We start from the raw sequence: 50,842 nt of genomic DNA, 5'->3' as shown, positions 1-50,842 counted from the left end.
GAATCACCATCCCTAAATTATCCCAAAAATTGAATCACCATCCCAGGAATTATCCCAAAAACAGAGTTTTCATCCCAAAATTATCCCAAAAACGGAGTTCTCATCCCAGAATTGTCCCAAAAATTGAATCACCATCCCTAAATTATCCCAAAAATTGAATCACCATCCCAGGAATTATCCCAAAAACAGAGTTTTCATCCCAAAATTATCCCAAAAACGGAGTTCTCATCCCAGAATTGTCCCAAAAATTGAATCACCATCCCTAAATTATCCCAAAAATTGAATCACCATCCCAGGAATTATCCCAAAAACAGAGTTTTCATCCCAAAATTATCCCAAAAACGGAGTTCTCATCCCAGAATTGTCCCAAAAATTGAATCAACATCCCAGGAATTGTCCCAAAAATGGAGTTCTCATCCTGAAATTGTCCCAAAAACGGAGTCACCATCCCAAAATTATCCCAAAAACTGAATCCCCATCCCAAAAATTCTCCCAAAAACCCATTTTCCCCCAATCCCAGGACTCCAGGCTCACCGAAGGAGTGGTTGATGACCTCGAAGAGGGCGAAGTAGTTGGCAGTGACACTGTCCATGCCCACCTTGGCAGCCACAGCCTGGAAAATGCCAGAAAATCGGGATCAGAAATTCCCAAAAAACCAGAAAACGGCGTCAGGCATTCCCAAAAAAACCCCCTGATTGTGGAAAACCTGATTTTTTATCTTTTCTGTTAAACCCACGGAGGATTTTTAGGGATTTTTTCCCCCCAAATTTCCTTTTCCTCCAGGTGGAATTTCCTTCCTTTTGGGGTGGATTCAGAATTCCAGTTTGGAATTATAATTTTGGGTGGAAATTCCATGGAATGTCCCGAAGTTGGCCAAATTCTGTTTATTTGTGGAATTTTGAGGTTTTGGATTTTTTTTCCAGCTGAATTTGGAGAATTTTTTTTAGAGTTTTTTCAGCTTTTATTCGCTGTGATTTGTGGTTTTGGTGGATTTTGGTGATGGGAAAGTGGGGAAATTCCTGCTGGGAAAGGAAAATTGAGATGGGAAAGGAGGGAATTCCAGGTGGGAAAGGAGGAAATTCCTGCTGGGAAAGGGAAATTGAGGTGGGAAAGGAAATTCCAGGTGGGAAAGGAGGGAATTCCAGGTGGGAAAGGAAGAAATTCCAGCTGGGAATTGCAATTCCAGGTGGGAAAGGAGGAAATTCCAGGTGGGAATGGAAACTTCAGGTGGAAAAGAGGAAAATCCAGGTGGAAAAGATGACATTCCAGGTGGGAAAGGAGGAAAATCCAGGTGGGAAAGAGGAAATTTCAGGTGGGAATCACAATTCCAGGTGGGAAAGGAGGGAATTCCAGTCAGAAATGGCCATTCCTAGTGGGAAAAGAGGAAAATCTAGGTGGGAAAGGAAGAAATTCCAGCTGGGAATTGCAATTCCAGGTGGGAAAGGAGGAAATTGCAGGTGGGAAAGAAGGGAATTCCAAGTGGGAAAGGAGGGAATTCCAGTTGGAAAAGAGGACATTCCAGGTGGGAAAGGAGGGAATTCCAGTCAGAAATGGCAATTCCAGGTGGAAAAGGAGGAAAATCCAGGTAGGAAAGGAGGAAATTCCAGGTAGGAATTGCAATTCCAGGCAGGAAAGGAGGGAATTCCTGGTGGGAAAAGTGGGAATTCCAGTTGGAAAAGGAGGGAATTCCAGGTGGGAATCACAATTCCAGGTGGGAAAGGAAGAAATTCCAGGTGCAAAATGCAATTCCAGGTGGAAAAGGAGGGAATTCCAGGTGGGAAAAGAAGTTCCAGGTGGGAAAGAGGAAATTCCTGGTGGAAAAGGGAAATTCAGGTGGGAAAAAGGAAAATCCAGGTGAGGGGATGGAAATTCCAGGTGGGAAAATTCACATGGGGAAGGAAAATGCAGATGGGAAAAGAAGGAAAATCCAGGTGGGAATGGAGGGAAATGGCCAATCCAGGTGGGAAAGGGGAAATTCCAGGTGGGAAAGGAGGGAATTCCCAGCAGGAATCCCAATTCCAGGTGGGAAAGGAGTGAATTCCAGGTGGGAAAGGCAATTCCAGGTGGGAAAGGAGGAAATTCCAGGTGGGAAAGGAGGAAATTCCAGGTGGGAAAGGAGGGAATTCCAGGTGGAAAAGATGAGATTCCAGGGGGGAAAGGAGGGAAATGGCCAATCCAGGTGGAAAAGGGGAAAGTCCAGATGAGGGATGGAAATTCCAGGTGGAAAAGGAGGGAATTCCAGGTGGAAAAGACAACATTCCAGGTGGGAAAGGAGGGAATTCCAGGTGGAAAAGACGACATTCCAGGTGGGAAAGGAGTGAATTCCAAGTGGAAATGGAGGGAAATGGCCAATCCAGGTGGGAAAGAGGAAAATCCAGGTAGGAAAAGAGGAAATTCCAGGTGGGAAAGGAGGAAATTCCAAGCGGAAAAGGAGGAAAATCCAGGTGGGAATGGAAAATCCAGGTGGGAAAGGAGGGAATTCCAGGTGGGAATTGCAATTCCAGGTGGGAAAGGAGGGAATTCCAAGTGGAAATGGAGGGAAATGGCCAATCCAGGTGGGAAAGAGGAAAATCCAGGTAGGAAAAGAGGAAATTCCAGGTGGGAATCCCAATTCCTAGTGGGAAAGGAGGGAATTCCCAGCAGGAATCCCAATTCCAGGTGGGAAAGGAGGAAATTCCAGCTGGGAATGGAAACTCCAGGTGGAAAAGAGGAAAATCCAGGTGGAAAAGAGGACATTCCAGGTGGGAAAAGAGGAAAATCCAGGTGGAAAAGAGGACATTCCAGGTGGGAAAGGAGGGAAATAGCCAATCCAGGTGGGAAAGCAGGGAATTCCCAGCAGGAAAGGAGGGAATTCCAGGTGGGAATTGTAATTCCAGGTGAGGAATGGAAACTCCCAGTGGGAAAGGAGGAAAGTCCAGGTGGGAATTGCAATTCTAGGTGGAAAAGAGGAAAATCTAGGTGGGAAAGGAGGGAAATGGCCATTCCTAGTGGGAAAGGAGGGAATTCCAGGTGGGAATCCCAATCCCAGGTGGGAAAGATGACATTCCAGGTGGGAAAGGAGGAAATTCCAGCTGGGAATGGAAACTCCAGGTGGGAAAAGAGGAAACTCCAGGTGGAAAAGAGGAAAATCCAGCTGGGAAAGAGGGGAATTCCTGGTGGGAATCACAATTCCAGGTGGGAAAGGAGGGAATTCCAGGTGGAAAACATGACATTCCAGCTGGGAAAGGAGGAAAATCCAGGTGGGAAAGAGGAAATTCCAGGTGGGAATCCCAATCCCAGGTGGGAAAGGAAAGAAATTCCAGGTGGGAATTCCAGGTGGGAAAGGAGGGAAATAGCCAATCCAGGTGGGAAAGCAGGGAATTCCCAGCAGGAAAGGAGGGAATTCCAGGTGGGAATTGTAATTCCAGGTGAGGAATGGAAACTCCCAGTGGGAAAGGAGGAAAGTCCAGGTGGGAATTGCAATTCTAGGTGGAAAAGAGGAAAATCTAGGTGGGAAAGGAGGGAAATGGCCATTCCTAGTGGGAAAGGAGGGAATTCCAGGTGGGAATCCCAATCCCAGGTGGGAAAGATGACATTCCAGGTGGGAAAGGAGGAAATTCCAGCTGGGAATGGAAACTCCAGGTGGGAAAAGAGGAAACTCCAGGTGGAAAAGAGGAAAATCCAGCTGGGAAAGAGGGGAATTCCTGGTGGGAATCACAATTCCAGGTGGGAAAGGAGGGAATTCCAGGTGGAAAAGATGACATTCCAGGTGGAAAAGATGACATTCCAGGTGGGAAAGGAGGAAAATCCAGGTAGGAAAGAGGAAATTCCAGGTGGGAATCCCAATCCCAGGTGGGAAAGGAGGGAAATTCCAGGTGGGAATTCCAGGTGGGAATTCCAGGTGGGAAAGGAGGGAAATGGCCAATCCAGGTGGGAAAGAAGGGAATTCCCAGCAGGAAAGGAGGGAATTCCAGGTGGGAATTGCAATTCCAGGTGGGAAAGGGGACATTCCAGGTGGGAATCACAATTCCAGGTGGGAGAGGAGGGAATTCCCAGCAGGAATAGCCATTCCAGGTGGAAAAGATGACATTCCAGGTGGGAAAGGAGGGAATTCCAAGTGGAAATGGAGGGAAATGGCCAATCCAGGTGGGAACGAGGAAAATCCAGGTAGGAAAAGAGGAAATTGCAGGTGGGAATCCCAATTCCTAGTGGGAAAGGAGGGAATTCCAGCTAGGAATGGAAACTCCAGATGGGAAAAGAGGAAAATCCAGGTGGAAAAGAGGACATTCCAGCTGGGAAAGGAGGGAATTCCCGGCAGGAATCCCAATCCCAGGTGGGAAAGGAGGGAATTCCAGTTGGGAATTGCAATTCCAGGTGGGAAAGGAGGGAATTCCACATGGAAAAGGAGGAAATTCCAGGTGAGAATGGCAATTCCAGGTGAGGGATGGGAATTCCCAGTGAGAATCACAATTCCAGGTGGAAAAGGTGGGAATGGAAAATCCAGGTGGAAAAGAGGAAATTCCAGGTGAGAAATGGAAATTCCTGGTGGAAAAGGATGAAATTCCAGGTGGAAAAGGAGGGAATTCCAGCTGGGAATGGAAGAAATTTGGAAGAAAGGAAGGAATTCCAGTTGGGAATGCCAATTCCAGGTGGGAAAGAAGGGAAATGGCCATTCCAGGTGGAAAAGATGACATTCCAGGTGGGAAAGGAGGGAATTCCATGGGCTGAGCTCACCTGGTACACCTGGTCGGTGGTGCTGTTCTTCTTCACCCTCACCGTCACTGTGGAGACGTCAGGCAGAGCGACGCGCAGCTCCACGTCTGACACACCGTTGTAGTTCTGGGGAAAACACGGAAAAATCCCCAAAAATCAGGAATTCCAGGTTTTATCAGGGATTTGGGGAAGGAGGAGGGACGGGGTTGGGATTTTAGCCCAAATTTGTGGAGTTTTTAGGGGAATTTCTAGGGAAGAATCCTCAAAAATCAGGAATTTGACATGCCAAAGAGGGAGGAGGGATGGGGTTGGGATTTTGTCCCAAATTTGTCAGATTTTGGGGAGAATTTCTATGGAAAAATCCTCAAAAATCAGGAATTCCATGGTTTATCAGGGAGTTGGGGAAGGGGGAGGGATGGGGTTGGGATTTTAGCCCAAATTTGTGGAGTTTTTAGGAGAATTTTTAGGGAAAAATCACCAAAAAATCAGGAATTGGATGATTTTCCCCCAAGGATTTGGGGAAGGAGGAGGAATGAGTTGGGATTTTATCCTGAATTTGTGGGATTTTGGGGAGAATTTCTAAGGAAAAATCAAAAAAAAATCAGGAATTTGATGTTTTATCAGGGAGTTGGGGAAGAAGGAGGAACAAGGGTGGAATTTTATCCCAAATTTGTGGGGTTTTTGGGAGAATTTCTATGGAAAAATCCCCAAAAATCAGGAATGTGACGATTTTCCCAAGGATTTGGGGAAGGAGGAGGAATTGGGTTAGAATTTTATCCCAAATTTGTGAGATTTTTTTGAGAATTTCTAGGGAAAATTCACCAAAAATCAGGAATTCCAGAGTTTATCAGGGAGTTGGGGAAGGAGGAGGGATGGGGTGGAATTTTATCCCAAATTTGTGGGATTTTTTGGGAGAATTTCTAGGGAAAAATCCCCCAAAAATCAGGAATTTGACGATTTTCCCAGAGATTTGGGATCTCAGAGAGAGAGAAGGGATTTGATTGGAATTTTATCCTAAATCCGGGGGATTTTGGGGAAGATTTCTATGGAAAAATCCCCAAAAATCAGGAATTCCACAATTTTCCCACGGATTTGGGGAAGGAGGAGGGATGGGGTTGGGATTTTATTCCAAATTTGTGGGATTTTTGGATTAATTTCTCAGTACAATTCCTCAATTTGTGGTTTTTGGTGGAATTTTATCCCTGGAATTGTCGCAGAATTTGGGATTTTTGGTGGATTCACCCTCTGGAATTCCCAGATTTCCCTCATTCCCACCTTATTCCCGAAGGATTGTGGGGTTTGGAGGAATTTTGGGAGTTTGGGGTGAATCAATTCTATAAAAAACAGGCAGAATTGTCCCAAAACCCCACAGATGTGACACTTGGGGACACAGATCGGGGTGGCCTTGGGGACATTTGGACATCAGTATCTTTCAGGTTGGCTTTTCCAACCTTGGAAATTCCAAGGAAATTCCACGAAAAAGGGATTTTTCCCATGGAATTCTGTGGGATCAAACCTCAATCCCATCAAAACCAGGTGGAATTGTCCCAAAACCCCACAGATGTGACACTTGGGGACACAGATCGGGGTGGCCTTGGGGACAGCTGGACAGGAAAGGTTTCCCAACCTTGGAAATTCCATGAAAAAGGGATTTTTCCAACAGAATTCTGTGGGATCAAACCCAAATCTCATCAAAACCTGGCAGAATTGTCCCAAAAAACTTGTGGATGTGACACTTGGGGACACAGATTGGGGTGGCTTTGGGGACATTTGGACACAAAGATTTCAGAAGACTTTTCCAGGATTCCATAAAAAGATTTTTCCCATGGAATTCTGTGGGATCAAGACTCAATTCCATAAAAACCTGGCAGAATTGTCCCAAAACCCCACAAATGTGACACTTGGGGACACAGATCATGGTGGCCTTGGGGACATTTGGATATCAGGATCTTTGAGGTTGGTTTTCCCAACCTTGGAAATTCCATGAAAAAGGGATTTTTTATTATGGAATTCTGTGGGATCAAGACTTAATCCCATCAAAACCAGGTGGAATTGTCCCAAGAAACTTGTGGATGTGACACTTGGGGACACAGATCGGGGTGGCCTTGGGGACAGCTGGACAGGGAAGGTATTCCAACCTGGGAAATTCCATGAAAAAGGGATTTTTTATTATGGAATTCTGTGGGATCAAGACTTAATCCCATAAAAACCAGGTGGAATTGTCCCAAAACCCCACAGATGTGACACTTGGGGACACAGATCAGGGTGGCTTTGGGGACAGCTGGACACAAAGACTTTGGAGGACTTTTCCAGGATTCCATAGGAAGATTTTTTTCCATGGAATTCTGTGGGATCAAACCCAAATCTCATCAAAAACAGGCAGAATTGTCCCAAAAAACTTGTGGATGTGGCACTTGGGGACACGGATCAGGGTGGCCTTGGGGACAGCTGGGCAGGGAAGGTTTCCCAACCTCGACATTCCATGGAAAAGGGATTTTTTCCATGGAATTCCGCGGGATGACGTCACCCACCTCGTCCGACTCCGACAGGAACTCCTGCATGATGTCGCTCTCGCCGATGACCCGGATGGAGCACACTGCGGGATGTCACCAGGATGTCACCAGGTTGTCACCTCTGGAGCATCCCAGTGTCCCTTTCCTGGGATCCCAACCCATCCCGAGGGGATTCTGTCACCTCTGTCACCTCCTGTCACTGTCAATTCCATGTTCTCCATGGGATCTTCCATGGGTCCAGAACTTCTCCATGATGGGTCAACCCAAGGAATGTCACCTCTGTCACCTCCTGTCACTGTTAGCTCCACATTCTCCCTGTCCTGCTGTTCTTCCATGGATCTAGAACCTCTCCTGTGTCACCTCCTGTCCTCCCAGTGTCACCTCCTGTCACTGCTAGCTCCACGTTTTCCATGGGATTTTCCATGGATCCAGAACTTCTCCAAGGTGGATCAGCCCTGGGAATGTCACCTCTGTCACCTCCTGTCACTGTTAGCTCCATGTTTCCCATGGGATCTCCTATGGATCCAGAACTCCTCCAAGATGGATCCAAGGAATGTCACCTCTGTCACCTCCTGTCCCTGCTAACTCCATCTTTTCCATGGGATCTCCTATGGATCCAGACTCTCTCCCGTGTCACCTACTGTCACTGCTAACTCCATGTTCTCCATGTTTTCCATGGATCCAGAACTTCTCCAAGGTGGAACAACCCAAGGAAAGTCACCTCTGTCACCTCCTGTCACTGCTAACTCTATGTTCTCCTGTCCTGCTGTCCCCCATGGATCCAGACCTTCTCCAAGACAGATGAACCCCAGGAATGTCACCTCAGTCACCTCCTGTCACTGCTAACTCCATGTTCTCCATATCCTGCTGTCCTCCATGGATAGAGAACCTCTCCTAGGTGGATCCAGGGAATGTCACTTGGGTCACCTGCTGTCACTGTCAACCCCACGTTCTCCATGTCCTGCTGTCCCTCCATGAAGACCTCCAATATCACCTCAGTCACCTCCTGTCCCCTGTTAACTCCATGTTCTCCATATCCTGCTGTCCCCCATGGATCCACACCCTCTCCAAGGTGGATCAGCCTGGGGAATGTCACCTGGGTCACCTCCTGTCACTGCTAACTCCATGTTCTCCATGTCTTGATGTCCCCCATGGACCCAGAACCTCTCCAAAGGTGGATCCAGGGAATGTCACCTGGGTCACCTCCTGTCACTGTCAACCCCACGTTCTCCATGTCCTGCTGTCCCTCCATGGACACCTCCAATGTCACCTCAGTCACCTCCTGTCCCCTGGGTCCCTGCTGACTCCACATTCTCCCTGTCCTGCTGTCCCCCATGGATCCAGAACTTCTCCAAGGTGGATCCAAGAAATGTCACCTGGGTCACCTCCTCTCACTGTTAACTCCATGTTCTCCATCTCCTGGTGTCCTTCCATGGACACCTCCAATGTCACCTGGGTCACCTGCTGTCCCCTGGGTCACTGCTAACTCCATATTCTCCATCTCCTGATGTCCCCCATGGATCCAGACCCTCTCCAAGGTAGACCCAAGGAACGTCCCATGTCCCCTCCCACCCTCCACCCCAAATCCCACTCCAAACCCCCCAAATCCCACCCCAAATCCCAAACCCTAAATCCCAAATCCCAAATCCCAAATCCCAAATCCCAAACCCTACCCCAGATCCCAAATCCCAAATCCCAAATCCCAAATCCCACCCCAAATCCCAAATCCCAAATCCCAAATCCCAAATCCCAAACCCCAAATCCCAAATCCCACCCCAAATCCCAAATCCCAAATCCCAAATCCCAAACCCCACCCCACACCCCCTTTTCCCACCCCATCAAAGCAACCCAAACCCCATCGGGGTGGGAATTCCACAACCCCCACAGGAATTCCGCCATTCCCAACGGGAATTCCTGGAATCCTGCAGGAATTCCCTGATTCCCAATGGGAATTCCAGGAATACTGTGGGAATTCTGCCATTCCCAATGGCAATTCTGAGCAATCCCATGGGAATTCAGGGAATCCTGCGGGGATTCTGCCATTCCCAATGGGAATTCTGGGGAATACTGCGGGGATTCCATCATTCCCAATGGGAATTCCATGAATCCCGTGGGAATTCGTAAATTCCCAATGGGAATTCTAGGAATCCTGTGGGAATTCTGTGACTCCTGATGGGAATTCCGGGAATCCCGTGGGAATACCACAGTAATTCTGCGACTCCCAGTGGGAATTCTCTGATTCCCAGTGGGAATTCTGGGGAACACCTTGGGAATTTTGCCATTCCCAACGGGAATTCTGGGAATACCACAGGAATTCCACCATTCCCAATGGGAATTCCAGGAATACTGCGGGAATTCTGTGATTCCCAATGGAAATTCTGAGGAATCCCGTGGGAATTCTGCCCTTCCCAATGGGAATTCCGGGAATACTGTGGGGATTACGTGATTCCCAATGGGAATTCTGCGACTCCCAATGGGAATTCTGGGAATACTGTGGGGATTCCATGATTCCCAACGGGAATTCTGGGAAATCCTGTGGGAATTCTGCCCTTCCCAATGGGAATTCCAGGGATCTCGTGATAACTCTGTCATTCCCAATGGGAATTCTGGGGAATCCCATGGGAATTCTGCCCTTCCCAATGGGAATTCCACGAATCCTGTGGGAATTTTGCAATTCCCAACAGGAATTCCGGGAACACTGTACGAATTCCAGAACTCCCTAAGGGAATCCAGCCATTCCCAATGGAAATTCTGGGGAATCCTGTGGGAATTCTGGGAATCCTGTGGGGATTCTGTGACTCCCAATGGGAATTCTGGTGAATTCCACGGGAATTCTGCCATTCCCAACGGGAATTCCGAGAACACCGCGCGAATTCCAGAACTGCCAAGGGAAATCCCGCCATTCTCAATGGGAATCCTGTGGGAATTTTGGGAATTCTGTGGGAATTTTGGCAATCCCAATGGGAATTCTGCCGCTCCCAATGGGAATTTCAGCAATCCCAATGAGAATTCTGGAATTCCCATGGGAATTTTTGGGAATTCCGTGAGAATTTTGGGGATTCCGTGAGAATTTCGGCAATCCCAACAGGAATTTCGGCAATCCCAATGGGAATCCCGCCATTCCTACAGGAATTTTTGGGAATTCCACGGGAATTTTGGGAATTCTGTGAGAATTTCAGCAATCCCAATGGGAATTCTGCTGTTCCCATGGGAATTTTTGGGAATTCTGTGAGAATTTCGGCAATCCCAATGGGAATCCCACATGAATTTTGGGAATTCCGTGAGAATTTCGGCGTTCCCAATGGGAATCCTGCCATTCCCATGGGAATTTTTGGGAATTCCGTGAGAATTTCGGCAACCCCAACAGGAATTCTGCCGTTCCCAAGGGGAATCCCGCTGTTCCCTTGGGAATTTTTGGGAATTCCTTGGGAATTTTGGCAATCCCAACGGGAACTTTGACAATCCCAATGGGAATCCCACTGTTCCCTCGGGAATTTTTGGGAATTCCATGGGAATTTTGGGAATTCCCTGAGAATTTCGGCAATCCCCATGGGAATTTCGGCAATTCCAACGGGAATTCAGCCGTTTCCAATGGGAATTTCGGCAATCCCAATGGTAATCCCACCATTCCCACAGGAATTTTTGGGAATCCCGTGGGAATTTTGGGAATTCCCAGCTCCCTACCCTTCTCCAGGTACTCCTCCAGGCCCCTCCTGCGGGCGTCCAGCTGCTGCTCGGACAGTGAGAATGGCCACTTGCCGGGGAGGCGCGGGAAGGTGAAGTTGGCGAATTCCCTCTTCAGGTTCTGGTGGAGGATGGCGAATTCCCGATAGCGCTTGGAGCAGAGCTGGCGGCCGGCCATGTACACGTTGTACACCTGGGAATAAACGGGAAAATTGGGAAAAATCAGGAAAAATGGGAATGTTCTGTGAGATTTCTGAATATCCCAAATATTCCTGAACGGAGAATTCCCGATAGCGCTTGGAGCAGAGCTGGCGGCCAGCCATGTACACGTTGTACACCTGGGAAAAACATGGGGAAAATCGGGAAAAATGGGAAAATCAGGAATGTTCTGTGAGATTACTGAATATCCCAAATATTCCTGAACGGAAAATTCCCGATAGCGCTTGGAGCAGAGCTGGCGGCCGGCCATGTACACGTTGTACACCTGGGAATAGACGGGAAAATTGGGAAAAATGGGAAAAACGGGAAAATCAAGAATGTTCTGTGAGATTCCTGAATATTCCTGAATGGAGAATTCCTGGTAACACTTAGAAAAATGGGAAAAATGGGAAAATCGGGAATGTTTATTGCCAAAATATTCCCCAAAGATTCCCAAAGAAATAATATTGAGAATTCCCAACAGTGCTTGGAGCAGAGCTGGCGGCGGGCCATGTACACATTTTACACCTGGGAAAAACATCAGAAAAATCGGGAAAAAATGGAAAAACAGTAATGTTCTGTGAGATTCCTGAATATCCTAAATATTCCTGAACGGAAAATTCCTGATAGCGCTTGGAGCAGAGCTGGCAGCTGGCCATGTACACGTTGTACACCTGGGAATAAACGGGAAAATTGGGAAAATTGGGAAAAATGGGAAAAATGGGAAAAACGGGAAAATCAAGAATGTTCTGTGAGATTCCTGAATATTCCTGAATGGAGAATTCCCGGTAATCCTTAGAAAAATGGGAAAAATGGGAAAATCGGGAATGTTTATTCCCAAAATATTCCCCAAAGATTCCCAAATAAATAATATTGAGAATTCCCGATAGCGCTTAGAGCAGAGCTGGCGGCCGGCCATGTACACGTTGTACACCTGGGAATAAACGGGAAAATTGGGAAATATCAGGAAAAATGGGAATGTTCTGTGAGATTTCTGAATATCCCAAATATTCCTGAACGGAGAATTCCCGATAGCGCTTGGAGCAGAGCTGGCGGCCGGCCATGTACACGTTGTATACCTGGGAAAAACATCGGGAAAATTTGGAATGTTTGTTCCCCAAATATTCCCCAAATATTCCCAAAAATTCCCAAATAAATACTCCCAAATATCCCCAAATGGAGAATTCCCAGTAGTGTTTGGAGCAGAGCTGGCGGCCGGCCATGTACACGTTGTACACCTGGGAAAAACATTGGGAAAATTGGGAAAAATGGGAAAATTGGGAATGTTCTGTGAGATTACTAATTATCCTAAATGTTCCTGAATGATCCTGAATGGAAAATTCCCAATAGTGCTTGGAGCAGAGCTGGCGCTATGTAAATGTTGTATACCTGGGAAAAATAACGGGAAAATGGGAAAAATGGGAAAATCAGGAATGTTCTGTGAGATTCCTGTGAGATTCCCAAAAATCCTAAAGGTTCCCAAATGTTCCCGAATGGAGAATTCCTGATAGCGCTTGGAGCAGAGCTGGCGGCCAGCCATGTACACGTTGTACACCTGGGGAAAATCGGGAAAATCAGGAAAAATGGGAAAATTGGGAAAATTGAGAATGTTCTATGAGACTCCTGTGAGATTCCTGAATATTCTAAATGTTCCTGAATGATCCTGAATGGAGAATTCCTGATAGCATTTAGAGCAGAGCTGGCGGCCGGCCATGTACACGTTGTACAGCTGGGAATAAATGGGAAAATTGGGAAAAATGGGAATGTTCTGTGAGATTCCTGAATATCCTAAATATTCCTGAATGTTCCCAGATGTTCCTGAATGGAAAATTCCCGACAGCGCTTGGAGCAGAGCTGGTGTCATGGGAATGTTGTACACCTGGGAAAAATGGGGAAATTGGGAAAAATGGGAAAATTGGGAAAAATGGGAAAATCTGGAATGTTCTGTGAGATTCCCAAAAATCCTAAATGCTCCCGAATGTTCCCAAATGGCAAATTCCCGATAGCGCTTGGAGCAGAGCTGGCGCCATGGAAACGTTGTACACCTGGGAAAAATGGGAAAATCAGGAATGTTCCCCAAAATTCCTGAATATTCCCAAATGTTCCCAAAAATCCTGCTGTTTTGGGGGAAAATCCTGGTGTTTTAGGGAAAAACCCCTGATATTTGAGGACGAATCCTGCTGTTTTGGGAAAAATCCTGGTGTTTTGAGGAAGAATCCTGGTGTTTTGGTGAAAAAAAAAACAGTATTTTGAGGAAAAATCCTGATAAAAATTTCCAGGAAATTTCCGATTAAACCGCTTAGAAAATGAGGAATTGTGTGGGGAAAACAAGGAATTGTGCAGGAAAAATGAGGAATTGGATGAGGAAAATGAGAAATTGTGCAGGGAAAAGGAAGAATTCTGTGGGGAAAATGAGGAAGTCTGTGGGGAAAATGAGGAATTGTGCAGGGAAAAGGAAGAATTCTGCAGGGAAAACGAATTGTGCAGGGAAAACGAGGAATTGCACAGGAAAAATGAGGAATTCTGTGGGAAAACGTGGAATTCTGGTGGGAAAACATGGAAATCTGCAGGGAAAACATGGAATTCTGAGGGGGAAAACACAGAATTCCGCAGGGAAAACATGGAATTCTGGGGGGCAAACATGGAATTCTGGGAGGAGCACATGGAAATCTGTGGGGAAAACATGGAATTCTGCACCAAAAACGAGGAATTCCGGGGAGAAAACACAGAATTCCACAGGGAAAATGAGATTTGCATGAAAACAAGGAATTCTGCAAGGAAAACAAGGAATTCTGCAGGGAAAACGAGGAATTGCATGACGACAAGGAATTCCGTGAGGAATTTCATGGGGAAAACACGGAATTCTGCGGAGAAAACACAGAATTTCATGGGGAAAACACAGAATTTCATGGAGAAAACATGGAATTCCGTGGGGAAAACCACAGAATTGCTCAAGGAAAACACAGAATTCCGCAGGGAAAACATGGAATTCTGCAGGGAAAACACAGAATTCCCTTTGGAAATCACAGAATTTTGCAGGGAAAACACAGAATTTGCTTTGGAAAACACAGAATTCCAAAGGGGAAACAGAGAATTCCACGGAGAAATCATGGAATTCCATGGGGAAACCACAGAATTGCACAGGGAAAACAATTCTGTGGGGAAAATGAGGAATTGCATGGGGAAAACATGGACTTGTGCAGGGAAAACAAAGAATTACGTAGGAAAAACAAGGAATTGCATGAAAACAAGGAATTCTGCAGGGAAAACAAGGAATTGCGCAAGAAAAATGAGGAATTGGGTGGGGAAAATGAAGAATTGTGCAGGGAAAACACAGAATTCTGTGGGGAAAACATGGAATTTCACAGGGAAAACATGGAATTGCATGTGGGGAAAATGAGGAATTGCATGAAAACAGAGAATTCCGCAGGGAAAAGGAGGAATTCCCTGAGAAAAATGAGGAATTGCATGAAAAGAAGGAATTGTGCAAAGAAAACACAGAATTTTGCAGGGAAAACACAGAATTTCCCAGGAAAAACAGAGAATTCTGTGGGGAAAACACAGAATTGCACAAGGAAAATAGGAATTCCGCAGGGAAAACACAGAATTTTGCAGGGAAAACACAGAATTCCGCAGGGAAACCACAGAATTCAGCAGGAAAAACACAGAATTTTGCAGGGAAAACACAGAATTGCACAGGGAAAATGAGGATTGGCGTGGGGAAAACACAGAATTGCAGAGGAAAAATACAGAATTCTGCAGGGAAAACACAGAATTGCAGAGGAAAACACAGAATTCCGCAGAAAAACCAGAGAATTCCGCAGGGAAACCACAGAATTCCCACTGGAAAACACAGAATTCTGCAGGGAAAACACAGAATTCTGCGGGGAAAATGAGGAATTGCATGGGGAAAACAAAGAATTTCACGGAGAAAATGAGGATTTGCATGGGAAAAACACGGAATTGCGCAGGAAAAACACTGAATTCTGTGGGGAAAATGAGGAATTGCGCAGGAAAACCACAAAATTCCGTGGGGAAACCACAGAATTCCACATGGAAAACCCCAAATTTCCCTTTGGCATCGCTCACCACGAACTTCTCCCCTTTCTGCTCGACGTGTTTGCAGGTGGGGATGGAAATGGGCACGGCTCGCCCTTGTGGAAAAGATGTTCCCAAATATTCCCAAATATTCCTGAATGGAATCCATTCCTTTTGCTTTCCACCCCAAAAACTTTTTCCCAAAAACTCGGCAATGCCCACGGGGATGAAGTAGCACAACTCCTGACCCCAGTGTTCCGAATCGACCAATAAAACCGCTTTGGAAAATGAGGAATTTCGCGGGGAAAACACGGAATTTCGCAGGGAAAACACGGAATTTTGCGGGGAAAACACGGAATTTTGAGGGGAAAACATGGAATTTTGCAGGGAAAACATGGAATTTTGCGGGGAAAACACGGGATTACGTGGGGAAAATGAGAAATTCTGGGGGGAAAACACGGAATTCTGGGGGAAAAGGCAGAATTGCACTTTGGAAAACTTGGAATTCTGCAGGGAAAACAAGGAATTCCACAGGGAAAACACAGAATTCCACTTGGAAAATCACAGAATTTGGCAGGGAAAACACAGAACTCCGCGGGGAAAACAAGGAATTGCGTGGGGAAAATGTAGAACTGTGCAGGGAAACAAAGAATTGCATGGGGAAAACAAGGAATTTTGCGGAGAAAATGAGAAATTGCATGGGGAAAACACAGAATTCCACAGGGAAAACACAGAATTCCCTTTGGAAACCACAGAATTCTGCAGGGAAAACATGGAATTCTGCGGGGAAAACACAGAATTCTACGAGAAAAATACAGAATTTCGCAGGGAAAACACAGAATTCATTTTGGAAAACACAGAATTTCACAGGGAAAACACAGAATTGCAGAGGAAAAACACGGAATTCGCTTTGGGAAACACAGAATTCCGTGGGAAAAATGAGGAATTGCATGGGGAAAACACAGAATTGCATGGGGAAAACACAGAATTCTGCAGGGAAAACACAGAATTCTGCAGGGAAAACACAGAATTTCATGGGGAAAACAGAGAATTCTGCAGGGAAAACACAGAATTCTGCAGGGAAAACACAGAATTCTGCAGGGAAAACACAGAATTCTGCAGGGAAAACACAGAATTTCATGGGGAAAACACAGAATTCTGCAGGGAAAACAGAGAATTCTGCAGGAAAAACACAGAATTCTGAAGGGAAAACAGAGAATTCTGCAGGGAAAACACAGAATTCTGAAGGGAAAACAGAGAATTCTGCAGGGAAAACACAGAATTCTGCAAGGAAAACACAGAATTCTGCAGGGAAAATACAGAATTTCATGGGGAAAACACAGAATTCTGCAGGGAAAACCACAGAATTCTGCGGGGAAACCACAGAATTTTGCAGGGAAAACACAGAATTCACTTTGGAAATCACAGAATTCTGCAGGGAAAACACAGAATTTCATGGGGAAAACACAGAATTCCACAGGGAGAACACCAAATTCTGCGGGGAAAATGAGAATTTACATGGGAAAACCACAGAATTGCATGGGAAAACCCCAGAATTCCACAGGAAAACCCCAAATTTCCCTTTGGCATCGCTCACCACGAACTTCTCCCCGTTCTGCTCGACGTGTTTGTAGGTGGGGATGGAGATGGGCACGGCCTGCTTCTCCGTGTAGTCGTAGAAGGCCTGGCCCAGCGAGTCGTCGCCGGGGTCGAGGTTCTCTGCCTCGTGCGGCGGGACCGACAGCACCGTCAGGATCAGCTCCTTCTCGCCGGCGCGGATCAGATCCACCACCTGCTTGTGCGTCGCGCCTTCCACGTTCACCCCGTTCCTGCAGGGAGATGGGGGAAATGGGAGAGACTGGGATTAATGGGAGAGACTGGGGTTGGGGTGGGGTTTGTGTCCTAAAAACATTCCCTGTTCATGTGGGAAATGGGGTTGGGAGAGTGGGGTCAATAGAAGGGACTGGGATTGGGGTGGGACTGGGGGATTCACGCCGTACCTAAAGGGAGATGGGGTTGGGAGAGTGGGGTCAGTGGGAGAGACTGGGATTGGGGTGGGATTTGGGTGTTCCTGGGGGATTTGTGTCCTAAAAACATTCCCTGGTCATGTGGGAAATGGGGTTGGGAGAGCAGGGTCAGAGGGAGGGTATGGGATTGGGGTGGGGTTGGAGGATTCACTCTGTTCCTAAGAGAAATGGGGTCAGGAGAGAGACTGGGATCAATGGGAGAGACTGGGATTGGGGTGGGGTTGGGGTGGGATTTGTGTCCTAAAAACATTCCCTGTTCATGTGGGAAATGGGATTGGGAGAGTGGAGTCAGTGGGAGAGACTGGGATTGGAGAATTCACTCTGTTCCTAAGGGAAATGGTGTTAGGAGAGAGACCAGGATCAATGGGAGAGACTGGGATTGTGTTGGGGTCAGTGGGATTGGGGTGTTCCTGGGGGATTTGTGTCCTAAAAATGTTCCCTGTTCATGTGGGAAATGGGGTTGGGAGAGTGGGGTCAGTGGGAGAGACTGGGATTGGGGTGGGATTGGGGTGTTCCTGGGGGATTTGTGTCCTAAAAACATTCCCTGTTCATGTGGGAAATGGGATTGGGAGACTGGGGTCAGGGGAGAGACTGGGATTGGGGTGGGATTTGGGTGTTCCTGAGGGATTTGTGTCCTAAAAACATTCCCTGTTCATGTGGGAAATGGGGTTGGGAGAGTGGGGTCAATGGGAGGGTATGGGATTGGGGTGGGACTGGGGGATTCATGCTGTTCCTAAAGGGAAATGGGGTCGGGAGAGACACCAGGATCGATGGGAAAGACTGGGATTGGGGTGGCATTGGGGTGTTCCTGGGGGATTCACGTCATTCCTAAGGGAAATGGGGTCAGGAGAGAGACTGGGATTGGGGTGGGATTGGAGGATTCACGCCATTCCTAAAGGGAAATGGGACAGGCAGAGTGGGGTCAGGTGGGATTGGGGTGTTCCTGGGGGATTCACTCTGTTCCTAAAGGGAGATGGGACAGGGAGAGTGGGGTCATGGGGAGAGACTGGGGTTGGGGTGGGGTTTGTGTCCTAGAAATGTTCCCTGTTCGTGTGGGAAATGGGGTTGGGAGAGTGGGGTCAGTGGGAGAGACTGGGGTTGGGGTGTTCATGGGGAATTCACTCTGTTCCTAAGGGAAATGAGGTCGGGAGAGAGACTGGGATTAATGGGAGAGACTGGGGTTGGGGTGGGGTTTGTGTCCTAGAAATGTTCCCTGTTCATGTGGGAAATGGGGTTGGGAGAGTGGGGTCAATAGAAGGGACTGGGATTGGGGTGGGACTGGGGGATTCACGCTGTACCTAAAGGGAGATGGCGTTGGGAGAGTGGGGTCAGTGGGAGAGACTGGGATTGGGGTGGGATTTGGGTGTTCCTGGGGGATTTGTGTCCTAAAAACGTTCCCTGGTCATGTGGGAAATGGGGTTGGGAGAGCAGGGTCAGAGGGAGGGTATGGGATTGGGATTGGGGTTGGAGGATTCACTCTCTTCCTAAGAGAAATGGGGTCAGGAGAGAGACTGGGATCAACGGGAGAGACTGGGGTTGGGCTGGGGTTGGGGTGGGATTTGTGTCCTAAAAACGTTCCCTGTTCATGTGGGAAATGGGGTTGGGAGAGTGGGGTCAGTGGGAGGGACTGGGATTGGAGAATTCACTCTGTTCCTAAGGGAAATGGGGTCAGGAGAGAGACTGGGATCTATGGGAGAGACTGGGATTGGGGTGGGGTTGGGGTGGGATTTGTGTCCTAAAAATGTTCCCTGTTCATGTGGGAAATGGAGTTGGGAGAGTGGGGTCAGGGGGAGAGACTGGGATTGGGGTCGGGTTGGGGGGATTTATGTCCTAAAAATATTCCCCATTTTTTCTCAAGGGAAATGGGGTCGGGAGAGTGGGGTCAGGTGGGATTGGGGTGAGACTGGAGAATTCACTCTGTTCCTAAGGGAAATGGGGTCGGGACAGTGTGGGGACAGAGTGGGGTTGAGGTGTTCACAGGGGATTCCTGTCCCATTTCCCACCCCAAACCCATTCATTCCCTCTTCCTATAGGATTTCCCACCCCAAACCCATTCCCTGTTCCTATAGGATTTCCCACCCCAAACCCATTCATCCCCTGTCCCTATAGGAACAGAACAACCTCATCCCAAATATTCCCTAAAATTCCCTAAATTCCCGAAAATTCCCAGCAGTAATTCTCCCTCAGGAAAGTGACCTCATCCCAAATATTCCCTAAAATTCCCTCAAAAAATTCCCTGAAATTCCCTAAATTCCCAGCAGGAATTCTCCCTCAGGAACAGAACAACCACATCCCAAATATTCCCTAAAATTCCCTCCAAAAATTCCCTAAAATTCCCAGCAGGAATTCCTCCTCAGCAAAGTGACCTCATCCCAAATATTCCCTAAAGAAATTCCCTAAAAAAATTCCCTAAAATCCCAGCAGGAATTCCTCCTTGGGAAAGCAACCACATCCCAAATATTCCCTAAAATTCCCTAAAATTCCCAGCAGGAATTCCTCAGGAACAGAACAACCTCATTCCAAATATTCCCTAAAATTCCCAGCAGGAATTCTCCCTCAAGAACAGAACAACCACATCCCAAATATTCCTAAAAATTCCCAGCAGGAATTCCTCCTCAGGAAAGCAACCTCATCCCAAATATTCCCTAAAATTCCCAGCAGGAATTCCTCAGGAACAGAACAACCTCATCCCTAAAATTCCTTAAAATTCCCAAAATTCCCAGCAGGAATTCCTCCTCAGCAAAGCAAACTCATCCCAAATATTCCCCAAAATTCCCAGTAGGAATTCCTCCTCGGGAAAGCAACCTCATCCCAAATATTACCTAAAATTCCCAAAATTCCCAGCAGGAATTCCTCTGTGGGAAAGCGACCTCATCCCAAATATTCCCTAAAATTCCCTAAAAATCCCAAATATTCCCCAAAATTCCCAGCAGGAATTCCTCCTCAGGAAAGCGACCACATCCCAAATATTCCCTAAAATTCCCTAAATTCCCAGCAGGAATTCTTTAAAAAATTCCCTAAATTCCCAGCAGGAATTCTTTTAAAAATTCCCTAGAATTCCCTAAATTTCCAGCAGGAATTCCTCCTCAGCAAAGCAACCACACCCCAAATATTCCCTAAAATTCCCTAAATTCTCAGCAGGAATTCTTTTAAAAATTCCCTAGAATTCCCTAAATTTCCAGCAGGAATTCTTTAAAAAATTCCCTAGAATTCCCTAAACTTCCAGCAGGAATTCCTCCTCAGCAAAGCAACCTCATCCCAAATATTCCCTAAAATTCCCTAAATTCCCAGCAGGAATTCCTCCTCAGCAAAGCAACCTCATCCCAAATATTCCCTAAAATTCCCTAAATTCCCAGCAGGAATTCCTCCTCAGCAAAGCAACCTCATCCCAAATATTCCCTAAAATTCCCTAAATTCCCAGCAGGAATTCCTCCTCAGCAAAGCAACCTCATCCCAAATATTCCCTAAAATTCCCTAAATTCCCAGCAGGAATTCCTCCTCAGCAAAGCAACCTCATCCCAAATATTCCCTAAAATTCCCTAAATTCCCAGCAGGAATTCCTCCTCAGCAAAGCAACCTCATCCCAAATATTCCCTAAAATTCCCTAAATTCCCAGCAGGAGTTCTTTAAAAAATTCCCTAAAATTCCCTAAATTCCCAGCAGGGAATCCCCCCCGGCACTAAACCCCCCAGAACACCTGGATCATCCCAAATCCATGCGGGAGCTCCAGGATTTTTTGGGAATTCCGGGATGAGGCCTCAGCATTCCCGGAAAAAGGAAGGGAAACAGGAGCTATTTTGGGAATTCCTGGTTATTGTTTTCTGTTCCGGGGTTGGAATTCCGGGAGTTTTGGGGGATTTGAGGGATGGGATTTATTGGGATAATGAGGGATTGTTGGAATAATAATTGGGATAATTAATAAACAATTGGAATGATGATAGTGGAATGTGGGAATATGGGGATGGAGGAAAATTGGGATATTGGAATGCAAAGATATTGGAATATTGGGATATTGAAATGTGGGAGTAATGAAACATAGGAATATGGAAATATTGGAATAATGAAATATTGGAATATTGAAATGTTGGGATAATGAAATATTAGAATAACGAAATATTGGGATAATGAAATATTGAAATAATGAAATATTGGAATATTGAAATATTGGGATAATGAAATATTGGGATAATGAAATATTGGAATATTGAAATATTGGAACAATGAAATATTGAAATAATGAAATATGGGAACATTGAAATGTTGGAATATTGAAATATTGGGATAATGAAATGTTGGAATATTGAAATGTTGGGATAATGAAATATTGAAATAATGAAATATTGGGATATGGAAATATTGAAATAATGAAATATTGGAATATTAAAATATTGGAACAATGAAATATTGAAATAATGAAATATTGGCATATTGAAATATTGGAATAATGAAATATTGGAATATTGAAATGTTGGGATAATGAAATAGAATAATGAAATATTGGGATAATGAAATATTGGGATAATGAAATATTGGAATAATGAAATATTGGAATATTGAAATGTTGGGATATTGAAATATTGGGAAAATGAAATATTGGAATAATGAAATATTGGGATAATGAAATATTGGAATATTGAAATATTGGGATGATGAAATAGTGGGATAATGAAATATTGGGATACAGAGACATTGGAATATAAGAATGATGAAATACAGGAATGCTGAAATATAGGAATGCTGAAATGATGGAATAACGAAATATTGGAATAACGAAATATTGAAATAATGAAATATTGGAATAATGAAATATTGGAATGCTGGAACACTGGAATATTGAAATATTGGGACACAAAGCCATTGGAATATAGGAAAATAGGGATATAGAGGTATTGGAATAGAGAGATATTGGAATATTGGAATTCAGGGATATGGAAATGTGGGAATAATGAAATATAGGAATGTGGAAATATTGGAATGCTGAAATACTGGAATATTGAAATATTTGAATAATGAAATATTGGAACAATGAAATATTGGAATATTGGAATATTGGAATATTGGAATACAAGAATGCTGAAATATTGGAATAATGAAATATTGGAATGCTGGAATACTGGAATATTGGGATACAAAGCCATTGGAATATAGGAAAATAGGAATACAGGGATATTGGAATATTGGAATATAGAAATACTGAAATATGGGAATAATGAAATACAAGAAGGCTGAAATACTGAAATATGGGAATGCTGAAATATTGGAATGCTGAAATATTGGAATGCTGAAATACTGGAACAACAAAATATTGGAATAATGAAATATTGGAATGCTGGAATATTGGAATACAGGACCACTGAAATACTGAAATATAGAAAAGCTGAAATACTGGAATGCTGAAATATAGAAATGCTGGAATATTGAAATATTGGAATACAAGACAACTGGAATACAGGAACATGGGAATATTGGAATATAAGAATAATGAAATATAGGAATATTGGAATATAGGAATACTAAACTATTGAAATGCTGGAATACTGAAATACAGGAATATTGAACTATTGGGATGCAAGGCTGCTGGAATATGGAAATATTGGAATTTTGGAATGCTGGAATACTGCAAGAGCCAACCTGGCAGCCCTACAAGAAATGGGGACAAAATAAATAATATTTCCACTTTGCCCAGGAAATAGTTGGATAATCCAAGGGGAAATTCCTAATTTTTCCAGCTGCCAAGGATCCTGCAAAATTCCTGAGTTTTCCATGGATCAGAGACCCCAAGCAAAGCTCCCTCATTAACCACCATTAATTAATTAATTCCTCACCAGGCCCTGCCAGCAGAATACCCAAAATTCCAATCCCAAATCCAGAAATATTCCCAAAAAACGCCCCAAAACAGGGGAAAATTCCATCCCAAAACTCCTCCCTGCCTCAGCCTGGAAATGCTTTTTTTTTTCCATCAGCTCATCCAGGTGCAGAATTCCCTCAAGGAAAAAAAATCAAAGGATGGGGAATTTGGGTCAGTTTGGGAATTTTGGGACAGAGCCAAAATCCCAGCCGGGATTTCTGTGGGATCCCTTGGACTTCCAAACATTCCCGAAGCTCAGAAATCCCTGGAATTAATCAGTAATTTGGGATTAACCGAGCTGGAGCGAAGGGCAACCTGGAGGGATTCAGGAAAAAACAAACCCCAGGATGGGATTGGAGGGATTTGGGCAGGAAAAGTTTTAAGGATTTTGGGGTTTTCCTGCAGTGGGAGTATTTTCTGGGATAAAGTTATGATTTTGGGAGTTAAAGAGGAGCTGGAGGATATGAGATGATTCAGGATTGGGAGATTTATCCTGAAAAATCCGAAGGTTTTATGGCTAAAAGTGTCCTTCTGGGCTTCCTAGGAGGGTTCCCATTTTAAAATCCAAGAGTTTATCCCTAAAAATGCCTCCCTGACCATCCCAGGAGGATCCCCACATTGAAATCCAAGGATTTATCCCTAAAAATCCAAGGATTTATCCCTAAAAATTTACCCCTAAAAAATTGATCCCTCTCTGACCATCCCAGGAGGATCCCCATGCTGAAATCCAAGGATTTATCCTAAAAATGCCTCTCTGACCACTCCAGGAGGATCCCCACATTGAATTCCAAGGATTTATCCCTAAAAGTCCAAGGATTTATCCCAAAAAAATTATCCCTAAAAATGTATCCCTCTCTGACCACCCCAGGAGGATCCTCACATTGAAATCCAAGGATTTATCCCTAAAAATCCAAGGATTTATCCCTAAAAATGCCTCTCTGACCACTCCAGGAGGATCCCCATGTCCAAGTGACCCTCAAAACCCCCTCAGGACCCCCAAAATCTCACCCAGGGACCTTCAGCCCCATCAGGACCCCCAAAAAACATCAAGGGCTGGGGGTCTCAACCCTCCTCACCCTCAGTCCCCTCCTAAAACTCATGACACCTTCACCACGAGAGACTAAGAATCCCCAAGGGACCCTCAGAGCCTCCTCAGGACCCCCAAACCTCACCAAGGGACTCTCAGGGTCCTCTCAGCCGCCTCAGGACCCCCCAAATCCTCAGCAAGGTCCAGGAGTTTCAATCCCCCCTCATGACACTCTCAGCAAGAAACCCTCAGATCCCTCTCAAGATCTCCCAGACCTCACCAAGGGACCCTCAGGGCCTCCTCAGGACTCCCCAAAACATATCAAGGGCTGGGGGGTCTCAACCTCCCCTCATGACAACCTCACTGAGTGATCCTGAGCCCCCTCAGGACCCCCCAAATTCTCAGCAAGACCCAGGGGTCTCAACTTCCCCTCATGCCATCCTCACCAGAGGACCCTCAGCCCCCTCAAGACCCCCCAAACCTCACCAGAGGACCCTTAGAGCCTCCTCAGGACTCCTCAGGACCCCCAAAACCTATCAAGGGCTGAGGGTCTCAACCTCCCCCTCATGACATCCTCACTGAGTGACCCTCAGCCCCCTCAGGACCCCCCCAAACCTCACCAAAGGACCCTTAGAGCCTCCTTGGGACCCCCAAAACCCATCAAGGCCCGGGGGGTCTCAATCTACCCTCATGACAGCCTCACCGACGGACCCTCAGCCTCTTCAGGACCCTCAAAACCCATCAGGGGCCAGGGGTCTCAACCCTCCTCACCCTCAGAGCCCCCTCAGGACCCCCAAAACCCATCAAGGCCTGGGGGTCTTAACCCCCCCTCATGACAACCCCACCAAGGGATCCTCAGAGCCTCTCAGGATCCCTCAAGCTCCCCCCAAACCTCACCAAGGGACCCTCAGAGCCCCTTCAGGACCCCCCAAACACTCAGCAAGGCCTGGGGGTCTCAACTTGCCACTCAAGCTCACCGAGGGACCCTCAGAGCCTCTCAGGACCCTCTAGTTCAACTACAAACCTCACAACAACCTCACTAAGGGATCCTCATCTCCCTCAGGGCCTCCTCAGGACCCTCCAAAACCCACCAAGGCCCAGGGGTCTCAACCTCCCCTCATGACACTCTCAATAAGGGACCCTCAGCCCCCTCAGGACCCCCAAATTCCCACCAAGGGCCGAGTGCTCATGACCCCCTCATGACAACCTCACTGAGGGACCCTCAGAGCCTCCTCAGGACCCCCCAGACTCCCAGCAAGGCCCAGGGGTTTCAATTCCCTCTCACGACATTCTCACCAAGGGACCCTCAGATCCCTCTCAAGATCCCCCAAACCTCACCAAGGGACCCTCAGGATCCCCCAAAATCCATCAAGGCCCGGGGGTCTCAACCTCCCCTTATGACATCCTCACCGAGTGACCCTCAGCCCCCTCAGGACCCCCAAATCCCCACCAAGGGCTGGGGGCTCAGTGACCCCTCATGACATCCTCAGCAAGGGACCCTCAGCCCCCTCATGACCCCCCAAATCCCCATCAAGGTCCAGGGGTCTCACCTTCCCCTCATGACATCCTCACCAAACGACCCTCAGCCCCCTCAGGATGCCCCAAATCCCCAGCAAGGCTGAGGGGTTTCAACTTCCCCTCACGACACTCTCACCAAGGGACCCTCAGAGCCTCCTCAGGATTCCCCAAACCTCACCAAGGGACCCTCAGGGCCTCCTCAGGGTTCCCCAAAAATCACCAAGGGACCCTCAGGGCCTCCTCAGGACCCCCAAATCCCCAGCAAGAGCCAAGAGTCTCAACCTCCCCTCACGACATCCTCAGCAAACGACCCTCAGCCCCCTCAGGACCCTCCCAAACCTCACCAGGGGATTCTCAGCCCCCTCATGACCCCTCAAATTCCCAGTGAGGCCTGAGGGTCTCAACTTCCCCTCATGACATCCTCACCAAGGGATCCTCAGACTTCTCAGGATCCCCCAAAACCCCCACCAAGAGCCGGGGGTGTCTCAATTTCCCCTCATGACATCCTCACCAAGTGACCCTCAGCCCCCTCAGGACCCCCTAAATTCACAGCAAAGCCCGGGGGTCTCAATCCCCCTCACAACACCCTCAGCTCCCTCACAACCCCAGCAAGAACCGCGAGTCTCAACCTCCCCTCATGACACTTCTCACCAAGCAACCCTCAGGGCCTCCTCAGGATCCTCCAAACTCTCAGCAAGGCCTGAGGGTCTCAACTTGCCCTCATGACAACCTCACCAAGAGACCCTCAGAGCCTCCTCAGGACCCCCCAAAACCCACCAAGGGCTGGGGGTCTCCACTTGCCCTCATGACATCCTCACCAAAGGACCCTGAGCGCCCTCAGGATGCCCCAAATCCCCAGCAAGGTTCAAGGATCTCAACTTCCTCTCATGACATCCTCAGCAAGAGACTCTCAGATCCCTCTCAAGACCCCCCAGACCTCACCAAGGGACCCTCAGGACCCCCAAAAACCCATCAAGGGCTGGGGGTCTCAACCTCCCCCTCATGACAACCTCACCGAAGGACCTTCAGACCCCTCAGGAGCCCCAAATTCACAGCAAGAGCCAAGGGTCACAACTTCCCCTCATGACATCCTGACCAGGGGACCCTCAGCCCCCCCAGGATCCCCCAAACCTCACAACAGCCTCACCAAACGACCCTCAGTCGCCTCAGGACCCCCAAATCCACAGCAAATCCGGGGCTCTCAATCCCCCTTCACAACACCCTCAGCCCCCTCAGGATCCCCCAAATCCCCAGCAAGAACCACAAGCCTCAACCTCCTCATGACACCCTCACCGAACACCCCACCCCTCTCAGGACCCCCAAACCTCACCAAAACCCCCTCAGCACCCCCTAATTCCCCCCAACCCCTCCGAACCCATTCAGCACCCCCCTTCCCCGGGGCTGTGGGGGGCGATCCCGGGCCCGGCTGCCGGGGGGCTGTGGGTGGGCGGCCCCCCCGTACTCACACCTCCAGGATGCGGTCCCCCTTGCGCACCCCGGCGCGGTCGGCGGCTCCTCCGCCCAGCACGGCGCTGACGTGCTGCAGCGGCGCGTACAGCTCGCCGTTGATGCTGCGCAGCTGCCCGCCCTCGCTCACTTGCCCGCGGACGTTAAAGCCGTAGCCGGACTCGGATTTCACGATGCGGACGACGCGGGGCCCGCCCGGCGGTCCTTCCCCGGCTCCGTTCCGCGCCCCCGGCCGCGCTTCGCCCTCCTCGTCCGCCATCTTGGCCTCCGCGCACGGCGCGCGTCACGAGACCGGGCCCGCGCCGGCCGCCGTAGCGACGCGCCCCCCTCCCTCCGCGCCGCGGGGTATGATGGGAAATGTAGTCCGCAAACCGGCGGAGCGCTGTTAGAGCGTGCGGGGCCGCGGGGCGTGATGGGAAATGTAGTCCGGAAAGGGGGAGAGGAGGGGAGGGCGCGGCGCATGCGCTGTGAGCGTGGGAATGGGGGTGTTGCCATGGGAACGGGGGCTGTTGTCGTGGGGAGGAGGGGCTGTTGCCATGGGAACGGAGGGGTTGTTGCGGTGGGAATGGGGGTTAGGGGTGCTTTGGGATCCGGGGGGGTTGTTGCCATGGGAACGGGGGGTTGATACCGTGGGATTCGGGGAGGTGTGGGCGTGGGAAGGGGTGGTTGCTATGGGAACGAGGGGGTGTTGCCATGGGAACGAGGGGGTGTTGCCATGGGAACGAGGAGGCTGCGGGCGTGGGAAGGGGAGGGTGTCGTTGCCCCGGCAAGGGGGACGGAGGGCGTGGGGACAGCGACTGGTCGGCACGGGAAGGGGGACTGTTGCCATGGGAACGGGATGCTGTTGCTATGGGAACGGGGCGGGGCTGTCGCCATGGGGATGCTGGGGGTGTTGCCATAGAAACAGGGGCTGCGGTTCCCGTGGGAACCGCAAGGGGGCGCTGTGCACTGTGCGGTGGTGACAGTGTTGTGACGTCACGTGTGTGACGTCATGTGTGACGTCACGGGCGGGATGGGGGGGTCCATGGGTGTCACCGCCAGGGGTTTTGGGCTTCAGGAGGGTCACTGTCAACGCAGAGCCCAGGGGACAGGTGGCACTGGGTGACAATAGGTGGCACTAGGTGGCACTGGAGGTGACACTGGAGGACACTGGAGGACGCTGGGGGACACTGGGGTGGCATTGGGGGACATTGGGGGGACACTGGGGGACACTGGGTGGCACTGGTGGTAGCATTGGGGGGCATTGGGGGACACTTGGTGGCACTGGTGACACTGGGTGGCACTAGGGGACACTGGTGGCACTGGGGGACACTGGTGGCACTGGGGATGGCATTGGGTGACACTGGGTGACACTGGGTGTGGCACTGGGTGTGGCACTGGATGGCACCGGGGGACATTGGAGGACGCTGGGGGACACTGGGTGTGGCACTGGTGACACTGGGGGACACTGGATGGCACTGGGTGGCACTGGGTGGCACTGGGTGGCACTGGGTGGCACTGGGTGGCACTGCGGGTAGCATTGGGGGACACTGGGTGACACTGGGTGACACTGGTGGACACTAGCTGTGGCACTCTTGGCACTGGAGGACACTGGGTGACACTGGGGGTGACACTGGGGGTGGCACTGCCTGGCACTGGGGGACAGTGGAGGTGACACTGGGGGACTCTGGATGGCACTGGGAAACAGTGGGTGGCACTGGGGGTGGCACTGGTGACACTGGGGACATGTGAGGTGACACCGGGGACACTGGAGGTGGCACTGGGTGGCACTGGGGGACACTGGGTGGCACTGGAGGTGCCACTGGCTGACCCTGGTGACACTGGGGGTGGCATTGCATGGCACTGGGGACTCTGGAGGTGACACTGGGTGACACTGGGTGGCACTGTGGATGGCATTGGGGACACTGGGGGACCCTGGATGGCGCTGGGGGTAGCAGTGGGTGACACTGGGTGGCACTGGGGGACACTGGGAAACACTGGGTAGCACTGGGGGTGACACTGGGTGGCACTGGGGGTGGCATTGGGTGGCACTGGGAAACACTGGTGACATTGGGGGACACTGGGTGTGACACTGGGTGACACTGGTGAACACTGGAGGTGACAATGGGGGTGGGATTGGTTGGCATTCAGTGGCACTGGGTGGCACTGGGGGACACTGGGGACACTGAGGATGACATTGGGGGACTCCGGATGGCACTGGGGGCAACACTAGGTGACACTGGGTGACACTGGTGGCACTGGGGGTGGCATTGGGTGACACTGGAGGTGACACCAGGCACACTGGGTGTCACTGGGAGTAGCACTGGGTGACAATAGGTGGCACTGGGTGGCACTGGTGACACTGGGTTACACTGCGGGTAACACTGGGTGGCACTAGGGGACACTGGGGGACACTGGGGGACACTGGGTGGCACTGGGGGTGGCATTGGATAGCACTGGGGACACTGGAGGTGACACTGGGTGGCACTGGGGGACACTGAGGATGGCATTGGGTGGCACTGGGTGACACTGGGGACACTGGAAGTGACACTGGTGACACTGGGGGACACTGAGGGTGGCATTGGGTGACACTGGAGGACACTGGGGGGCACTGGGAGGCACTGAGGGACACTGGGGGTGGCATTGGGTGGCACTGGGTGGCACTGGGGACACTGGAGGTGACACTGGGAAACACTGGGTGGCACTGGTGGTGGCACTGGGGGACACTGAGTGACACTAGGTGACACTGGGTGGCACTGGTGACACTGGAGGTGACACTGGGCGACACTGGGGACACTGGGTGGCACTGGGTGACACTGGGGGTGTCATTGGGTGGCACTGGGTGACACTGGGGACACTGAAAGTGACACTGGTGACACTGGGTGGCACTGGGAGTGGCATTGGGGACACTGGGGGACACTGGAGGTGACGCTGGTGACACTGGGTGGCACTGGGGTGACTGAGGGGGACACTGGGGGTGGCATTGGGTGGCATTGGGTGGCATTTGGTGGCACTGGGTGGCACTGGGAGTGGCATTGGGGACACTGGAGGTGACACTGGGGGACACTGGGGGTGGCATTAGGTGACACTGGTGACACTGAATTTGGGTCCCAACTGGAATTTTTTGGTCAAACTGGGAGAACTGGGAACGAGATTTTCCCAATTTTTTGTCCCATTTTCTGGGAAGCTCCAGAAATCCCAAAATTCCCAAAATCCCAAAATTCCCAAAATCCCAAATCCCAAAATCCCAAAAATCCCAAAATAAATCCCCAAAATTCCCAAAATCCCAAAATTCCCCAAATCCCAAAATTCCCAAATGCCCAAAAATCCCCAAAATCCCCAAAATCCCAAAATCCCAAAAATCCCAAAATAAATCCCCAAATCCCAAAATTCCCAAAAATCCCAAAATTCCCCAAATCCCAAATTCCCAAAATCCCAAAAATCCCCAAATCCCCAAAATCCCAAAAATCCCAAAATAAATCCCCAAATTCCCAAAATTCTCCAAATTCCCAAAATTCCCAAATGCCCAAAAATCCCAAAATCCAAAAATTCCCAAATTTCTGGGAAGAGAATTCCCCTGAATTAGCAAAAGGAGAAAAAAAAAATTGATAAAACCAATAAAAATTAGTAATTAAAATGTAAAAAATTAAATTTTTCCTGGAAAGTCAATTCCTCCCAACCCCACTGGAAGCCCCAAAGATTTCAAAAATCCCAAAAGTCCCAAATTTTTGGGAGGAGAATTCCCTGGAATTGACAAATTTTTTTTTTTTAATGGACAAAACCAATAAAAATTAATAATTAAAGTGTAAAAATTTAAATTTTTCCTGGAAAATCAATTCCTCCCAACCCCACTGGAAACCCCAAAAATCCCAAAATTCCCAAAATTTTTGGGAGGAGAATTCCCTGGAATCGACAAAATTATTTAAAAAGTGGACAAAACCAATAAAAATTAATAATTAAAGTGTAAAAAATTAAATTTTCCTGGAAAATCAATTCCTCCCAATGCCATTAGAAGCACCAAAAATTCCCAAAAACCCCAAAATTCCCAAAATTTTTGGGAGGAGAATTCCCTGGAATTGACAAAATGATTAAAAAATGGACAAAACCAATAAAATGGATAATAAAAATGTAAAAATTTAATTTTTTTTCCCAGGGAAATGCCCTAAAAGGAAAAATTCCTTAAAAGGAAAAATTCCGGATGTTTCCCTGATTTCCTGGATTTTTTTAGGGAAAATTTGGGTTTGGATCTCTGAAATGAAAATTTAAATTATAATTAATTTATATAATTACAATTAATTTTAAAAGGGATAAAATTAGTTAAAAATAAGAATAAAAACGGGTTAAAATAGGGATAAAAACAGGGATTAAAAAGGGTAAAAATAGAGATAAAAATAGGGATAAAATGGGGTAAAAATAGGGATAAAAATGGGTTTAAAAATGTTTATTTTTATGAAATAAAAATGGGTTAAAAATAGGGATAAAATGGGAATAAAATAAGGATAAAAATGGATAAAAATAGGGATAAAATTGGTTAAAAATAGGGATAAGATGGGTTAAAAATAGGGATAAAATGGGTTAAAAATTGGGATAAAATGGGTTAAAAATAGGGATAAAAATGGGAAAAAAATGGGATAAAAAGGGGGTGAAAATAGGGATAAAATGGGTTAAAATAGGGATTAAATGGGAAAAAATAGGGATAAAAAGGGTAAAAATAGGGATAAAAATGGGATTAAAATGGTTAAAAATAGGGATAAAAATAGGGATAAAAATGGGTAAAAATAGGGGGAAAAGGGGGATAAAATTAGGATTAAAATGGTTAAAAATAGGGATAAAAATAGGGATAAAATGGGGTTAAAATTGGGATAAAATGGGTAAAAACAGGGAAAAAATGGGTAAAAATAGGGATAAGAACAGGTTAAAAACAAGGACAAAATGGGTTAAAAACATGGATTAAAATGGTTAAAAATAGGGATAAAATGGGGTAAAAATTGGGAAAAAAAAGGGATAAAACAGGGATAAAATGCGGATAAAATGGGGTAAAAATAGGGATAAAAATGGGTAAAAATATTTATTTTTATGAAATAAAAATGGGATAAAATGGGGTAAAATTGGGATAAAATGGGTTAAAATAGGGATAAAAATAGGGATAAAAATAGGGAGAAAATGGGTAAAATAGGGATAAAAATGGGTTTAAAAGAGATAAAAATAGGGATAAAATGGGTTAAAAATTGGGATAAAATTGGGTAAAATTGGGATTAAATGGGTTAAAAATTGGGATAAAAATGGGTTAAAAATTGGGATAAAATGGGTTAAAAATAGGGATAAAAATGGGATAAAAATGGGATAAAAAGGGGGTGAAAATAGGGATAAAATGGGTTAAAATAGGGATTAAATGGGAAAAAATAGGGATAAAAATGGGTAAAAATAGGGATAAAAATGGGATTAAAATGGTTAAAAATAGGGATAAAAATAGGGATAAAATGGGGTTAAAATAGGGATAAAAATGGGTAAAAATAGGGGGAAAAGGGGATAAAATTAGGATAAAAATGGTTAAAAATAGGGATAAAAATAGGGATAAAATGGGGTTAAAATTGGGATAAAATGGGGTTAAAATTGGGATAAAATGGGTAAAAACAGGGAAAAAATGGGTAAAAATAGGGATAAGAACAGGTTAAAAACAAGGACAAAATGGGTTAAAAACATGGATTAAAATGGTTAAAAATAGGGATAAAATGGGGTAAAAATTGGGAAAAAATAGGGATAAAATAGGGATAAAATGGGTTAATTTAGGGATAAAAATGGGTAAAAATATTTATTTTTATGAAATAAAAATGGGATAAAATGGGGCAAAATTGGGATAAAATGGGTTAAAATTGGGATAAAAATAGGGATACAAACAGGGATAAAATGGGTAAAATAGGGATAAAAATGGGTTAAAATAGGGATAAAATTGGGTAAAAATAGCAATAAAATGGGAAAAAATAGGGATAAAAATGGGTTTAAAAGAGATAAAAATAGGGATAAAATGGGTTAAAAATTGGGATAAAATTGGGTAAAATTGGGATTAAATGGGTTAAAAATAGGGATAAAATGGGTTAAAAAATAGGATAAAATGGGTTAAAAATAGGGATAAAAATGGGAAAAAATGGGATAAAAAGGGGGTGAAAATAGGGATTAAATGGGAAAAAATAGGGATAAAAATGGGTAAAAATAGGGATAAAAATGGGGTAAAATTGGGAAAAAATAGGGATAAAATGGGTTAAAAATAGGGATAAAGTAGGGATAAAATGGGGTAAAAATAGGGATAAAAATGGGTAAAATATTTATTTTTATGAAATAAAAATGGGATGAAATGGGATAAAATTGGGATAAAATGGGTAAAAATTGGGATAAAAATGGGTTAAAATAGGGATAAAATTGGGATAAAAATTGGGATAAAATTGGGTAAAATTTGGATTAAATGGGTTAAAAATAGGGCTAAAAATAGGTAAAAATAGGGATAAAATGGGTTAAAATTTGGGACAAAATGGGTTAAAAATTGGGATAAAATGGATTAAAAACAGGGATAAAAATGGGTAAAAATAAGGATAAAATGGGTTAAAAATAGCGATAAGAATGGGTTAAAATAGGGATAAAAATGGGGTAAAATATGGATAAAATGGGAAAAAATAGGGATAAGAACAGGTTAAAAACAAGGACAAAATGGGTTAAAAACATGGATTTAAAGGGTTAAAAATAGGGATAAAATGGATTAAAAATAGGGATAAAAATGGGTTAAAAACAGGGATTAAAAGTGGTTAAAATAGGGAAAAATGGGAACAAAGTAGGTACAAAAATAGGGATAAAATAGGTAAAAATAGGGCTAAGTGACACTGTGCCATCAGGGGGTGACACAGGTGACACCAGAAGGACATGGCAGCCTCAGCAGGTGACACAGGTGACATCATGGTGCCATCAGGAGGTGGCCCAGGTGACCCAAGTGACCCAGGTGCCATCAGGTGGTGACACAGGTGACACAGGGGCCCCAACTGACACAGGTGCCATCAGGTGACACAGGAGGTGACACCAGCTGACACAGGTGACACAGGAGGTGGCACAGGTGACAGCAGGTGCCATCAGGAGGTGGCCCAGGTGACACCAGGTGACGCAGGAGGTGACCCAGGTGACCCAGGTGCCATCAGGAGGTGGCACAGGTGACCCAGGTGCCATCAGGAGGTGGCAGCGCTGGTGACACGCCAAACCTTCCTCTCCACCCTGTTACAGAGACTGTCAGGCATCCCGGAGTCCCTGTGGGGACAGGGTGACAATGACAGTGTGACAGGGTGACAGGGTGACAGGGTGACAATGTGACAAGGACAGTGACAGTGTGACAGTGACAGTGTGACAGTATGACAGTGTGACAGTGTGACAGTGTGACAGTATGACAGGGACAGGGACAGTGACAGTGTGACTGTGTGACAGTGTGACAAGGACAGTGACAGTGACACAGTGACAGGGTGACAGGGTGACAGTGTGACAGGGTGACAGTGTGACAGGGTGACAGTGACTGTGTGACAGTGTGACAGTGACTGTGTGACAGTGTGACAGTGACTGTGTGACAGTGTGACAAGGACAGTGACAGAGACAGTGACACAGTGACAGGGTGACAGTGTGACAGTGTGACAGGGACAGTGTGACAGTGTGACAGAGTGACAGTGACAATGACAGTGTGACAGTGACAAAGTGACAGTGTGAGAGTGTGATAGGGACAGGGATAGTGTCACAGTGACAGTGACAATGTGACAGTGACAGTGTGACACAGTGACTGTGACAGTGTGACACTGACAATGTGACAGTGTGACTGTGAGAGAGTGACAGTGACAATGACAATGTGAAAGGGACAGTGTGACAGAGTGACACAGACAATGTGACAAAGTGACAATGTGACAGTGTGACAGTGTGACAGTGTGACAAAGTGAGAATGTGACAGTGTGACAGTGACAGGGACAGTGTGACAGTGTGACAGTGTGACAGAGTGACAGGGACAGTGTGACAGTGAGAGTGTGACAATGTGCCAATGTGACAGTGACAGTGTGACAGTATGACAGGGACAGCAGGGGACAGTGACACTGAGCGGCCTGGTGGCACCATGGGGACAGTAGGGGACAGGAGGTGACACAGGAGGTGACAGAGGAGGTGACACAGAAGACAGAAGTGACAGAGGAGGTGACAGACAACACGGCAGGTGCCAGGAGGTGACCCAGGTGACAGAAGCGACAGAGGTGACACAGAAGGTGACCCAGGAGATGACACAGGAGGTGACCCAGGTGACACAGGGGGTGGCACAGCACACAGAGGTGACAGAGGTGACACAGGAGGTGACAGAGGTGGTGACAGAGCACACAGGAGGTGACACAGCAGGTGACACAGGAGCTGACAGGAGGTGACACAGGTGACATGAAAGGTGACACAGCGCACAGAGGTGACACAGGAGGTGACACACAGGTGACACAGTGACTGTCCCCTCACCGCAGGCGCTGCACTTTCTCCCTGCCCAGCCGCGCCAGCCTCTCCGCCCTGTCCCTCGCCGCCTGTCGCTGTCGCTGTCCCTCCAGCACTGTCGCCTCTCTGTCGCGCTGTCGCTGCTGCCACTTGTCATCGATCTGTCGCCGCAGCTCCGCCGCGTGGTGGCGCTGTGTCACCTCCCGCTGCTGCTGCGACAGCCGCTCCCGGGCCAGCGCCGCCTGGTGCTCACTGAGGGGACATGGGGACACCATGGGGACAGTGTGACAGTGTGACAGTGACACAGGGATGGCGCTGTGTCACCTCCCGCTGCTGCTGCGACATCCGCTCCCGGGCCAGCGCCGCCTGGTGCTCACTGCGGGGACATGGGGACAGTGTGACAGTGACACGGGGATGGCACTGTGTCACCTCCCGCTGCTGCTGCGACAGCCGCTCCCGGGCCAGAGCAGCCTGGTGCTCACTGCGGGGACATGGGGACAGCGTGGGGACAGTGTGACACCATGGGGACAGTGTGACAGTGACACGGGGATGGCGCTGTGTCACCTCCCGCTGCTGCTGTGACAACCGCTCCCGGGCCAGCGCAGCCTGGTGGTCACTGCGGGGACAGTGTGACACCATGGGGACAGTGTGGGGACAGTGTGACAGTGGGACACTGCAGGGACACCATGGGGACAGTGTGACAGTGACACGGGGATGGCACTGTGTCACCTCCCGCTGCTGCTGCGACATCCGCTCACGGGCCAGTGCAGCCTGGTGCTCACTGCGGGGACACCATGGGGACAGTGTGACACCATGGGGACAGTGTGACAGTGTGACAGTGTGACAGTGACACGGGGATGGCGCTGTGTCACCTCCCGCTGCTGCTGCGACAGCCGCTCCCGGGCCAGTGCAGCCTGGTGCTCACTGCGGGGACAGTGTGACAGTGTGACACCATGGGGACAGTGTGACAGTGACATGGGGATGGCGCTGTGTCACCTCCCGCTGCTGCTGCGACATCCGCTCACGGGCCAGTGCTGCCTGGTGCTCACTGCGGGGACATGGGGACAGTGTGACAGTGTGACAGTGTGACAGACAGTGTGACAGTGACACAGGGATGGCGCTGTGTCACCTCCCGCTGCTGCTGCGACATCCGCTCCCGGGCTAGTGCCACCTGGTGCTCACTGCGGGGACAGTGGGACACCATGGGGACATGGGGACAGTGTGACAGTGACACGGGGATGGCGCTGTGTCATCTCCCTCTGCTGCTGTGACAGCTGCTCACGCGCCAGCGCCGCCTGGTGGTCTCTGTGAGGACATGAGGACAGTGTGACACCATGGGGACAGTGTGACACTGCGGGACAGTGTGACAGTGTGACAGTGACACGGGGATGACGCTGTGTCACCTCCCTCTGCTGCTGCAACAGTGTGACACTGGGCCAGCGCCGCCTGGTGCTCACTGCGGGGACAGTGTGACACCATGGGGACATGGGGACAGTGTGACAGTGTGACACCATGGGGACAGTGTGACACCATGGGGACAGTGTGGGGACAGTGCAACAGTGGGACACTGCAGGGACACCATGGGGACAGTGTGACAGTGACACGGGGATGTCGCTGTGTCACCTCCCGCTGCTGCTGGGACAGCTGCTCACGGGCCAGAGCTGCCTGGTGGTCACTGCGGGGACAGTGTGACACCATGGGGACAGTGTGACAGTGTGACAGTGTGACAGTGCCACAGGGATGGCGCTGTGTGACAGCATGGTGTTCCCAGGCCAGCTGCTCCTGCGCCAGTGCCACCTGGTGGTCTCTAAGGGGACATGGGGACAGTGTGACACTGTGGGGACACCATGGGGACACCATAGGGACACGACGGGGACATTTTGGGTGGCATGGGGACACCGCAACACTGTCACAACACCTGGGGTGGCACTGGTGAGGAACTCCTGTCTCTCCTGCTCCAGCTGTGCTTGCCAGCTGTTGTCACCTGATTGTCACCGGATTGTCACCTCAGTGTCACCTGATTGTCACCCCATTGTCACCCCATTGTCACCCTCACCTGAGCGCGGTCAGGAACACCTGTCTCCCTCCCTCTCCAGCTGTTTGGCCAGCTGTTGTCACCGCAGTGTCACCTCAGTGCCACTCTCACCTGAGCGTGGTCAGGAACTCCTGCCTGTCCCTCTCCAGCTGTTGTCACCCCATTGTCACCCCATTGTCACCCTCACCTGAGCACCGTCAGGAACTCCTGTCTCTCCTGCTCCAGCTGTGCTGCCAGCTGTTGTCGCCGCAGTGTCACCTGATTGTCACCTCAGTGTCACCTCAGTGTCACCTCAGTGTCACCCCATTGTCACCCTCTCCTGAGTGCAGTCAGGAACTCCTGCCTGTCCCTCTCCAGCTGTTGGGCCAGCTGTTGTCACCTGATTGTCACCCCATTGTCACCCCATTGTCACCCCATTGTCACCCGATTGTCACCTCACCTGAGCGCGGTCAGGAACTCCTGCCTGTCCCTCTCCAGCTGTTGTCACTGCAGTGTCACCCCATTGTCACCTCAGTGTCACCCCATTGTCACCCTCACCTGAGCGCAGTCAGGAACTCCTGTCTCTCCTGTTCCAGCTGTGCTGCCCGCTGTTGTCCCCTGATTGTCACCTCAGTGTCACCCCATTGTCACCTGATTGTCACCTCAGTGTCACCCCACTGTCACCCTCACCTGAGCGCGGTCAGGAACTCCTGCCTGTCCCTCTCCAGCTGTTCAGCCAGCTGTTGTCGCCGCAGTGTCACCTGCAGGCTCCGCCCCTCCCGCAGCTCCCGCTGCAGCTCCGCCCTGCGCTGCGCCTGCTGCACCTCGCGGTGGCGCCACTGCCGCTGGGCCTGCTCCACACTGCGCTGGGTGCGCAGGGACTCCTGAGGGGACAGTGACAGTGACAGGGACAGTGCCACTGCCGCTCAGCTGCCTCCAGGCTGCGCTGGGTCCTGATGGCTTCCTGAGGGGACATTGGGGACATTGGGGACACTGACAGGGACAGAGACAGTGCCACTGCCGCTGGGCCTGCTCCACACTGCGCTGCGTCTGGATGGCTTCCTGAGGGGACATTGGGTACAGTGACATTGGGGACATTGGGGACATTGGGGACATTGGGGACATTGGGGACATTGGGGACATTGGGGACATTGGGGACATTGGGGACAGGGACAGTGCCACTGCCGCTGGGCCTGCTCCACACTGCGCTGCGTCCTGAGGGACTCCTGAGGGGACATTGGGGACAGTGACATTGGGGACAGTGACAGGGACAGTGCCACTGCCGCTGGGCTGCTTCCACACTGCGCTGGGTCCTGATGGCTTCCTGAGGGGACAGTGACATTGTTTGGGGACATTGGGGACAGTGCCACTGCCGCTGGGCTGCTTCCACACTGCGCTGGGTCCTGAGGGACTCCTGAGGGGACAGTGACATTGTTTGGGGACATTGGGGACATTGGGGACAGTGCCACTGCCGCTGGGCTGCCTCCACGCTGCGCTGCGTCCTGAGGGACTCCTGAGGGGACAATGGGGACATTGGGGACACTGACAGGGACAGGGACAGTGCCACTGCCGCTGGGCCTGCTCCACACTGCGCTGCATCCTGAGGGACTCCCGAGGGGACAGTGACATTGGGGACATTGGGGACACTGACAGGGACAGTGCCACTGCCGCTGGGCTGCCTCCAGGCTGCGCTGCGTCCTGAGGGACTCCTGAGGGGACAATGACAGTGACAGGGACAGTGACAGGGACAGTGCCACTGCCGCTGGGCTGCCTCCACACTGCGCTGGGTCCGGATGGCTTCCTGAGGGGACATTGGGGACACTGGGGACAGGGACATGGACATTGGGGACATTGTTTGGGGACAGTGCCACTGCCGCTGGGCCTCCTCCAGGCTGCGCTGAGTGCGCAGGGACTCCTGAGGGGACAGTGACAGGGACATTGGGGACAGTGACAGGGACAGGAACAGTGCCACTGCCGCTGGGCCTCCTCCACACTGCGCTGGGTCCTGAGGGACTCCTGAGGGGACAGTGACAGGGACACTGGGGACACTGGGGACAGTGACAGGGACAGGGACATCCCCTGGGCATGACAGTCACATTGTCACATCGTCACATTGTCACATTGTCACATTGTCCCAGTGTCACATTGTCACTGTCACTGTCACTGTCACTGTCACCCACCCTTTTCTCCAGCTGTCCCCTGTGCAGCTCCAGCTCGGCTCTCACTCTGATCAGCTCCTTCTGTCACTGTGTCACTGTGTCACTGTCACTGTATCACTGTCACTGTCACTGTCACTGTATCGCTGTCACTGTCCCACTGTCACATTGTCACATTGTCACACTGTCACTGTCCCAGTGTCACTGTCACCCACCCTTTTCTCCTGCTGTCCCCTGTGCAGCTCCAGCTCGGCTCTCACTCTGATCAGCTCCTACTGTCACTGTGTGACTGTGTGACTGTCACTGTGTCACTGTCATTGTCACTGTGTCACTGTATCACTGTCCCGGTGTCACATTGTCACATTGTCACACTGTCACTGTCACTGTCACTGTCACCCACCCTCTGCTCCAGCTGTCCCCTGTGCAGCTCCAGCTCAGCTCTCACTCTGATCAGCTCCTTCTGTCACTGTCACTGTCCCTGTCACACTGTCACACTGTCACCCACCCTTTTCTCCAGCTGTCCCCTGTGCAGCTCCAGCTCAGCTCTCACTCTGATCAGCTCCTTCTCTCTCTGCCGACGGAGCTCCTCTTGTTCTGCTTCCCGCGCCATGTCACGGGCCTGAGGGGACAGTGGGGACATCATTGGGGACATCATTGGGGACAGAGCTCCTCCTGCTCTGCTTCCCGCGTGACGTCACGGGCCTGAGGGGACAGAGGGGACACTGGGGACATCACTGGGGACATCACTGGGGACATCACTGGGGACATTGGGGACATCAGGGGGCGACAGGGACAGAGATCTTCCTTCTCTTCTTCCCGGGCAATGTCATGGGCCGGAGGGGACAGTGGGGACAGTGCCACCATCAGGGAGTGACAGGGACACAGTGGGAAACAGAGTGCTGGGGAGGTGACAAAGCCCCTCGGGGAGGTGACAGAGGTGACAAAGTCCCTGTCCCTGTCCCACCTCCCTGCTCAGCTGCTCCCGCAGAGCTCTGGGGAGGTGACAAACAGGTGACAAAGGTGACACAGAGGTGACAGAGGTGACAAAGGCGACAAAAGTGACACAGAGGTGACAAGTCACCTCCTTGCTGAGCTGCTCCCGCAGTGCTCTGGGGAGGTGACAAAGGTGACAAAGGTGACACAGAGGTGGCACAAAGGTGACAAACCTCCCTGCTCAGCTGCTCCCCCAGCGCTCTCAGGAGGTGACAAAGCCCCCAGGGGAGGTGACAAAAGTGACAAACAGGTGACAAAGGTGACAAACAGGTGACACACAGGTGACACAAAGGTGACACACCTCCCTGCTGAGCTGCTCCCACAGCGCTCTGGGGACGTGACAAAGGTGACACACAGGTGACAAAGGTGACAAAGGTGACACACCTCCCTGCTCAGCTGCTCCCGCAGCGCTCTCAGGAGGTCACACAGGTGACAAAGGTGACAAAGGTGACACACAGGTGACACAGGTGACACACCTCCCTGCTCAGCTGCTCCCCCAGCACTCTCAGCTCCTCCCTCCTCTCTCTCTCTCTCTCTCTCTGCCGCAGTTTTTGGTTTTCCTTCTCCACAGAGAGCATGTCGGTGACAAACTGCCGCTGGAGCTGCTGCCGCCGCTGCCACCGCTGGGGACATCAGGAATTGTCACCCCGGGGCCTGGGGACACCCAGAGACCTCGTGGGGACATCAAACTGCCATCACCCCACCGCCTGGGGACACCAAACTGCCATCATCCCCCATTGCTGCATGTCGGTGACAAACTGCCTCTGGAGCTGCTGCCACCGCTGGGGACATCAGGGACATTGAGAATCGTCACCCCAAAACCACAGGGGACACCAAAATCCCAAATCCCAGAGCTTGGGGACACCAAACTGCCATCATCCCCCATTGCTGCATGTCGGTGACAAACTGCCGCTGCAGCTGCTGCCGCCGCTGGGGACATTGGGGACACCATGGGGACAACAGGAATTGTCACCCCGGGGCCTGGGGACACTGAGAATTGTCACCCCAAAACCCCTGGGGACACCAAACTGCCATCATCCCAAACCCCCATTGCTGCATGTCAGTGACAAACTGCCGCTGGAGCTGCTGCTGCCACCACTGGGGACATTGGGGGACATCAAGAATTGTCATCCCACAGCCTGGGGACACCAAAATCCCAAATCCCAGAGCTTGGGGACATCAAGAGACACCGAAATGCCATCATCCCAGAGTTTGGGGACATCCAGGGACATCAAAATGCCATCATCCCAGAGTTTGGGGACATCCAGGGACATCAAAATGCCATCATCCCAGAGCCTGGGGACACCTGGGGACACCAATCCTGTCATCTCAGAGCCTGGGGACACCAAAATCCCAAATCCCAGAGCTTGGGGACATCAGGGGACACCAAAATGCCATCATCCCACAGCTTGGAGACACCGTAGGGACACTGAGAAACGTCACCCCAGAGCCTGGGGACACCGCTGGGGACACCGGGGACATCGGGGACATCAAGAATTGTCACCCCAAAACCCCTGGGGACACCAAAATGCCAAAATCCCAACCCCCCATTGCTGCATTTTGGATAAAATCTGCTACTGGAGCTGCTGCTGCCACTGCTGGGGACATCGGGGACATTGGGGACATTGGGGACATCGGGAATTGTCACCCCAGAGCCTGGGGACACCCAGGGACATCGTGGGGACACCAAACTGCCATCATCCCAAATCCCCATTGCTGCATTTCGGTGACAAACTGCTGCTGCAGCTGCTGCTGCCACCGCTGGGGACATCAGGAATTGTCACCCCAAAACCCCTGGGGACACCAAAATCCCAAATCCCAAACCCCCATTGCTGCAGTTTGGTGACAAACTGCCGCTGGAGCTGCTGCTGCTGCTGCCACCGCTGGGGACACCGGGGACATCAAAATGCCATCATCCCAGAGCTTGGGGACACTGATCCTGTCACCCCATAAACCGAGGGGACACAAATCCCGTCATCCCAAAGACTGGGGACATCAAGGGACACTGAAATGCCATCATCCCAGAGCCCTGGGGACACTGTAGGGACACTGAGAAATGTCACCCCAAAGCATGGGGACACTGTGGGGACAGCAGGGGACACCGAGAATTGTCACCCCAGAGCTTGGGGACATCAGGGACACCAAATCCCATAATCCCTGAGATCTCCCTGTTTGGGATTCCCATTCCAAAAGGAAAAGGGAAAAAGGGAAAAAAAGGGGAAAAAGGTCTCCAGGATCTCCATTGCCTGTGATCCCAAAATCCCCAAATCCCCAAATCTCAAACCCCAAATCCCAAATCTCAAATTCTCCCAATTCCCCAAATTCCCAAATCCCAAATTCCCAAACCCCCAAATCCCCAAATCCCCAATTCCCAAAATCCCCAAACCCCAAACTCCCAAATCCCAAACTCCCCAAATCCCAAATCCCAAAATCCCAAATCCCCAAACTGCCAAATCCCAAAATCCCAAAATCCCCAATTGCCCAAACTCCCAAATCCCAATCCCAAATCCCAAATCCCAAATCCCAAATAAATCCCAAGTAATCCCACACCTCTCTCTCCTCTCTCCGGCACCTCTCCATGCTCTCCAAATCCCAAATTAATCCCAAATCAATCCCAAATCAATCCCAAACCCCAAATAAATCCCAAATCAATCCCAAAAAAATCCCAAATCCCAAATAAATCCCCAAAACCCCAAACAAACCCCAAACCCCAAAAAAATCCCAAATCCCCCACACCTCTCTCTCCTCTCTCCAGAACCTCTCCAGGCTTTCCAAATCCCCAAATCCCAATCCCCAATTCCCAAATCAATCCCAAATCAATCCCAAATCCCAAAAAATCCCAAAAAATCCCAAATCAATCCCAAATCCCAAATCCCAAACCTCTCTCTCCTCTCTGTGGCACCTCTCCAGGCTCTCCAAATCCCAAACAAATCCCAAACAAATCCCAAACAAATCCCAAACAAATCCCAAATCAATCCCAAATCCCAAATCCCAAATCCCAAATCCCAAAAAAATCCCAAATCCGAAACCCTAACTAAACCCCAAATAAATCACAAATCCCAAACAAATCCCAAACAAATCTCAAACAAACCCCAAACAAATCTCAAACAAATCCCAAATCAATCCCAAACCCCCAAAAACCCCAAAAAACCCCAAAAAACCCCAAAAAAACCCCAAAAAGCCCCAAAAAACCCCAAATCTCCCACACCTCTCTCTCCTCCCTGCAGAATCTCTCCAGGCTCTCCAAATCCCAAATCCCAAACAAATCCCAAATCAATCTCCAAACCCCAAATCCCAAAAAACCCCAAAAAACCCCAAAAAACCCCAAAAACCCCAAAAAACCCCAAACAATCCCACACCTCTCTCTCCTCTCTCCGGCACCTCTCCAGGCTCTCCAAATCCCAAATCCCCAAATCCCAAATCCCAAACCAATCCCAAATCAATCTCCAAACCCCAAAAAACCGCAAAAAAACCCAAAAAACCCCAAAAACCCCAAAAAAACCCTAAACAAACCCCAAACAAACCCCCAAAAACCCCAAAAAACCCCAAACCCCACACCTCTCTCTCCTCTCTGCGGAACCTCTCCAGGCTCTCCAAATCCCAAATCCCAAATCAATCCCAAACCCCAAATCCCAAACCCCAAAACCCAAAAACCCCAAACCCCCTCAAAAACCCCAAAACCCAAACTGTCTCTCTCCGGAACCTCCGGCTCTCCAAACCCAAATCCCCAAATCCCAAATCAATCCCAAATCCCAAATCCCAAACAAATCCCAAACCCCAAAAACCCCCAAAACCCCAAAAAACCCAAAAAACCCCAAAAACCCCCAAAAAACCCCAAACCTCTCTCTCCTCCCTGCGGAATCTCTCGTCTCTCAGCCGCAGTTTCTCTCCCTCCCGCAGTTCCTGCTGAGCTCGGAGCTGCTGCTGCTCCCTGAGCTGCTGCACCTGCTGCAGCTGCTGCTGCTGCGCGCTGGGAAAATGGGGGAAAAAACGGGAATTTTGGGGAAAAATGGAATTTTGGGAATTTTGGGAAATTAGGGAATTATTGGGATTATGGGGAAATGGGGAAATCTGGGGAAATGGGGAAAGAAAGGGAGAAGAAGAAAAAAAGGGATTTGCTGCAGCTGCTGCTGCTGGGCGCTGGGAAAAAATGGGGCAAAAAAATGGGATTTTGGGAAAATTGGGATTTTGGGAATTTTGGGAAATTCGGGAAGTATTGGGATTATGGGGATTATGGGAAATTTGGGAATTATGGGGATTATGGGGAAATGGGGATTATGGGGAAAGGGAGAAGAAGGGATTTGCTGCAGCTGCTGCTGCTGGGCGCTGGAAATGGGGGGAAAAAACGGGATTTTGGGAAAATTGGGGATTTTGGGATTATTGAGAAATTAGGGAATTATTGGGATTATGGGGAAACTCAGGAGTTATGGGAATTATGGGAAATTTGGGAATTATGGGGAAACAGGGAAAGGGAAAATGGAGAAAGAAAGGGAGGAGAAGGAAAAAAGGGATTTGCTGCAGCTGCTGCTGCTGGGCGCTGGAAAATGGGGAAAAAAATGGGGATTTTGGGAAAAAATGGGAATTTGGGAATTTTGGGAAATTCGGGAATTCTGGGGAAATGGGGAAAGGGGAAGGGGAATGGAGAGAAATGGGGAAAAGAAGGGAAAAAGGGATTTGCTGCAGCTGCTGCTGCTGGGCGCTGGGAAAATGGGGAAAAAACCGGGATTTTGGGAAAAAATGGGAATTTCGGGAATTTCAGGAATTCTGGGGAGAGGGGAAAAGGGGAAAGAAGAAGGGGAGAAAAAAGGGAAAAAAGGGGAAAAAAGGATTTGCTGCAGCTGCTGCTGCTGGGTGCTGGAAATGGGGGAAAAAAACGGGATTTTGGGAAAATTGGGAATTTTGGGATTATTGGGATTATGGGGAATTCAGGAAATTTGGGAGTTATGGGGAAATGGGGAAATGGAAAGGGGAATGGAGGGAAATGGGGAAAAGAACGTAAAAAAGGGATTTGCCGCAGCTGCTGCTGCTGGGCGCTGGAAATGGGGGAAAAAATGGGATTTTGGGAAAATTGGGGATTTTGGGAATTTCGGGAATTTTGGGAATTGTTTGGATTATGGGGAAATAGGGAAATGAGGAAAGGGGAAATGGGGAAAGAAAGGGAGAAAAAGGAAAAAGGGATTTGCTGCAGCTGCTGCTGCTGGGCGCTGGGAATGGGGGAAAAACCCGGGATTTTGGGAAAAAATGGAAATTTGGGATTATCGGGATTATGGGGAAATTTGGGAGTTATGGGAATTACGGGAAATTCGGATATTATGGGGATTATGGGGATTATGGGGAAAGAAGGGAGAAGAAGAAAAAAAGGGATTTGCTGCAGCTGCTGCTGCTGCGCGCTGGGAAAATGGGGGAAAAAACGGGAATTTGGGAAAATTGGGGATTTTGGGGATTATTGGGAAATTTGGGAAATTCGGGAAAAATGGGGAAATGGGGAAAGGGGAAGGGAAATGGAGAGAAATGGGGAAAAGAAAGGAAAAAAGGGATTTGCTGCAGCTGCTCCTGCTGGGCGCTGGAAATGGGGCAAAAAACCGGGATTTTGGGAAAATTGGGAATTTCAGGAATTATTGGGAAATGGGGATTACAGAAATTATGGGAAATTTGGGGATTATGGGGAAATGGGGAAATGGGAAGGGGAATGGAGGGAAATGGGGAGGAGAAGGGAAAAAGGGATTTGCTGCAGCTGCGCCTGCTGGGCGCTGAAAATGGGGGAAAAATGGGATTTTCGGAAAAAACGGGAATTTGGGAATTTCGGGAATTTTGGGAATTATTTGGATTATGGGGATTATGGGGAAAGGGGAAAGGGGAAATGGGGAAAGAAAGGGAGAAGAAAGGGAAAAAGGGATTTGCTGCAGCTGATCCTGCTGGGCACTGGGAAAAATGGGGAAAAAAATGGGGATTTTGGGAAAATTGGGAATTTTGGGAATTATTGAGAAATTTGGGGAATTATTGGGAAATTTGGGAAATTCGGGAAAAATGGGGAAATGGGGAAATGGGAAGGGAAATGGGGAAAATAAGGTAAAAAAGGGATTTGCTGCAGCTGCTGCTGCTGGGCGCTGGAAATGGGGGAAAAAACCGGGATTTTGGGAAAATTGGGGATTTTGGGATTATTGGGATTATGGGGAAACTCAGGAGTTATGGGAATTATGGGAAATTTGGGAATTATGGGGAAATGGGGAAAGGGGAAATGGGGAAAGAAAGGGAGAAGAAGAAAAAAAGGGATTTGCTGCAGCTGCTGCTGCTGGGTGCTGGAAATGGGGCAAAAAACCGGGATTTTGGGAAAAAATGGAATTTTGGGAATTTCGGGAAATTCGGGAAGTATTGGGATTATGGGGAAATGGGGAAATGCGGAAAGGGGAAATGGGGAAAGAAAGGGAGAAGAAGAAAAAAAGGGATTTGCTGCAGCTGCTGCTGCTGGGCGCTGGGAAAATGGGGGAAAAAACGGGAATTTTGGGAAAATTGGGAATTTTGGGATTATTGGGATTATGGGGATTATGGGGAAAGAAAGGGAAAAGAAGGGAGAAGGGAAAGGAAAAAGAAAGGAAAAAAGGGATTTGCTGCAGCTGCTCCTGCTGGGCGCTGGGAAAATGGGGGAAAAAAACGGGATTTTGGGAAAATTGGGAATTTGGGGAAATTAGGGAATTATTGGGATTATGGGGAAATGGGGAAATTTGGGGAAATGGGGAAATGGGGAAAGAAAGGGAGAAGAAGGAAAAAAGGGATTTGCTGCAGCTGCTCCTGCTGGGCGCTGGAAATGGGGCGAAAAAACGGGATTTTGGGAAAATTGGGGATTTTGGGATTATTGAGAAATTTGGGGAATTATTGGGAAATTTGGGAAATTCGGGAAAAATGGGGAAATGGGGAAATGGAGGGAAATGGGGAAAAGAAGGGAAAAAGGGATTTGCTGCAGCTGCTGCTGCTGGGCGCTGAAAATGGGGCAAAAAAACGGGATTTTGGGAAAATTGGGAATTTTGGGATTATTGGGATTATGGGATTTCAGGGAAAAATGGGGAAATGTGGAAAGAAAGGGAAAAGAAGGGAGAAGGGAAAGGAAAAAGAAGGGAAAAAGGGATTTGCTGCAGCTGCGCCTGCTGGGCACTGGAAATGGGGGAAAAAACGGGATTTTGGGAAAATTGGGAATTTTGGGAATTATTGGGAAATGGGGATTACAGAAATTATGGGAAATTTGGGAATTCTGGGGAAATGGGGAAAGGGGAAGGGAAATGGAGAGAAATGGGGAGAAGAAGGGAAAGAAGGGATTTGCTGCAGCTGCACCTGCTGGGCACTGGGAAAATAAATGGGGCAAAAATGGGGATTTTGGGAAAATTGGGAATTTCGGGAATTATTTGGATTATGGGGAAATGGGGAAATTTGGGGAAATGAGAAAATGGGGAAAGAAAGGGAGGAGAAGGAAAAAAGGGATTTGCTGCAGCTGCTGCTGCGCGCTGGAAATGGGGGAAAAAACCGGGATTTTGGGAAAATTGGGAAATTTGGGATTTATTGGGATTATGGGAATTATGGGGAAATGGGAAAATGGGGAAAGAAAGGGAAAAGAAAAAGGGAAAAGAAAGGAAAGGAGGGAGAAGAAGGAAAAAGGGATTTGCTGCAGCTGCTGCTGCTGGGCACTGGGAATGGGGCAAAAAATGGGAATTTTGGGAAAATTGGGAATTTTGGGATTATTGGGATTATGGGGATTATGGGGAAATGGGAAAGAAAGGGAAAAGAAGGAAAAAGGGATTTGCTGCAGCTGCTGCTGCTGGGCGCTGGAAATGGGGCGAAAAACCGGGATTTTGGGAAAATTGGGAATTATTGGGAAATTTGGGAAATTCGGGAAAAATGGGGAAATGGGGAAAGGGGAAGGGGAATGGAGAGAAATGGAGAAAAGAAGGGAAAAAGGGATTTGCTGCTGCTGCTGGGCGCTGGAAATGGGGCAAAAAATCGGGATTTTGGGAAAATTGGGAATTTTGGGAATTCTGGGAATTTGGGAATTTTGGGAATTCTGGGGAAACAGGGAAAGGGGAAGGGGAATGGAGGGAAATGGGGAAAAGAAGGGAAAAAGGGATTTGCTGCAGCTGCTGCTGGGCGCTGGAAATGGGGGAAAAAAACGGGATTTTGGGAAAATTGGGGATTTTGGGAATTATGGGGATTATGGGGAAACTCAGGAGTTATGGGAATTATGGGAAATTTGGGAATTATGGGGAAATGGGGAAAGGGGAAATGGGGAAAGAAAGGGAGGAGAAGGGAAAAAAGGGATTTGCTGCAGCTGCTGCTGCTGGGTGCTGGAAATGGGGGAAAAAATGGGAATTTTGGGAAAAATGGGAATTTTGGGAATTATTGGGATTTCTGGGGAATTCAGGAAATTTGGGAATTATGGGGAAACGGGGAAAGAAAGGGAGGAGAAGGGAAAAAAGGGATTTGCTGCAGCTGCTACTGCTGGGCGCTGAAAATGGGGCAAAAAATGGGAATTTTGGGAGAAAAGGGAATTTTGGGAATTTCGGGAATTCTGGGGAAATGGGAATTTTGGGAACTACAGGGAAATCCGGGAGTTATGGGAATTATGGGGAAATGGGGAAAGAAATGGGAAGGGAAAGGGGAAAAAAGGGAAAAGGAGGAATGGGAAAGGGTAAAAATGGGGGAAACAGGCAAAAAATGGGAAAGAAATGGGAAAAATGGGGAAAAGGGAGGAAAAATGGGGGAAAAAATGGGAAAAAATGGGAAAAAATGGGGGAAAAGGGGAAAAATGGGAAAAAATGGGAAAAAATGGGAAAAAATGGGAAAAAAAGATGGGGAAAAAGGGGGAAAATGGGAAAAATGGGAAGAAAGGAGGAAAAATGGGAAAAATGGGAATAAATGGGGAAAAATGGGGAAAAATGGGGAAAAATGGGGGAAAATGGGGAAAAAAGGAAAAATGCTAAAAAATGGGAGAAAAAGGGGAAAAAATGGGAAAAAATGGGAAAAAAAGGGAAAAAATTGGGAAAAAAATGGGAAAAAATGGGAAAAAATTGGGAAAAAATGGTAAAAAATGTGGAAAAAAATTGGGGAAAAATTGGGGAAAAAATGGGAAAAAATTGGGAAAAAATGGGAAAAAAATGGTGAAAAATTGGGAAAAAATGGGAAAAATGGGAAAAAATTGGGAAAAATATGGAAAAATTGGGGAAAAAATGGGGAAAAATTGGGAAAAATTGGGAAAAAATGGGGAAAAAATGGGGGAAAATTGGGAAAAAAATTGGGAAAAATTGGGAAAAAATTGGGAAAAATGGGGAAAAATGGGGAAAAATTGGAAAAAATGGGAAAAAAATTGGGGAAAAATGTTGGGAAAAAATGGGGAAAAATTGGGAAAAAATTGGGAAAAAATTGCTAAAAAATGGGGGAAAATGGGGAAAAATGGGAAATTGGGTTAAAAAATTGGGAAAAATTGGGAAAAATTGGGAAAAATTGGGAAAAATTTGGTAAAAAATGGGGACAAATGGGGAAAAATTGGGAAAAATTGGGAAAAAATTGGGAAAAAATTGGGAAAAATTGGGAAAAAATTGGGAAAAAATTGCTAAAAAATGGGGAAAAATTGGGAAAAATTGGGAAAAAATTGGGAAAAATTTGGGAAAAATGGGGAAAAAATTGGGAAAAATTGGGAAAAAATTGGGAAAAATTGGGAAAAAATTGGGAAAAATGGGGAAAAAATTGGGAAAAATTGGGAAAAAAATTGGGAAAAAATGGGAAAAAATTGGGAAAAAATGGGGGAAAATGGGGAAAAATTGGGAAAAAATTGGGAAAAATTTGGGAAAAATTGGGAAAAAATGGGAAAAAATTGGGAAAAATTGGGAAAAATTTGCTAAAAAATGGGGAAAAATGGGGAAAAATTGGGAAAAATTTCCTAAAAAATGGGGGAAAATGGGGAAAAATTGGGAAAAAATTGGGAAAAAATTGGGAAAAAATTGGGGAAAAATTGGGAAAAAATTGGGAAAAATTGACAAAAATTGGGAAAAATTTGCTAAAAAATGGGAAAAAATGGGGAAAAATGGGGAAAAATTGGGAAAAATTGGGAAAAAATTGGGAAAAAATTGGGAAAAATTGGGAAAAATTTGCTAAAAAATGGGGAAAAATGGGGAAAAATTGGGAAAAAATTGGGAAAAATTGGGAAAAATTGGGAAAAAATTGG

The 50,842-nt window shown here is 48.3% G+C and overlaps 2 protein-coding genes across 2 annotated transcripts; both read right to left on the bottom strand.

The window, feature by feature from the left end:
* Positions 1-523: 523 nt before the first annotated feature.
* Positions 524-27,314, bottom strand: LOC146420871 (sorting nexin-27-like; the record flags this gene model as incomplete). Its single annotated transcript, XM_085047940.1, has 6 exons — positions 27,012-27,314; positions 16,723-16,954; positions 10,890-11,082; positions 7,224-7,288; positions 4,714-4,818; positions 524-613 (listed from the first exon to the last, which is right to left on the bottom strand). Coding segments are annotated over exons 1-6 (945 nt in total), but the record flags the coding sequence as incomplete, so codon positions are not given.
* Positions 27,315-34,060: 6,746 nt separating this feature from the next.
* Positions 34,061-44,605, bottom strand: LOC146420870 (uncharacterized; the record flags this gene model as incomplete). Its single annotated transcript, XM_085047939.1, has 6 exons — positions 34,061-34,278; positions 35,500-35,724; positions 38,177-38,370; positions 40,148-40,261; positions 41,112-41,258; positions 44,476-44,605. Coding segments are annotated over 6 exons (889 nt in total), but the record flags the coding sequence as incomplete, so codon positions are not given.
* Between the last annotated feature and the right edge of the window lie 6,237 nt (positions 44,606-50,842).

Source organism: Lichenostomus cassidix, unplaced genomic scaffold, assembly GCF_008360975.1.
Source record: "Lichenostomus cassidix isolate B80296 unplaced genomic scaffold, HeHo_3.0 HiC_scaffold_903, whole genome shotgun sequence".
NCBI lineage: Eukaryota > Metazoa > Chordata > Aves > Passeriformes > Meliphagidae > Lichenostomus > Lichenostomus cassidix.
Note: the sequence above shows the minus strand (reverse complement) of the source record. Positions and strands in the feature narration are given on the sequence as shown.